Genomic DNA, 72,089 nt, shown 5'->3' with positions numbered 1-72,089 from the left:
TTGCCCAAAGCAATGAAAGAAATAGCCTTGGGCCTGACCCAAACTTTTTAAACTCTCATATGAACGTCATGGCCTGAACCCCTCATTGCAGACATGCTTGGGTAGAACACCCTTTTTCCTCGCTGTCTGCGGGAAGGATTTTTGCAGCCTCTGTAAGTTCCCCTCGTCAATGCTCTGGGCTGATTACCCTGTGCTTAGTGCTCCTTTCTTTGGAATCCTAACCAGTCCCATCTAGGGATGGTTTGGGGGACTTTCTTGTGGGAACTCCCCCTGCTGCCACTTATGGGGTGATTCCAGTCTCTGGTTCTCCTGGATGGAACAGGCTGGGACCTGGTGGAGACATCCTGAGGCCATCGGAACCCAAGTGATGCTGTGGATGGCAGAGCTGAGAGGCAGGCAGGAAGGAGGCTCCTGCTGCCATTGTTGACTTCATGGAAGGGCTGGACCTATCCTCGCTGAGGCTCCAGGGCTTCTTTTGGATGCTTCATTACTTGAGTCAATGCAATTTTTCTATTGTGCAATCCAATTTGTGTAGGGTTTCCTGTTATTCACAGTGGAAAAATTCCTTACTGTTAACAGGATTTCTACTCTAGTGCCTCTGATTGCAGCTCTCGTGGGAGGACATTGCTCTTCCTGGGATGTTGTCACCAGAGCTCCCCAAAATTGCAAAATTTAGGTGCTACCTGGGTGCTCCATTCCCTCTAGCCTTGTCATTGGATGGCATCTTGCACTCCCCCTGCTGTCTTCTCCACCTTCTGAGAATCCATGCACTAAGGGGTTTTCTCCTTGAAGATTCTCTTGGCCATATGCAAAATGACCTTGAGAATTGACGTTGGGCAGGGCAAGGCAGTGGATTTGGATTGTGGCTGATTTGAAAGCAACACAAGGGAAGTTAGACTTGGGCCATGTGTGGTTGAGAGGACAATTTCTGGGCGATGCCTGGGCCAGTCCCTGGTTCACCTCTTCGAGTGTAAGTTATTCAGTTCCTCCAAGCCTCTTTTACTGACTTGTAAAGAGGAGATGATCAATATTCTTTCCTCAGAGGATTGTTGAGAAAGCAATAAGATGCTGTGTGTGATGGGTCTGGTATATAATGAGGTTCTCTGAAAATAGAACTCTTAATTGATCAAGGGTTGCAACTCGGATTCTGTAGTTGGTAGAGTAGTATTCTTTCTACTATACCTTGTTTGAAAGCCTAAGGTGCTCTAATGATGCAGAAAAATATGCGATAAGACAGAAAGCCAACGTACAGAAAGAGCCACACTGCCGGTGAACCATCACCTGTCATCAGTGGTTACTGCTCTGTAAACTGACAGTACAAGACCTGTCTTCTCCATTGCGCTCCACCTGATTTTTCTGCAGCAATTGCAGACCAAGCCCCAAGCAAGAATGCGGAGGCCTCAGAAGGCAGCTTGCTCAGAAGCAGATCCTTGAGGGTTCACCATGAGCTGGAGACCCCAGAGCAGTGTCTCCCATCGTACTGCACAAAGAGAGGAAGAATTGTCCATTGCTTATTCTTGCTCACAGATCCATGGGATCCTAAGACTCAGAAATGCCTGGGGCTGGGGAAACAGCCTAGTGCCAATCAAGGCGTGATGCTCCTTTCTGTGTCTCTGAGGTCACCAGTACCCTAACCTATTCCTCAGATATTCTGGAGGGTGAATGCACCCAATCTTACCTGTGCATCAGCAGTTTTCTTAAGAAAACAAAACTCTTGGCTGGGCGCGGTGGCTCATGCCTGTAATCCCAGCACTTTGGGAGGTCAAGACGGGCAGATAACGAGGTCAGGAGATCGAGACCATCCTGGGTAACGCCGTGAAACCCCGTCTCTAGTAAAAATACAAAAAAAAATAGCCGGGTGTGGTGGCAGGCGCCTATAGTCCCAGCTACTCGGGAGGCTGCGGCAGGAGAATGGCGTCAACTCGGGAGGCGGAGCTTGCAGTGAGCTGAGATTGCACCACTGCACTCCAGCCTGGGCAACAGAGCGAGACTCTGTCTCAAAAAAAGAAAAACAACAACAAAAAAAGAGAAAACTCTTGAATGTGCCGCTCAGAGCTGCTTCTCTAGTTACCTGGTGGGATCTTGGAAAGAGATGCTCAGAGTCATGAGTCAGAATGAATTTCAACCACTTCAGCAAACAGGAGGGGTTGAAGGAAACCACAGCAACCTTCATAAATGACACCATTTCTAACTTCCAAACTGAGGTAGAGGTTGCCTTTTATTTATTTTTTTCATCACAGTCTAAAGTATCAATAACTGCCTTTGCATTCGTTTCATTTACCAATAATAATTTATTTTTTTATTTTTATTGATTTTTTTTGGTTTTTTTGAGATGGAGTCTTTCTCTGTCACTCAGGCTGGAGTGCAGTGGCATGATCTAGGCACACTGCAGCCTCTGCCTCCTGGGTTCAAGCAATTCTCGTGCCTCAGCTTCCCGAGTAGCTGCGACTACAGGCATGCACCACCATGCCCAACTAATTTTTGTATTTTTAGTAGAGTTGGGGTTTCACCATGTTGGCCAGGCTGGTCTCAAACTCCTGACCTCAAGTGATTCACGCATCTCGGCCTCCCAAAGTGCTGGGATTACAGGCGTGAGCCACCACATCCAGCCCCAAGAATAATTTTATTGTTCAGTTGAGAAATTATCCCTCATCTTTCCATGAGCTTTGTAATTCAGGATTTGAAAAGCCTCTGTTGAATTCATCCCGTGGAGTCCAGCCTGTGCTGTGATGCAGGTAGCGCTTGTCTGATGAGGAAAAAGAGAGAAACTCAGGTATTAGGCATCTTAGATTTGCAAAATGTTATGGCTCCTTGTCCTGGCTACTGAGCAGTGGAAACCAGTATTTTCTATTTTCTGTTGTTATCAAGCAAATAAGCGGAAAGAGGGCTCTCATCAAAAGCAACACTCACATGTGTGGCTATTCAGATTTGTTGTGGTGATAAATCAGAGGCCGCAAGAAACTTGTGTGTTCTCTGAGGTTGGAACTGGAGTGCGGGCGGTGCTAAGACCAGCACGACGTCAGGTAGTTGGCATCTGTGGAAACAGCAGGTAAGTCCGAGTAGCCCCAGTGTGGCCACTTCATGACAGCTAGAACATTCGGTAAAGAGTGTTTTTTGAAAGAGTACGTTAACCCTTGGGCAGCACATCTGAAATATCTGCATGCATTTCAGTACAAGAGACTTGCAGGAATTCCAGGCAGCCTGTGTTCAGTCCTTGAGGGTGGGTTCTGCGTCTTACCCCTCTCTCATTCCTCCACCCCTAACATACTCAGAACATGTGGTAGAAAGTCATGTGTTCTGAGTATGTTAAAATATCTATTTTACATATCTATTTTACATATCTATTTTACATATCTATTTTACATATCTATTTTACATATCTATTTCACATATCTATTTTACATATAAATTTTATATATTTTAAAAATATATTTTGTATATTTTTAAAATATATATATTTTTGTAATATATATTTTATTTAAAAAACATATTTTAAATATATTTTATATATTTTAAAAATATATATTTTAAATACACACTTTATATATTTTAAAAATCTATATTTTAAATATACACTTTATGTATTTTAAAAATCTATATTTTAAATATACACTTTAGGTATTTTAAAAATCTATATTTTAAATATACACTTTATGTAGTTTAAAAATATATATTTTAAATGTACACTTTATGTAGTTTAAAAATCTGTATTTTAAATATACACTTTATGTATTTTTAAAATCTATATTTTAAATATATACTTTATGTATTTTTAAAATCTATATTTTAAATATACACTTTATGTATTTTAAAAATATATATTTTAAATATATATTTTATGTATTTTAAATATATATATTTTAAATATATATTTATGTATTTTAAAAATCTATATTTTAAAAATAAAATACATATTATAAAAATTGTGATGAAATATATGTGACATACAATTTACAATGTTAACCTTTTTTTTTTTTTTTTTTTTGAGATGGAGTCTAACTCTGTTGCCAGGCTGGAGTGCAGTGGTGCGATGTTGACTAACTGCAACCTCTGCCTCCCAGGTTCAAGCGATTCTCCTGCCTCGGCCTCCTGAGTAGCTGGGACTACAGGTGCATACCACCATGCCGAGCTAATTTTTGTATTTTTAGTAGAGACGGGGTTTCACCACGTCGGCCAGGATGGTCTCAATCTCTTGACCTGGTGATCTGCTTGCCTCGGCCTCTCAAAGTGTTGGGATCACAGGCGTGAGCCACCACGCCCAGCCGATGTTAACCATTTTTAAGTGCACAGTTGTCTGGCATTAAGCCCATTCACATTGGTGTGCAAGCATCACCACCATCCGTTCCCAGAGCTCTCTCATCTTCCCCAGCTGAAACTCTGTACCCATTAAACACCAACTCCTCATTTCCCTCCCCCCAGCCCCTGGCAGCCCCTATTCTACTTCCTGTCTCTGTGGATTTGACTGCTTCAGATACTGCATATAAGTGTAATGATTTGATATTTGTTTTTTTGTAACTGGCTTTCTGATTCGGTGTAATGTCCTTGAGGTTCATCTGTGCTGCAGACTGGGTCAGCATTTCCTTCCTCTTCATGGCTGCATGATATTCCATTGTGTATCCAGTTCACATTCTGTTCATCTGTCCATTTGTTGCTGGGTACTTGGGTTGCTTCTCCCTTTTGGCCATTGTGAGTTCTGTGGCAAGGAACGTGGGTGTACAGAGATACCTGCTAGACTCCCTGCTTCCCATTCTTGTGGGTATGTACAGCAAATGTTTACTGAACTGACATTTGAAGTGGGAAAAGGCGCCAAGTCTGCAGGGCTTACGCTGGTGTTCCAGGCTGTTTCTGATCTGAGCTACATCACCTGCAGGGGTTTACCTGCCTGAGCTCCGTGCTTCCCCCAACACCTGTGCCCCGAGTCTCCCACCTTCCACTCTCGTGCCTGTTCTCGCCCTGCCCAGAGTCCACCTCTCCTGTAGGTCTGTTGTCATTCTGAGATCCTGCAAGGACCCCTTCAGGCCATGTCTCCACAGGCCTTGGCGGTCGTTAATTCAGCAAGATTGCAGCCTCAGCTAGAGCCGGGGCCATGTCTGCTGTTGTTCCCTCTGTCCTAGCCTAAGGCAGACCTCAGGCTCTCCTCCAACCCCCCCATGGCTTGTTCAGGGGTGAGAGAACAGTCTCGGGAATGCGCCTATGGTGGCTGTCCAGTAGGTAGCTGATGGGAGGTGGAGCCAGGCTGTTAACTGGAGCTAAAAAGAAGAGGTTCAGCAACCAGAGGTAAGAGCTTTAGTAGAAAGGAAATGAGTTCGGACACTGGAAAGGCTAGTACAGCTAATGATCTTAGAGAGGGCAGGGCAGGAAGAGGGCCAGCCAGCACTCCCTGTATGCTCCCTGCACATCAGTGAACGCCGATGTTCACATGTGAGAGGCAATTTGAAAATGAAAAACACCTGCAGTCAGAGATGGCTGTCAATATGAATACAGTGCTCTTTACAAGGGGGACAGAATTCAAAGGCAAGTTTCCGTGACCCCAAGACTATTGTCTTCTTTCTGTAACCTATTGCTTTTCTGTCTCTTCCAAGAAAAGTTATTTCCCACCCTAAATTATTCCCGTGTTCCTCTCCTTTTCCTGGTACTCTTCGTTTCCTGCCAGCCTAGCTAGACTCACCTTGTTCTACCGAGAAATCAGAGAAGGCTAGATTCTAATTCTGGCATTAGTGGGTGACAGGATCCCAGCAGTCTAAGCTCAGTCTTCATCTATCACATCCTAGGACCAGGTGGAGTCATGGTAGCGTATGTGTCCCAAGAATATGTGAACTTCTGTGTCTCTTTCACTCTGTGTTCCTAGCACCCAGGATGCTGCCTGCCATATTGCAGGGGAGATATAGGTATATATTTTTATATATATTTGGTGAATTGAATGATTGAAAAAAAGTCTATGGGATCCTTTGTATAAGTAAGGATCTTGAGTGGAACCCTAATATAAAAGGTAGACAAACCCTGGGTACTCCGGGTAGCAGTCAGGGAATCCCATCAACCCAGCTTCCTCCTGTCCTCTGAGACTCTTCCTGGAGTCTCCAGAGCTTCAAGGATAACTTCAGGATTGTTTCTGAGCCTCCCCTAAGCCCTGACATTTGATTATGTTGTTAAGCCAAGGCCAGGGTCCCCACGTGTGGGAGTCCTATAAGCAACCAAAATGCTCCCGTAGGACACAGCCACAGTGCAGCATCTAGAAGAGTTTTGGAGAAGCTGGACCTTGAACTGGGCTTCCAAAACAGAAGAACACGGATGGGCAGGATGGGGAAGGGCAGGCTTTCCAGGCTGAGTGCCACACAATATTTACTCACTCAAGGATCGGATTTATGCTCAGGAGGGACCTCCTGAGAGGTGCCTTGAGAAAGAGAGACAATGGAGCTTCTCTGTTCCATTAGCTCCAAGTTAGGGCCAGCTCTCTTCCCTGGGGCAGAGCCCTCTCCTCCCTCCCCCTCTCCTAGCTGGGTACGGTGGTACATGTCTGTGGTCCCAGCTGCTCAGGAGGCTGAGATGGGAGGATTGCTTGAGCCCAGGAGTTTCAGACTGCGGTGAGCTATGATTGCACCACTGTACTCCAGCCTGGGTGACAGAGTGAGACACTGTCTCTAAAACAAACAAACAAAGAAACAAAACCCAAAAAACAAAAAGGAGAAGAAGTTGAAAGAGTTGTTGATAGCAATCCTGTCTCATCAGGAAAGTGAAAACAAAACAAAACAAAAAGTGTTTTGACTGCGTGGGAGAAAGGATATATCCTCCTATGTGGAAGCGAAAGACAGCCCCATGCTGCCTGTTGGATCCAGAGGACAGGGGCAGATTGCTACAAGGTGGAGCTGTGTCATTTGGGTGTGTGACAGGAGCAACTGACTTTTTTTGTCACAGATTTCAGATCAAGAAGAGTTGTCCCTGATGCAGATGATGAGATCATGGAGTTCAAGCCTGACGCCTTGTTTAGATGGGAACTGGGAGTCCTAGATGCTGGAGGGATTGTTTTACATGTGGGGGAGACATTCCACGGGGGCCTGAAGATGGACTGTGGGAGATTGTCATAGTCCTACTTCTAGGGGCCACACTCTTGGGAGTGCCCACCAACATTGAGTTTGAATTGGGCCATGTCATTGACCTTGTTCACTGAGACATCAGTAAATGTGCCACAAACAGGATTGATGAATATTTGCAAAGTGAGACTTGCCCTCTTGAAATCCAATGACCACATAAAGAAGTCTGGACTGTCTTGCTGGAAAGGAGGAGAGTTGAGGTGATGCATGTCAGGTGAGCCCCAAAGTGGGGCTTAGCTCATGAGGGTTCTTGTCTTTGCCCAGAAAAGAATTCAAGGGCAAACTGGAGGTAGAAGGAAACAACTTTACTGAAGCAGCATTGTTACAGCTCCTGCAGAGCAGGACCACCCCATAGGTGGAGAGCAGCAGCTCAGGGCAGTTCTGCAGTCATATTTATACCCACTTTTAATAGCATGCAGATTAAGGGGCAGTTAATGCAATTTCTAGGGAAGGAGTAGTAACTTTTGGGTGGTTGGGTCATTGCCATAGAAAAGGGCGGTAACACCTGGGTGTTGCCATGGCAATGGTAAACTGACATGGCACACTGGTGGGTGTGCCTTACAGAAAGTTTCTTCTGTCCTGTCCTTGTTTTACCTAGTCCTCAATTTGGCTTGGTGTCTGAGCCCTGCCTCTGGAGTTGAGTCCCACCTCCTACCTCAGAGGTGCCTCGTCTGACATTCCACTAACTCCAGGCATCCCAATGAGGCCGTTGAGAGTCCCCCAGTCTCAGCTGAGCCATAGCTGACTGCTTGGAGGGAATGACCACAGATAAGACCAACAGGAACTGCCCTGCTAAGCGGAGTCCCCATGCAAAGCCAGGAGCACACGCATTTGTTGAGTTTGTTGTGCAGCAGTAGTTAACAGGGACAGAGACTTTTCACATCTTCCGTGTTAATATGCTCGCTTTCCTGTGAAGCCGCCTGCGGAGGAGCTGGCTTACTGCTTCTGCTTCATAGCTCCCAATTTCATCTTATAACAGGAAGATGTGCCTCGGAGTCTCTCTGGATCTTACCCCATTCCCAGAACTTACACAAAGCAAGGAAAAATAGGTCCACACAAAAATAGGAATAGAATTGGTGCTGATCCCTGGTTTGTTCTAGTGATAAGTTATATTCATTCTTGGATACATGAGCTAATTGAAACAAAAAATCTTATCAGTTGTAATTGGATTTTGCTTTTTTTGCTTCATAATTTTTAGATGTATGTCACTTTTTTGCTTCTTATGTAAGTAATTGTAAATGATTAAAATAATCTGGCCAGGCGTGGTGGCTCATATCTGTAATCCCAACACTTTGGGAGGCTGAGGCAGACGGATTACCTGATGTCAGGAGTTTGAGACCAGCCTGGCCAACATGGTGAAACCCCATCTCTACTAAAAATACAAAAATTAGCCATGGTGGCACACGCCTATACTCCCATCTACTCAGGAGGCTGAGGCAGGAGAATTGCTTGAGCCCGGGAGGTGGAGGTGCAGTGAGCTGAGATCACGCCACTGCAGTCCAGCCTGGCCGAGAGAGCGAGACTCTGTCTCAACAACAACAACAAAACTGTAATAATTATTATAAATAATTGGAATAGTCACTAAATCCAGAAGAAATAGCTAATGTATAGGATCTTATGGTATAGAAAGTTTAAAAAGTTAATATTCCTCTCTGTCTTTTCCCACTCTCTCTTTTTGACACACACACACACACACACACACACACACACACACACCCCGCACCCCCAGTACATGAAGCATAAAAGGGTGAGTAACAAGTACTTTGAAGCATAAAAATGTACTGAAGTACTAAAAAAAATTCTACTGTAGTTGTACTGGGAAATATTAAAATATAAGCTCGAAGTGGGAACAAATAATGTAAAATTTCCAGTCATTAAATAATAAGTTATATTTCAAATTGATTTTTTTTACTTAAGTTACATTGGAAACTTACAAAAGAGAGATGAAACGCCTTATTTATTATTTTATTTATTTATTTTTTTGAGACAGAGTCTCACTCTGTCACCCAGGCTGGAGTGCAGTAGTATGATCTCGGCTCACTGCTACCTCTGCCTCCTGGGTTCAAGTGATTCTCCTGCCTCAGCCTCCCGAGTAGCTGGGAGTACAGGAAAGTGCCACTAGGCCTGGCTAATTTTTGTACTTTTAGTCGAGACGCGGTTTTTCACCATGTTGTCCAGGCTGGTCTTGAACTCCTGACCTCGAATGATCCATCTGCCTCGGCCTCCCAAAGCACTGGAATTACAGGTGTGAGGCACCATGCCTGGCCTGCTTTTTAATGTTAGTATTTATAATACAACAGAATTTGTAGTAATATATATGTTTTCTGAGACAAGGTCTCACTCTGTCCCCCAGGCTGGAGTGCAGTGGTGCAATCACAACTCACTGCAACCTCTGCCCCACCAGGTTCAGATGATCCTCCCACCTCAGCCTCCCGAGTAGCTGGGATTACAGGTGCATGCCATTGCGCACAGCCAATTTTGTATTTTTTGTAGACACAGGGTGTCGCTATGGTGCCCAGGCTGGTCTCCAACTCCTGGGCTGAAGCAATCCACCCACCTCGATCTCTCAAAGTGTTGGGATTGATTACAGGCATGAACCACTATGCCTGGCTTATTGTTCTTCTGCAACTCTTTAAACTTAGGTCAACACATTTTACACATCCATTAGAAAATGTATGGGGGCAGATACTGAGTTTTCCACAATTATTTTGGAAAGCAAATAAGCAAGACTTTATATTTTATTCCAGGTTAATTTTCTGTGAGTCACAGTTACTGAAAATTCCTATTATAATGTAAAATATAATACAATAGTGAACTCTCAAAATAAGTAAAAATGGAAGGATAATATTAATTAATATAATTGGATTCTTTTATACATTAGAAAAGGCCCCAAATTATTTATTGGGTTGTGTATTGGCTGTGCCTGAATTTCTCCCTTGGTCTTTGATGCAGGTACTTAACCTTCTTGGGTTACTTATTAATAATTTTAAGAAGTAGGTGTGAGTTCTTTCTCTGGTGACACATAGTCATTAAACAGGCATATATTGGAGCAGCATTCAGCTAGCTGTGTTGGAGCACAGCCTCAAACTCACAGCATTCCTCTGCTTTATAAATAAGACCATTTGCGGGAAGTGATATTTGTAGGGGATTTTGCAGAGTACACGTGGTTCACACATAGCACTAAGGTCTGACTTTGAATTAAGTGAGACCCTATAGAACAGGGTACCTGAACCACAGCAACTGGCCTTTCAGTACCTTTAGTGACTGGCACCTGCCGTGATGCCGGGGCCTTCACAGAGGCATGCCACAGTAGACAGTGCAAGGATACTGCTGAGATTGTGGCTCATTTCTTTATAGAATTCCCAGAGGAGACATATCTCACTAGCTGTGCTTGTATTTATTAAACTATTAGCCTAACTCATATAATTAACCATGTTTCTCACTTTATATCGATTACTAGAAAATTTGTCGCTAAACTTTTCCATATCTCCAGCAAATACAAAGCATTCTGAATGTTAATTCTATTCCTGGCTTCATACTTTGTTTTTCTCAGTCCAGACTTTCTTCCTTATTCTCTTTGAGCTTAAGTTTATCTTGTTTTATTGTATGTAGCTCAGAAAGTCACCTTAAATTATACTTAGAACAAGGAGCAATATAAATAAATAAAGTAGTTACGGGGAGGCAGCAAATGAGCTCATGATTATAATGTGTGCTGAGTAGATGAAGAAGCTCATGAGGCTTAAGCTCCAAGGTTCCTCACTTGCATAGGCACTTTCAGAGGCCCTGTACTTAATTTTGTATTAGTGATTTCCTAAACCTCTTTGCTTAAAGGTGAGCCACCCTCCCAAATGCATAAGCTCCAGGCTCCACAAAATAAGGAACTTCCCATGATCTAGTGGCATAATGACTTTTTTTTTTTTGAAACGGAGTCTCACTCTGTCACCAGGCTGGAATGCAGTGGCGTGATCTTGGCTCACTGCAACCTCTGACTCCTAACTTTAAACGATTCTCCTGCCTCAGCCTCCTGAGTAGCTGGAAGTACAGGCACGCACCACCACACCCAGCTAATTTTTTGTATTTTTAGAAGAGATGGGGTTTCACCATATTGGCTAAGATGGTCTTGATTTCTTGACCTCATGGTCCACCCACTTCGGCCTCTCAAAGTGCTGGGATTACAGGCATGCGCCATCGTGCCTGGCCCTGCATAATGACTTTTGATAAGAGCAGAAGTCATAGCACAGGTAGAAACAGAGGAGCAGTATTTAGTGCCTGGCTGGGCAACTCAGTTATATATTTTATAGGCAGCTACTGAGGTCTGCTCAGCCACCTAGCTTGGTGGTCGGCCTGCAGTCTCCAAATGTTGGAGCCAGGCCATGTGTGTGCTGTGACTACACAGCCTTGCATCCTTTACTCAACAGGGAAAGGGACTCCACTGGGCACTGGGTAAATGTCAATTATCTGAATGATTATCTCGAAGATGTATCATATGTATATCCAACTCATATAAAAATGAGTTTTTGAGAAGAATAGAGAATATTAAGGAATTAGTTGAGTGTTGACTCATTCTGAGATTCGATGGGTCTAAGTGGCAGACTACAGAGACAGACCCGAAATAACTTGTGTCAAATAAGCCTTGTGGTCCTCTCCAGGTGGTAACTGATCTTGCAGGGAAAGGGGAGCCAGGGCTGTGTTCTTAAGAGCATCTTTGGATTCTGGCTCATCTGAGTTCATTTGAGGGATGTGGCCCAAAAGGGGAAACCTGTAATGGTTTTAATTGTTCACCACTAAATGGAAAGTAGGTATGAAATGGTTGTTATCCATAAATTCCTCTTTTTAAAGTGATTTGTGACTTTAATAGCTTCTTTTTTTTTGGATTTTATTCAAATCAAAATTCTGAGCCCAGTGTAGGGGCAGGATCTTATCTTTTTCCCTATGTTTTCAGAGTGATGTGGGAAATACACTGTTAAGTTGCTTGTTTTTGACTGTTTTCTTCCCCTAAGAAATAGTAATGATACAGAGAAAGGCTGTTTCATAACCCAGCCTAAGTGTCACTAGAATGGGATACATGTTAGTAATCAGATGAGGACGCTTCATCCCATGTTCGCATCATCAAATGCTGTGGTAGAGCCAGATCTTTTACTGTAATCAGAGTCGATTCAGATACGATGGCCATTTTCTCCTATTGCGACATTACGGAGGAGGATAAGACACAACATAATGGGACCTTTGGCATTCTTTAAAGTGCAAGACACACAGTATATTATGCTGATGCTGAAAACGACATGTCTACCTGCTGACTTGTCGCTTGTCTACTTGTGGTAACTCCAGATTTGCTGATCTCTGTTCTTTGGAAAAGGATGACTTACTGCCCTTTTTATGGAAGCTGTATTTCCTAATTATCATGATCTATGCTTTTCTGTTTCTGGATTCCATTTCATCGTAGAATTGTTTTATTCTCTTTTTGGCTATTATTTTCTCCTCTTCTCTGTGCTTCTTCAATTTTGCCATTATTTTAGAGCTTCCTAACTGTTCTCCTTGCCTCCAGTCACATTCTGTCCAGATTTATCTTCCACATAGCTACTTGAGTGATTTACCTCCAGCGGCTCTCGTTGCTCCCTTCCCTTACCACTTTTTGCAGCAATGTGTTCCTCTAGCAATACTCAAATCAACATTGCTCTCGGGAAGCAGCATGAAGTCCTGTGTCTCTGATGTTAGTGTTGAATATTCTCTCCTAGCCGGTGCTTCCTCTACCTTGCTATCTTCTGCTTACTTTAAATACATAGTTTGAGGTTACCTCTTTTTTTTTTGAGACACAGTCTCACTCTGTCTCCCAGGCTGGAGTGCAGTGGTTAGACCTCGACTGACTGCAATCACCACCTCCCAGGTTCAAGCGATTGTCTTGCCTTATCTCCTGAGTAGCTGGGATTACAGGTGTGTGCCACCAAGCCTGGCTAATTTTTGTATTTTTAGTAGAGAGGAGGTTTTACCATGTTGGCCAGGCTGGCCTTGAACTCCTGACCTCAAGTGATCTGCCCACCTTGGCCTCCCAAAGTGCTGGGGTTACAGGTGCGAGCCACCATGCCCAGCAGAGGTTACCTCTTCTAAGAAGCCTTCACTTAACCCATTTATGCCAGAGGTTGCAAATTTTCAATTGCAGACATGTGAAAGATCAGACCTTGGCGATGACCTTGTGCAGTAAGATATAAATAACTCCCACATGCTTGGTGTTCCAGTTATGGAGGGCTAGGCATAAATGGGTTCACCCCTTCACACCACCTGCTCCTAGCAGGCACCTCTTTGTGTGTGCTCTATGGACATCTTGTGCGTAACTCTATTACTGTCTATTTTTGGAAACAGTTTTATTCAGATATAATTCACGTACCATACAATTTTCTCATTTAAAGTTTGCAAAGCAGTGGCTTTTAGCGTCTTCACAGAGTTAGGTACCATCACCACATCCAACTGTAGAACAATTTTATCACCCAAAGCCCCAAACTGGAAATAACCCACTGTTCATCAACTGATGTATGGATATATAAAAGGCAATACATCTGTACAATGGAATATTATTTAGCCACAAAAAGGAAAGGAGTATTGCTGCGTGCAACATGGTTGAGCCTTGAAAATACTAAGCTGCTTGAAAGAATCCAATCTTTTCTACATTGATTTCTAATTACTGATTGCTATTCCTATCTCCTTCTTTAGAGTATGGATACCCCAATGCCAGGACATAGCTAATGCATCTCGTATCCCCAGCATAGTATTTGGTACACAGCAGGCACTCAGTAAATATTGGTTGGTTAAAAAGACAAATGCTAAATACTTGAGGCTGGGAGTAGTGGTTCACATCCGCAATCCTAGTGCCTTTGAAGACTGAGGTGGAAGGATTGCTTGAGGCCAGGAATCTGAAGCTGCAGTGAGCTTGATTGTGCCACTGCACTCCAGCCTGAGTGACAGAGCAAGACCCTGTCCCAATCAATCCATCAATCCTCAAGACTCAGCCATATAGAGTAGAGAAGTAAGAAATAAATGACCTTAAATCACATAAAATGGTACCATATGCTGCTTGGCTCTGGGAATTCTTTAAATAAGATAACAGAAAGAAGAAATCGAGGGAGACATTTTCTTATTGGAGGCACATTCATTCTTTACACTCATCCCTACCTTTTCAGCTCTCACTCTGTGAAGAATTGAGGCAGCTTCTTTTTCCCTTTGATAACTCTGCATCTGTAAAGAGAACCACAGCTTGAACTGTTGGCCCATTTTTCTCTAAGAGACTCCGGGGTTAATCCCCTCATTCTACTCAGCCCAGCTGACCTCATTCACCCCTGGAAAGTCACACCCCATTTACCTACATCAGGCAACATCCTGAATCTGTTTCAATCGCATTCGGCATTTCCCACTTCCCTGACAAACCCCTGCCTTAATTTGCTAACTCCCCTATATCTTCAACCTAGTTCTGAGATCCTAGCCCACCTTTTCCTGACCCTTTCCTGTGTCTCAAGGACCCTCCCTTTCCTAGACCCTGGGCAACTGGAGACTTGATTCCCATACCCAGTCACTGCAGGTCCTGTGTCTGCCTTCACCCATTGCAACTTGGAAGCCACTTTACCTCCTCCCTCTTTTGAACCATCTAGATCCTCTGAAGTTCATGATATCTGGCCGTCAGTGTTTTCTTCTCTCCTTTCTAGTCATTTTCCTTCATTTTTGAGAGACTCTGGCTCGTGGTTTAGGGTTTTTTCCTCCATCCCCGTGGATGTCGCCCTGCAGAGACTTTCACACCTGCATGCTTCGCCTCTCCCTTGTGCTGGCCTTTCTGGGTCTTGGCCTCCTTAGCTCAAGTCATCTTTCCCCCACTCCAAGTCAACCCTCTACTCTGATAGTCATGTCCTAACTGCAGTCGTCACCAGTAACTGTGCTAACTCCTGACTCTTGCTGATAGAATAGTTAACACATCAGATGGGTTACTCTGTGCCAGATGCTATCCTAAGAACTTTCATATTTTAAATTATTTAATAATGATGCCAGTACTGCAAGGTATTATTATCTGTATCTTGTAGGTGGAGACATTGTTTAGAGCACTGTCTGACCCTGTAGTATCCTTCTAGATCATACTGTCTTTACAATAGCTCCTTAGTCTACTAGACACCTCTGTTTATCCTGCCATGTCGCTTTCCATAGAATAATTTACCATGTTATAAATAAAAATAGTCATAGTCATAGTGGAAGAGTTCAGTTTTATTTGGCATTGGAAGTAAAGTTTTATAAGAAATAAATGTTAGACGATATCCCTTATTTCCGGGTCTAACCCAGACAAGCTTCTCCCTGGACCAAGCACTTTTCCCTGTATCTTAAGAAGTTATTCTTCTCTTCCAAGCTCTTTTTGTTTTTTATGCTTGCTCTAATCTGGCTCTTCCCACCAGTTTTCCTGATTATCTAATAAGTCTATGCAAATATGTAGCATATGCTTCTCTCTCAGGCTGGAGCACACTTAGGGCGGAAGTCTAACACCTTTCTGATGGGCAAGTCTCTTTTTGGGCTCAACTGGCTCAACTTCCATGGATCCGTTGGCCTTATATTCCCCAAATCTTTTTTTTTTTTTTTTCTTTTCTTACTTTGCTCTTCTCTGCCACTTCTCTGGCCATCTGCTTTGATGCTTTGATGATTGTTACTATTTCTAGAATTTTATCCCATTCTCTTCATAAATTCTAGCTTACCCATCCATGTATTAACTGAACTGCCTAATAGGGCTTGGGTATTACATTGTATGTTGGGAAAAGAGGAGAATTTTTTTTTTTTTTTTTGAGACGGAGTCTCACTCTGTCGCCCAGGTTGGAGTGCAGTGGTGTGATCTCCGCTCACTGCAAGCTCCGCCTCCCAGGTTCACACCATTCTCCTGCCTCAGCCTCCTGAGCAGCTGGGACTGCAGGCGCCCGCCCGGCTAATTTTTCATATTTTTACTGGAGACGGGGTCCACCGTGTTAGCCAGGATGGTCTCGATCTCCTGACCTTGTGATCTGCTCGCCTCAGCCTCCCAAAGTGCTGGGATTACAGGCGTGAGCCACCGTGCCCGGCCAAAAATTTTTAACATTAAGGTGCTTACCAGGGAATTAATGTAAAGCATTCCAGTAGCAGCAAAAGTAGAAGTGGTGGTGAACATTTATTGAGCATTTACTAGGTGCCAAAATGATGGTAGATGCCTACCAAGCATTAATTCACTGATCTGTATTTTACAGATGAGAAAATTGTAGCACAGAGGGATTAGAGGGCTTGCCAAAGATCCCAAAGCTAGTCAGTGGCAAGTCAGCATCTGAATTCAATAGTCTGGCCTCTGATACCAAGCTGGCAATTGCCACTGGAAAGGATCTTTTGGTGGAGTGAACTTCCCCAGGTCCTCAGCAAGCAATGTAAAGTTGTCTGTGTGTCAGCCCAAGGCCTTATCAACAGCTTGTGGCGCTGTGGTTGTGATCAGGCATTTTTATTTCCACCAACCTGGCGCTGGAGTCTAGGGTTTTATTTTCTGTGTTTGTACTTAGTTTTGGAGTTACTGTTCTTAATCCCATGATGACTTACATGTTAAAAATGAGAGGCTGGGCGTGGTGGCTCATGCCTGTAATCTCAGCACTTTGGGAGGCCGAGGCAGGCAGATTACAAGGTCAAGAGATTGAGACCATCCTGGCCAACATGGTGAAACCCCATCTCTACTAAAAATACAAAAATTAGCCAGGCATGGTGGCATGCCTCTGTAGTCCCAGCTACTCAGGAGACTGAGGCAGGAGAATTGCTTGAACCTGGGAGACAGAGGTTGCAGTGGGCTGAGACTGCGCCACTGCACTCCAGCCTGGTGACAGAGCGAGACTCTGTCAAAAAAAAAAAAAAAATCAGATGTTAGAATTTTTGGTAATAGGGAGCATGTAGTTATGCAAGTGAGGGATATAGAGAGGAACTGTTTGAAAGTTTTGAGACTAAGGTCAGTGCTGCAGTTTGAGTGCTACAAATGGTTGAGTAGTTGCAATAACACTGAAGGAGAAAGAACAAACCAGGCAAACTGTGAAGTGTGTTTTGTTCTAGAGTGGAGTTAGTATCACTGACAAAATGAAAACAAAATGAAGCAATACAAATAAATAACCCCAATCCATCTTTTGAGGGTGTGTGGCTGGAGAGTGGGCGTCAACCCCATTGTATTGGAGCCTAATGGTGATTCAGGAGAGGCAGGGAGTTTGAGAATTGAAAAGCTAAGTGCAGATGAGCTGCAGCTAAAACTTCTGTTGCACCTTTGGCTTCCAGTCCTGTCTCAGGATGGCCAAAAGTGAAAAGTGTCCCTTTTTACTCTAGTAATGTCATTAGAGCTGTCATTTTTGGAGATGGTGAGGTGGGAGCAAACTGCCTAAACTGCTTTCCAGTGTAGCCAAAATTGGTTTCATTTATTAAAGAAAAAAAAAGGTTTCTGTTAGGTGGGTAGGATGTATTAGAATGCAAGAATGAATGCTTTGTGAAATTTCTCCTGGTCTCTCCAATCAAAAGCAACCACCTTTTCATTTGTGCAAGGCACAAAGGAAAAGGTATTTTATTCAATACGTGTTTCTTGACCCCATACCACATACACAGGGAGCACAGCCCTGCACGGACCATCTTGCAGGCAAGAGAGGCACACAGACGAGGAACCCCAACAGGAAGACCACTGTGCTAGACAGATGCATGGGAGATTAGCAGAGCACAAGGTCTTCAGGATGCAAATCAGACCGAGGTATCAGGAAAGGATCTTGGAATGAATAGATGAGGAGTTACCCACACGAAATGGCAACGGGGGTGAGAAAAGAGATTCCATGTGGCAAATGGGACTTGTACAGGATTCATAGGATACTGTCTTTAAGGAGATAGTTCTGTAAGTGAATGTCCCTAGGCACGCCCTCCCACTGTAATGTTGATGTTTGTGTAATTAATCGATCCTCCTGAACTGGGATCGAGAACACTCTCCTTCTTACTGGCCCAGAGACACTTCATGCCTGCTCACTGTCATTGTTGCTGGAGCCGAAATCCATAGCTGAAGTTATCAGATGCTACTGATGTAAGAAGTTTGCTTGTTTAATTACTTTTTTTTAATTGGGCAAAGTTTTTACTCACTCTTGAGATGGAGGAGGGACCTGTTTTAGGGGCCTATGGACCACCCACCCTTAGCACAGACATAAAGGAAAATTTTGAGTTCCTTCAAGGGAAATTCCAGGCAGCTAGCTACTCCTGAGAGGTAAATGAGCTACTTGATAATCAAGAAGGTAATAGTAGCCCAAAACAAATAGCCAGGGAAGCTAGAATCATGGGATGTTTGGTTCTCTGTAGAAACTAAAGATAACATCTTTTTTTAGGGGGGGACAGAGTCTCGCTTTGTTGCCCAGGCTGGAGTGCAATGGCAACCTCTGCCTCCGGGGTTCAAGTGATTCTCCTGCCTCAGCCTCCTGAGTAGCTGGGACTACAGGCACACACCACCATGTCCAGCTAATTTTTGTATTTTTAGTAGAGACGTGGTTTAACCGTGTTGGCCAGGCTGGTCTTGAACTCATGGCCTCGTAATCCGCCCGCCTCGGACTCCCAAAGTGCTGGGATTACAGGCATGAGCCACCAAGTCTGGCTGGGATAACATCTCAACATATGTTCCTGAGTGGTTTTTCAGAAACCTGGAACGCCATAAAACAGATCTGTGGGGACATAGACCTTAGATGATGGGGAGCTGAGGACTGAACTCTGAACTGTTGCTCTTTGTTCTAAATTTTTTCCCAAGGGCCTGGAGAAAGTCATACTCAGGAGCTGGGGCTAATGTTCTTTTCTGCTGACCCCAAATCTTTACAGAAAGCCTTCTTTTCCTTAACCAATTGCAAATGAGAAAAATGTTTGAATCCACCTATGACCTGTAAGCCCCACTTCAAAATATTCTGTCCTTTAAGGCCAAAACCAATGTGTAACCTTCATATATTAATTTACTAATTTGCCTGTAACTTCTGCTTTCCTGAAATGTATCCCTCCCTTTAAAAACCCTTACCTGTGATTCATCTGGGAATTCTGGACTGAAGCTTTAGCTGCTAGATTCTCCTTGCTTGGCACCCTGCAGATAAACTCCTTCCTTTCTCCCACTGCAAACCTTGGTGTGGATGTCCGGTCTTACTGCGCCAGGCAAGTGGATCCTGATTTCATGTGGTAACACGCTCATGCTCTGTCCATACCAAGTAACTTATCTGCTCAAATTCTGGTCCCTAAGATGGATAAAAAGTCACCACCAAATAAGCACCATCTGCTAATGCCACCTTCATCTTGGAGCATCCTAGGAGACATAAATAAATGCACCCATGTGTTGTTGGGGTTGCATTTTCATTTGAAGCTTTCTAGGCATAAGACTGTTGTGACCACATTTAGGTAACATTTAGTGTTATTACCACACTGTGCCAGTAACTGTGTTTACATAGCCAAATACTTTCCATAAGAGGAAAGACATCTTTTTTTTTTTTTGCCAAAATACAGCGAAGCATTCATGAGATCATTTATACATCACTTACTAAGTATAATAAAAGCAAAGCAGGTTGTAATGGCGGTGATTCCTGTTTGCATAAGGAGTGACGATGTTCCTCCTGGAGAAGAGTAGGTGCAATGAAAGCTGCTGTTCCATGGGATGAAGGATTTAATCACTCTCTTCCTGCTGCTTTGCATCCATTTCCTACCCAGGAATGTCCCCTGTGCTCTCCGTGGTGTTCCGTGGCATTGTTCTTAGGCCGCTGGTGTTTGAGCTCCATCATGTTTGAACAACAGCTTTGCGGATCAAATAATTGTTTGAAGTAGGAAGGAGACTAACAAATAGGAACTGAACCTAGGCCCACAATGGTTTGTGCACAAGTTATGCTTATTTTTCACAAAAACCTAGAAGGCTGGATTTCGTTTGGTGCATAGGTGAGGTGAGAGAATCTCATATAATTTACATAACTTACGAAGAATTTGAAATTTCTTTCCTCTGGTGCCAAAGTCACCAATTCGTGGATTGATTTATTTTTGTCATTGGATAAATATTTATCGAGGTTGCAGTAGGTGGACTCTCACTCCATGGGAGAAATGGGAAGAATAATTGCTGTCAATTATAGGGAGTTACAGGGAGGGGGCCTCTGATGGACAGAACTTAAATCAGGCTTGGGAGAGGGGAGCAGGAGGTGGGAGGGAAAGAATTCAGGAGGAAAGAACACTTTATCTCAGGTGTGAAGAGCAAGCAGTGTTTTTTTTCAGATGGAGAAGTCAAAGGCTGGTGTTTGAAGTGGTGGGTGTCTCATGCATGGATGCATTCAGAGTATCAAGACGCAAGCCCAGGAGTGAGGAGGTGCCCAAGATTGGAACCTTCAGGAAACCACTAGGGAGTATGGATGTCATACCTAGATCCTGTTATCTTATCCTGTCCTGTCATACATAATCTAGTGTGATATTGTCATGGGCGTAATAGCCCTAAGTGTTTGGGTGAAAAAATTAGTGATTGGTTCTAGGGCAAGTTGGAAGAATCTTTGCAGAGGAGGTTCCCTTTGAGGTAGCTCTGGACAGGTGCAAGGGGTTTTTCTGTCCCAGCATAGAGCAGGGCAGTCTAGGAAAGCAGACAGAATGAGCAAGAACATGCATGAGATGGCGGGCGGGGCGAAATGCAGAGTACTCCGGTGTGACCTGATAATGCAATACTTCTTGAGGTTATGGGTAGTTTTAAAAGCAGAGTCTGGAGTTCAAAGCAATCCCCAAATGCCAAAAGAATCCTACTGCAATGATAGCAATGTCTGAGCTCCAGAGAGGCAAGACAGTGTGGATGAGGGCTTTTGTTAAAGTGTCTTCAATTATACCACCTGATCTACTATGCCCTCCACCACAGTGGAGAACGGGCCCACCTGTTCTGAAATAACGCTGCAGACGTGCATTCCTATTTATGTTAGCGTCATGCGGTGCAATGTGTCAGGGAAGATACGGGTAAGCGAAATGGAAGAAAACCCAAGAAGGAATACTACTAAATTTCAACAGAGCAGCTCTTCTGTGAGTAGGCAGCGTTTTAAAAATAAATTTGAAGCCATTATTTTAAATGTGGCCACTTAATCTACTTCAGACGGCTTCAAATGTGAGGATGACAGCTACCATTAGAGCTAGGAATTTGCATTCTCTGGTGAAGAGTAACTGCAGTTTTGCTTCCCCATCCACAGTTCTGTAGTAATGTGTGTGCACAACAGACCTCAGTCTTGTTGGAGTCAGGCTTTCTCACTGAGAATGAAACGGTCTTGCTCCAGAAACTAGTTCTTTTTTTGGTAAAGTAGTGACTGTTCAAACCATTTACCATATCATGAAATATGAGGGCACTCATAGCAATCCTTAGGGGAATTCGTTATTACCATATTTATAGATGGTCCTTGTGACTGGGAGGAGAGCCGTGTATGTATCCTGGCTTAGGGCAGATGATTTCACAGAGGCATCCCTTGAAATTTCAGAGGAATAAAGTGCATGATTAAGGTGTCCTTTACCGGAGATTGTAGAAACATAAACAATAATAATTCAAAGAGCTTGAACCAAGCCAACTGAAAGAACTGAAATGCTTTGGAGCCACCTGAAAATTAGTGCTTTTCAGCACAATCAATCAATCAAGCTCTAAATCTTCATTCAGGGCCTGCCAAGTATAAGGTGCAGAGAACACCTAAAGGCATAAGCAGTATGAAAGTAGTCTGTGAACCACAGAATAAAGAACCATTGAATAAAGAACACTTTTTTTCTGATTTATAACATTTTATTTAGTATGACCAATCACAAAGACATAATAAACCATATCTAGTTGCAAGCTTAATCTTTATCAAAACTACTAAAATTATACAAATATACTTACCTTGAAAAATTCAAGATCTAGGGCCTTTATCAATGAATGGCATCTTTTAAATATTTGCATATTAATGGTCAGATATTAAGAATTTACTGGATTACAGGAGAAAAAGATACTTGCATATTCTTACATGCTTATATGACACTGGAGTTGAATTCAAAGATAGTTGGAGCCTCTCAGCTGGGGGAACTGTGTAAAATTTCTCCATAATTTCTACGATTCACCATTTCTGATGTGCTCAGTAGTGAATCTGGTATAGGCGTGTCTGTGCCTGTGGACCTTGTCTGAGTTGAAGGTAATTCCAAATAAGCTCAATAACTAAAATGTAATTATCCTGCCTTTCTCAATGAGCGCTATTAGAGATGTCTGTGTTTTATGGCACTTTAGAATCAGAGCCTGTCCACATCTGTTGCCTTTCTTACTTGAAGATGAAAATATAGGGTGAAAAACTCCAAAATTCAACCACAAAGTACATCTACATGCAATGAAGATGAATACAAGGGAAAGATGAAAATAATAGGAATGGGTTCAGGTTGATGGCGGCTTTGGCTGGGAGGAGGCACAGGGATGGGAAGGTGGTGTGAAGCAACTGGCAGGCGGATGGTTTACCAATGACTTAGCTTTTATTTTGAGTGGTGGGTTTATAAATGATTGGTATATTATTTAAAATGTGAGTGAACTACATACATACAGGAGAGTTATTTTTGATACTTATGTGTGCATGCTTTTATGCATGCACGTGTACCTAAAAGTGTGCCATCTGTGGACTAATGAGAGTGTGATCAGCTAAGGATTTTGAGTAATGAACTTCTGGACACCAAAGTCCAAAGAAAAAATAGCTCAGGAAACGAAGATCATCCCAAAGTCTTGGAAGCTTTGAGCTCCTCTTTCCCCTTAATAAAGCACATTAACAAAACTGGGACTAAAACAACAGCAAAAAAAAAAAAAAAAAAATGATACGGACAACCAGGAAGGTGATTCAATGTATACATTACTGGTGTCCATGAAAAGGGAGCCACAGCAGATAGAACATAAGTAATGAACACGTAATTGGCAATAGCGCCCCTGTGTTGAAGAGAACTAGTATTTTTGCCCCTCTTCACCAAAAGAGGCTAGGTTGCACTGGAAGAATGGAAAACATACATTTATCTGCAAAAGTAAAAGGTAGTAATTCAGAACTATAGAAAGCAATGAAGCATCTGTTTGCATGATCTCTTCAATAGTTTTAAGAATAGTTTATATAAGGGCTGCAGGACAGGGACCCCATTTCTTTCTGTGCCACAGGCTTCCTGGGCAGCCCTGGGCAGGCTGGCACATATGGGTGTCAGGAATTACACTAGATGCTCTCTTGTCACTCTTCCCATTTTAATATTTCTATTGAAGGCTTTTTCCTTTAGAGAGGGCATTGCTGAACAGGTAAATACAGTCCACAGATGAAGCAGTACTGTATTTGAGGCAGCCAAAGAAAGGCTGCTGTAAAATATGGACTAAATAAAATGTTTTAAAAATCACAACCTCATTATAGATAATGAAACTCAATATTAAAATTATGCCCTTTTCCTAATATATTAACTCGTGCACTTAGACTTTCTTTTGGGAAGAAGGGAAAAAAAGATAGCAATGACATTTTAATTGTTTCAACCCATTATTCCCCACACTTAAAAGCTATCAAAAATAACTCTCAACAGATATTTTATTTCCTGCTAAAAAAGGAGAAACGTTAAGAAATGTTCATAAATATCACTGCATGTATTTTCAAGTGGGTTACAAGAAATTCAAATTTAAGTCAAAAGCATAGTAAGGCTGACATTCATGATGAAATCTCAGCCTCGTGAGGGAGGGAGACAGCTAGCTAGCATTCAACATGGTTCTGTTTCTTACTACATTTTTTTTTTTTGATAAAGCAATAAAAAATGCTTCTTTGGGTCAGGCGTGGTGGCTCACGCCTGTAATCCCAGCACTTTGGGAGGCCAAGGTGGATGGATCACAAGGTCAGGGGTTCAAGACCAGCCTGGCTGAGATGGTGAAACCCCATCTCTACTAAAAATACAAAAAGTATCCAGGCGTGGTGGCACACAACTGTAATCCCAGCTACTTGGGAGACTGAGGCAGGAGAAACGCTTGAACCCGGGAGGTGGAGGTTGCAGTGAGCCGAGATCGCACCACTGCACTCTAGCCTGGGTGACAGAGCAAGACTCCATCTCAAAAAAAAAAAAAAAAAAAAAAGAAATGCTTCTTTGTGGAAAACAGCACTGAAAATAAACTATTCAGAAAGAGGAAAAAAAAACACCTAGAATGTAATATAACATCTGTAGTTGAGTTTATGTCTCATTTGGATGTCAAAGGTCTATCGTACCTAGAATGTAATATAACATCTGTAGTTGAGTTTATGTCTCATTTGGATGTCAAAGGTCTATCGTGTGAGGCTGGCTGATGATGTTTTGCCTCTTGGCTTCAACTCAGCCATGTACCTATAATAAACTAGGCAACATATTCAGATAACTGATATCCTTTGTTTCCAGTAATCATCCTTTATCTGGACACTTAAAAGTTGCTAAGGTCTCTGAGGAGCTTTTCTTTTTCATTTTATTTTTGTCACTCTTGTGTGCGTAGTGAAGAGTTTCTCAGACTTTTTAATCTCAGGGCCCCTCTCTTAGGTATAATATTTTCTGCATTCAAATTGAAAACTGAGAAATTTTAAAAATATTTTGAATTTGTTTTAAACATAACAAATGATAGACCTATTACTTGTTAACATAAATAACACATTCTTAGGCAAGAGAAGTCTATTTTCCAAAGGAAAAACTTTAATGAAGAGAGTGGCATCGTTTTACATTTTGCAAATCTCTTCAAGGTTTGACATCATAGAAGACAGCTAGACTTGCATATGCCCCCTGAATTCAATCTCTTAAAATATGTTTTAGTTGAAGAAAATGAAGAAAATTGAACCTCATACATGTATTTGGAAAAGGAAGTGTTATTTTAATGGCCTTCTCGAATAACTGTGGATAACCAAAACATAGCAAGTATAGTTGCTTAAAGATTAGTTGCAGTGTGCAATCTAAAACTACATTAATTTTTCTTCCTTTTTTTTTTTTTGAGACGGAGTCTCAAAACACTGGAGTGCAGCCGTGCAATCTTGGGTCACCGCAACCTCTGCCTCTCAGGTTCAAGTGACTCTCCTGCGTCAGCCTCACGAGTAGCTGGGATTACAGGTGCACCACCATGCCCTGCTAATTTTTGTATTTTTAGTAGAGATGGGGTTTCGCTATGTTGGCCAGGCTGGTCTCGAACTCCTGACCTCAGGTGATCGCCCGCCTCGGTCTCCCAAAGTGCTGGGATTACAGGCGTGAGCCACCGCGCTCAGATAAATATACTTTTCATACTCTCATTACTTTAAAACCCATTGATTTATATTGTACTTGGAGTAGATATTTTACCCAGTCATGATTTTATAACTTCATGCATTCCCACTTTGAAAATATTGCTTTGCTGAATTATGCAGGTCTTACAAACATTGACACATTTCATAAGACAGTTTCGAAAAGTACATTAGTTAATGTCACCACCTACCTTATCAATAAATTTTTAAATATTGTAAAGCTGTCAAGTTCATGGCAATGTATATAAGTTTTTCAACATCCTAAGATTCACTTAAAAATAAAATCTTATTGTATTCCTCATTTTTGAGAAAATGTTTTCTAAAGACGCAATTCTGAATTACCACAGTTTGTCTGTTATTCTTTCAAGTGAAAGTGATGTTCCATGAAATAGCAGCTAGTTGAGCTGAAACCATCACACAAGGAAAACAAATATTTCTTCAAAACCATCACTAGGCCTCCACACGCAATACAGTGCTTAACACGTGCGTCCCATGTTGTCACACTGAATGCTTAAAAGATGTGTGCTTGAGAATTTAGTTCATCAAAATTAAAATAAATCCATCTATCTGTCTGTCTATGTATGTATGTATGTATGTATGTATCTATCTATCTATCTATCTATCTATCTATCTATCTATCTATCTATCTATATTTTTTGAGATGGAGTCTCGCTCTTTTACCAGGCTGGAGTGCAGTGGCGCAATCTGGGCTCATTGCAACCTCTGCCTCCCGGGTTCAAGTGATTTTCCTGCCTCAGCATCCTGAGTAACTGGGATTACAGGCACGCGCCACCACGCCCAGCTAATTTTTGTATTTTTAGTAGAGACAGGGTTTCACCATGTTGGTCAGGATGGTCTCGATTTCTTGAACTCATGATCCGCCCGCCTCAGCCTCCCAAAATGCTGGGATTACAGGCGTAAGCCACGGCACCCAGCCTAAAATCTATGTTTACCTATATCTGCATCTTACAGTTTCATCAGGGATCTTCTTAAATGAAACTGACTTTTTTTCCTACAAGTGTATAAAGAATGATGATTTTCCTGACCATGCCACTCCGTGTCCCCAAGTCTAGGTTAGGAGCCCCTCGGAATACCTGCCCATGACTGTAGACTTTCTCTATCAGATTCTCTACCAGAGCAGGAATCACACTCCATCAGCACCGTGTTTATTGGTTTGTCTTCTCCACTAGGCTGTAAGTTCATTGAGTGCCTGCACTCTCCCTTATTGGTCTCCATAATACAATACCAGGTATATAGTTGACATGGGATAAAATGCATATGGAATAAAAATGTGTACAAAATGAAAGAAGCAAGATCTGAAGCTGTGTGAGGTTTTATGACAGCATTTAAAATGAGCTAATCACAAAAATATCTCCCTAGAGAAGACAGGGTCCTCTGTTGTGTCTGGAACTTGGTGATTCTGGTGGTGTGGAATGCTTCTTCCTCAATGCTGTAGGGCTCCAATAAAGAAAAGATGGACAAATATGTATCAGGGAACTAAAAAAAAAAAAAGAAAACCTGGAAATCGGATGGGCAAGAGTAGGGTGGGGTGGAGTGAGAAGGGATTGGAGAAGAAATGTGAATTTCAGACCAGACTGTATCAAGTAAAACTCAGTTAATAATGGAAAGTCTCCAACATTTTATCATTTCATATCGATAAAAGATACTATCACCAATAAAGTTATATTATGCCCTTTTATGCACCAAATAGTGCCCACATTTACAAAGCAAAAACCATTAGAAGTAAGAAGTTGCTAGAAGCACAATTGTTGCAGCACTTGAAAATTAAGTGATTTGTTAAACAGGTAAATAGAAACATAAAATTGAATACTGTCCAAGGTTTTAATTCTATATCTATACCTCTCTATATTAAACCTTATATGTAAATTTGAAAAACATTAAAATATGGAGGCACAGCTTACATAAAGAAAACTACACCCATGTAAAACTCAATGCTTTTTCATGGACTGAAAAGACTTGTACAGCCAGCACCCTCATCAAAAAAATACTGTGTCCGGAATTGGTGGGTCCTTGGTCTCACTGACTTCAAGAATGAAGCCGCAGACCCTTATGGTGAGTGTTACAGTTCTTAAAGATGGTGTGTCTGAAGTTTGTTCCTTCTGATATTCGGACATGTTCGGAATTTCTTCTTTCTGGTGGGTTCGTGGTCTCACTGGCTTCAGGAGTGAAGCTGCAGACCTTTGCGGAGAGTGTTACAGCTCTTAAGGCAGTGCGTCTGGAGTTGTTCCTTCCTCCAGTCCGGAGTTGTTCATTCCTCCCAGTGGGTTCGTGGTCTCGCTGGCCTCAGGAGTGAAGCTGCAGACCTTCGCGGTGAGTGTTACAGCTCATAAAGGCAGTGCAGACCCAAAGAGTGAATAGCAGCAAGATTTATTGCAAAGAGGGAAAGAACAAAGCTTCCACAGTGTGGAAGGGGACCCTAGCGGGTTGCCACTGCTGGCTCGGGCAGCCTGCTTTTATTCCCTTATCTGGCCCCACCCACATCCTGCTGATTGGTCCATTTTACAGAGAGCTGATTGGTCTGTTTTACAGAGAGCTGGCTGATTGTTCCGTTTTGACAGCGTGCTGACTGGTGCGTTTACAATCCTTGAGCCAGACACAAAAGTTCTCCAAGTACCCACAGAGCACTGATTGGTGCATTTACAAACCTTGAGCTAGACACAGGGTGCTGGTGGTGTGTTCACAAACCCTGAGGTAGACACAGAGTGCTGATTGGTGTATATACAATCCCTTAGCTAGACATAAAGAGTCTCCAAGTCCCCACCAGATTAGCTAGACACAGAGTGCTGATTGGTGCATTTACAATCCCTTAGCTAGACATAAAGTTTATCCAAGTCCCCACTAGACTCAGGAGCCCAGCTGGCTTCACCTAGTGGATCCTGCACGGGGCCACAGGCGGAGCTGACTGCCAGTCCCGATCCGTGCACCTACACTCCTCAGCCCTTGGGTAGTCGATAGGACGAGGCACCGTGGAGCAGGGGGCAGCCCTCCCTGGGGAGGCTCGGGCCACGCAGGAGCCCAGGGCAGCTGGGGGAGGCTCGGGCATGGCAGGCTGCTGGTCCCCAGCCCTGCCCTGCGGGGAGGCAGCTGAGGCCTGGTGAGAATTTGAGCACAGCGCCGGTGGGCCGGCACTGCTGAGGGACCTGGTGCACTCTCTGCAGCTGCTGGCCCAGGTGCTAAGCCCCTCACTGCCCAGGGCCGGTGCTGCCGGCCTGCTGCTCCGAGTGCGGCGCCCGCCAAGCCCACGCCCACCCGGAACTTGTGCTGGCCTGCAAGCACCGTGTGCAGCCCCAGTTCCCGCCCGCGCCTCTCCCTCCACACCTCCCTGCAAGCTGAGGGAGCCGGCTCCAGCCTCGGCCAACCCAGAGAGGGGCTCCCACAGTGCAGCGGCAGGCTGAAGGGCTCCTCAAGCACGGCCAGGGTGGGCGCCGAGGCCGAGGAGGCGCCCAGAGCAAGCGAGGGCTGCGAGGGCTGCCAGCATGCTGTCACCTCTCAATACCAGCACCCCAGAAACCCCCATTGTGCTACCACCCAGGCAGTATTGTTCTCTCTCCAGGGTGATCCCCATGCTAACTTTTTCTATGGCTTAGTGAGTTATTAGAAGTCAGACTCTTTTTGTAACCTCCCATTAGGGCAGGAAATAGAAGCCTGTGCATATGCCCTAAGCCATCTGGGTCCCCTCCCTCCCCAGATACTAACTACTCTCCTCATTTTACTGTATTCCTTCCTTGCATTTCTTTATTTGTACGTTATACATCTACTCAAATCTTGCTCATTAAAAAAAAAAGACTGCTATGTGTTTCAGGTACCTTGTGATCAATCGCTTCCCTTCCACATCTTACAATTGATTTGCTGAGGAATCTGAGTCCTTACGTGAGCAGATTTTCCCATGGTTTGGATTATGCGGATTTCAGACTCATGGCACAATTAAACTGTATTAGTGTGTTTTTACACTGCTGAAAAAGATTCCCTGAGACTGGGCAATTTACAAAAGAAAGAGGTTTATTGGACTTACAGTTCTATGTGGTGGGGGAGGCCTGACGATCATGGTGCTAGGTGAAAGGCACGTCTCACATTGGGGCAGACAAAAGAAGAGAGCTTGTGCAGGGCAACTTTTTCTTTTAAAACCATCAGATCTCATGAGACATACTCACTATCATGAGAACAGCATGGGAAAGACCCGCCCCCATGATTCAATTACCTCCCACCAGGTTCCTCCCACAACACGTGGGAATTGTTACAATTCAAGATAAGATTTGGGTGCAGACACAGCCAAACCATATCATCAACATGTACCTTTTTTCTTTATTTGCTGCAAATTGGCAGCAGGATCTTGAAGTGTGATCCAGCCCAAGTACCACCCCTTGGTTAGACTCTAAGTGGTGACACGCCGTGCTTGCCCCAGGGGCACAGAGCACTCATTTCACACTCTTTTATTGATGTCAGTTCAAGCTTGCTTTGCAAATTTCCTGAAGGTTCCTAGTGGTGGTATCCTCATCCTGTCATTCAGTTGTTATTTATTCTCTAAAATGTCTGTGTAAGGAAAAGCGTTCCTTCATCTCTTTGGGTATCCCAGGGTACCTTTTTATGAATTATAATTGAATGTAGAAAAGGCAGGAAAAATGTTTGATTCTTTCCTTTTGACTAGTTTTCATGATAATGACTCCTTGTCATCCTCAGAAGGTGATCGTTTTTAAAAATATTGCCATAAACTCATGCTTTAAAATATATTTGAAGGGTTTCAATTTGTGGACATTTTTTTGGGTAGTAAAACAAATAATTCCTTCTGTGGCCAGTGGGAGCCCTTCCTGGTGGCTCCTGAATCCTTTGCACCTGGTGGCTTCTGGCAGCTGCCTTGCCATCTGATATTTCCAGGTAAACCTGGCTTGTCTTGTACATTTCCTGCTTCAGACCTGGAATCAGCCATTTTTATAAGAAGCCTATGTTTTGTTTCATTTTTTTTTCTTTTTTTTAAACGAGAAATCATATTTTAGGGCCATGATCTGGGTGTTAGATATACCTTACTAGTTTTATGATCATTGATTTTAGGCCTTTTCAGGGGACAGAACTAGATTTAAAGTAGAAGACAGAGCACCTCAGTCGTTCATGCTGATATTTCCATTTCAAATTTGGGACCACACTGTTTTTCTTTTTTCTTTTCTTTTCTTTTCTTTTTCCCTTCCCTTCCCTTTCTCCCTTTCTCTCTGTCCCTTTCTCTCTCTCTCCCTTTCTCTTTCTTTCTTTCTTTCTTTTTCTTTCTTTCTTTCTCTTTCTCTTTCCTTTCCTTTCCCTTTCCCTTTCTTTCCTTTCCCTTTCTTTCCTTTCCCTTTCTTTCTCTCTCTCTCCCTTTCTTTCTTTCTTTCTTTCTTTCTTTCTTTCTTTCTTTCTTTCTTTCTTTCTTTGTTTCTCTCTTTCTTTCTTTCTTTCTTTCTTCTCCTTCCCTCTCTCCCTCTCTCTTTCTTTCTCTCTTTCTTTCCTTGACAGGGTCTCGCTCTGTCACCAGGCTGAAGTTCAGTGGGATAATCTCAACTCATTGCAGCCACAACCTCCTGGGTTCAAGCAATCCTCTCACTTCAGCCTCCTGAGTAGCTGGGAGCACAGGTGCATGCCACCACCCCCAGCTAATTTTTGTATTTTTTGTAGAGACAGGATTTCGCCAAGTTGGTCAGGCTGGTCTCGAACTCCTGACCTCAAGTGATCCTCCCTCCTTGGCCTCCCAAAGTGCTGGGATTACAGGTGTGAGCCACTGTGCAAGCCAAGGGACCACACTGTTTCTATGTGACCACTTACTTATATTACATCTATATCTCATTTCTTCTCACTGACAATCCTGGTTTTCAAGGATATAGCATAAATATCAGAAAACTTTTCTTTAAAGGACAAGATAGCATGTGTTTCAGGCTTGCAGGGCACATGGTCTCTGTTGTAACCACTCAACTCTGTCAGTGCACTGTGAAAGCAGCCACTGACCCTATGTAAATAATGGGCATGGCTGTGTTCCAATAAAACTTTATTTACAAAACAGGCATAATTTGAAGACTCCTGATACAGGAGAAAAAATAATTAGAATATTCCATAATTATTTGCTTTATCCCACTTTGCAGATCTCAGAATAGCAATACTAATACACTTACTATTGATCTCTCAGGTTGAAGTGTAATCCCCAGTGTTAGAGGTGTGGCCTGGAGGGAGGTGATTGGATTATGGGGGTGAGTTTCTCATGAATGGTTTAGCAGCATCCCCTTGGTGCTGTCCTGCAATAGTGAGTGAGTTGTCACGACATCTGGCTCTTTAAAAGTGTGTGGCATCCCCCTCCCCTCTCTTGCTCCTGCTCTGGCCATGTCATGTACCTGCTCCCTCTCTGCCTTCTACCATGATTTTGAGTTTCCTGAGGCCTCCACAGTCATGCTTCCTGTACAGGCTGCCGAACAGTGACCCAGTTAAACCTCTTTGCTTTATAAATTACCCGGTTTCAGGTATTTCTTTATAGCAATGTGAGAATGGACTAATACAACTATAAATTTTGATTTCCTGAACATACAAATATTTATATTTGCTATGCCCATTTTCCCCATCTTGTACATGCTTTTCGTATATCTGTGCTGTAGATCATATGGCCATTACAGACTATGATCTCTCCCTTTTTAGCCTCATTTAACCTTGTTCCACCAAGTAAGTACATATTTAACTACTAGTTAAGTCAATATATCTCTAGTTATTTTATTTGCCCTAAGCTTGTTTTCTGGTAGATTCCTTAGGAAGTTTTCGTGGAAGCAATAGTCTCAGAATTACTCAAGTGTACATTATACTGGAAGATCAGATTTGCTGAGTACAAAATTCTAGGCTCATTTTTTTTTTTTTTCTTGACAACCTTAAGTATGTTATTCTGCTCTTCAGGGATAAAGCATTAGTGTAGAAAATCTGATAATAAGCTAGTTTTGTTTTCTTAATATGTTAAGTGACCCTTTCACGTACATGTCCAACGGATTTTTAAAAAACAAGTTAAGTAATTTTAATAGTAAATGTCTTGGTGCTGGTTATTCTCGGGTGGTATTTGTAGGACTCAGTGTATTTAGTATGTGAGTTCAAATATTTTTTATTTCAGGAAAGTTTCTTTGAACTATAGTTTTTACTATTTGTTGTATGGCTTTTCTTTAGTTTTCTTCCTCAGGGACTCCTTTTAAACATATGTTGAATTTTTATTGCCTATCTTCAAGATTTTTCACTTTTTTCTGTAACTTTTTTTTATCATTTTGGATTATGATTTTTTTTCACTTTTCTACTCTTAAGGTGTTGTGTGTTGTGTTATTTTTTCTTGTGTTCCTTCTAGTTTAGTCTTTATTTCTAAAATGCTTTTCTTTTATTCTAATTGTTTTTGAGTTCCGCCGTCTCATTATTGAATGTTTCTATCTATTATTCATGGGTTTAAAAAATGCCTTTTACTGTTTTCCTAAATGTTTAAATGGTTTAGAAATAGTAAGTTACAGTTTTGATATTTTTGGTGTCTTTTTATAGTAGGGTTGTTATTCTGCTCCATATTTGTAGTTTTCTTAAAGTAATTTTGTTACTTGAGATACTTTTCTACCCAGTTTGTTTTGTGTGAAATACGTTTCCTTAATGTTCAGAACTTTGTTCAGACATCCTTTGCAACGTCAAAGAGCTTCCTCTTCAGTTTCCCCCAGTGTGAGAAGGAGTGGTGGTCTGGGCTCTGCACTCTCCTGTTCCTCTTCCCCTCCATTCTTTTATTGAGATCTTCTCCTTCCTTCATGTGTGGTTTCTTTGCCCTTCTCCATTCTGATTGCATTTCTAGCATTTTCTTCCGGGTTGGGGGGAAGGGGGAGCAGGTCAGTTTTAGGAGTTCCCAGGTCACCCTGGTGCAGCCTGCGACCCCTGGGGTCTTGCACTCACTGTCATTGAGCAGGGAAGCCCTCCTGGATTCATTCACTGGTCTCAGCTCCAACCCCTCTCCTTTCCCAAGGACACCTATGGACTACTGTTGGATTTTCTGTTCTTAGATCTTCCTTTTTGCCTTTCTTTCCCATGCAAATACTTATGATAGGCCCGTCTTGTGCTGGAGGTAATTTGTCCCCATCTACTTTTATTTTAGAGTCTGTGGAGATACCTTAGCATCTAGTTTTATTGTAAAAATTGACCATAGATTTTTTTTTCTTTTGGTTTGGATAACTAAGTGCTCTGTCTGTTTTTATGTGTAGATTTGGGAAAATAAAACAACCAGGCTGACATCACTACGACCACCTTTTAATTCTAAGCAGATGCTTTTCTAGGGAGGATCATAATTTCTAAAAATTAAAAACAAGAATTGACCTTGACTCCTAGGTCTAGGTCAAACCTAGAAAAGGTGCCAACAAAAACGTCCTCTCTAAAGGACATGTTTCGTGTCCAGATAGCTTCACTGTTAAATTTGGTCAAAATTTTTAGGCCAATGATTCCTATGAAATGTAAACTTATAGAATTAAACAAATATTAAAAATTACCAAACTCATCCTATTTAGAAAACATCTTTATTTTTATTCTGTTTGTAAAAGATATGAATATATAAAATAAACTTTATACATTTATAAAAATAAAAAGTTATAAAGTCAAACCTGCAGAAATATGTAACAAGAAAAGCAATGATCCCCAGTATATTTGTTGGGGCTGTCATAACACGGTACCATAGGATGGGTGGCTTAAACAGCAGAAATTCATTTTCTCACAGTACTGGAGACTAGAAGTTCAATATCCAGGTGTTGGCAGGGTTGGTTCCTCTGAGGGCTATGAGGACGATACATCTCATGCCTCTTCCCCAGCTTTTGGTGGCTTTCTGGCAATCTTTGGCAACTCTTGGCTTGCAGAAGCATCACTTGATCCCTGCCTTCATCTTCACATGGTGTTCTTTTTTGTGTGTTTGTGTGTATGTTTTTGTCCACATTTTCCTTTTTGATAAGACACTAGTTATGTTAGATTAGGAACTCATCTTCCTTGGTGAGTCCTATAAAAAAGGAAATGTGTCTTATCAAAAAGGAAACCTTAACTAATTACATCTTGAGTAACTACATCTTCAATGACCTTATTTCCAAATCATGTTCTGAAGCACTAGGGTTAGGACTTCAGTGTATGAATTTCTGTGGGACACAATTCAACCCATAGCATTCAGCAGTCCATTTTTTGTCTTAACATTGTGGAACAACTAGAAATAAGGTATATTTGCAGTTTGCTAAACCGTCTTCTGAGTTTTGTTTTCTTCTCTCTTGTTAGTTTGGTGACTATGCAGCCACCGTATAGGTCTTCACACTTCTCAATATTCATGCTCATCTTCCTCCCTAACAGAACCCCATTCTTATTGAGGAATATAAATATGCTTGGCTTAAAGACTATTTTTTTCACCTTCCCTTGCATTTATGTGTAAACAATGGGATGTAAGACAACTTAGCTGAACATTTCTCCCTTTTCCTTCTCTTTTCTGTGCTTGGAAGCAGATGTGATGGCTGAAGCTGCAATGCCTATCTTATGAACATGGGATGATTTTGAGATAAATACCACAGGCTGAAAGGAAAAACAGGAAGAATAAGCCTGTATTTCTATACCAATTTGAACTGTACTAGCCTTGGACTCCCTATCTCTAGCTTCAGTTTATTTGAAAAAAAAAAAAAAAAGTAAATCTCTTAATGTGTTAAACCATTACAATTTTGGTTTTCTTTTAGTATCAGCTAAACCTAATCCTAGCTGACACAGACGTATCAAGTAATATTCTTAAACCCATATTCCTTCATTCATCAATTTTAAAAATGAAACCGAATCTATTGATTTCTCCCATGAAAGATTAACAAATCAGCACATTTTCCTTATATCTCCACTTTCTAACCTGTATTCATCAATTGGCTGCATCCGCCTGCTGACACAGTCTGGATTTTATTGCAATCCACAATCATCAAATTATTTATACATTACTGATCTTTTATTTCAATAATGTTATAATAGCATGTCATGGCATTTTAACTCTATTTACCCCAACTATTTTAACTTATCCTATGTTTTTAAAAAATTTTTAAATCTTATTTATTTATTTGTTTATTTTTTGAGACAGAGTTTAGGTCTTGTCACCCAGGCTGGAGTGCAATGGCATGATCTTGGCTCACTGCAACCTCCCTTTCCTGAGTTCAAGCGATTCTCCTGCCTCAGCTTCCCAAGTAGCTGGGATTACAGGCACCTGCCCCCATGCCCCACTAATTTTTTGTGTTTTTAGTAGACACGGGGTTTCACCATGTTGGTCAGGCTGGGCTCGAACTCCTGATCTCAGGTGATCTGCCCAGCTCGGCCTCCCAAAATGCTGGGATTACAGGCACGAGCCACTGTGCCCAGCCAAGTTATCTTATGTTTAATTGAGTTTAACATTCACTATGATTTCTTTCATACACATGATTTCTGCATTTGTGATTTAATATTTTATTTGGCATCATTTCAGTGTCAATTTATTACAGGTGTTTGAAATCAGAAAATAAGTGAGGCTTACTCAAGATAGGAGTTTATTTCTCTCTCGCAAAAGAAGTCTGGAAGCAGGGTGGCCTGGGCTGTGACTGGGTCTTCATGAAGTAAATCCTAAAGATCTAGACTGCTGGCACTCTGGCCTCCTCGGAAGAAGGAGAGAGACAGAGGACAGGCGCCTCCCTATAAGACACTCCCTGTAAGCCCCTCACAGCACTTCTTGGATTCCTTTCGACAGAACTTGATCAACATGGCAACAGCTGAATGGAAGGGAATTTGGAAAGTGTCATTTTAAGTCTGGATGGCTGTGTGCCTTCTTCATTTCAGAGTTCCATCCCTGACGGAAGCAGGAGACAAAAACAGCAGACTCTGCCATAGTCTTCGCATATATATCCCATGTGACGCCTCTATCCTCAGTCCTTGGAAAGGTAGGAATGTTTTCTTTTTCCTTGCCAATAAATGATGACTCATAAAATTGACATGGAATACTTGTAAACCATTTTTTTTCGTTACTACTGTGCAAGCATATCTTCATTCTTTTGTGGCATCTAGTCCTGCTGAGATACCTGAGGCTGAAATTTTCTCTGAACTGCTGGTGATTTGTTATTATGTCAAGATGCTGAAGGAGTCTTCTTTTATATTGAATTAAGCAATGAATTCTCTATTAATTTTACTGGAAGGATGCGGTATTTTCTTTTTTCTTTTTTTCCAAATCTACAGATTCATGTTTTTTGTTTTGTTTTGTTTGTTTGTTTTTTCCTGGAAAGTTTTCTCACAGTAAAACTGGATATTTTTTGTTACCTCTGTTTTATTTTCTTCTTCAGGAACAATTTTTAACATTTTGCTTTTCTTTTATTTGTCCTTCTCGTAATCGTTTTTCACATTTATTTTATCTGTTTGGTTTTTCACTGCTTTATCCAGAGATAAATGGTCAATGTTATGTCTCTTATCCACAGATAAATGGTGGATGTTACGTCTCAACATCGTTGAGTTAATTTTAAACAGCATCAGTGATACATTCTGTGTCAAATATGGCTTCCAAATTTGTCACAAATTTTGTCTTTTTTTATTTCCCTTATCACCTCTGACAGTTTATTTTTTATGTTGTTCGGAGTCCTATCATCTGGTTTTTTGTTTTTGTTTTGAAATAATCTCCTGCTTGCTAAAATGTTGCAGGACTAGTTGAAAGAGCTTTATTTTTGAACAATTTGTAAGTTGCAACACAATGTCCATGAGCCCAAATACTTTAGCAAATATTTTCTACAACCTGGGACACTCCTCTACATAATCCCAATGCAACCATCAAAATCAGAAAATCAACATTAATATAGTATTACAATCTAACCTACAGACTCCATCCAAGGTTCCCATCATTGCAATCATGTCCTTTCTAGTAGGAGGATTCAATCCGGTCCACACGTTGAATTTAGCTGTCCTACATTTTTAGTTTCTTTCTGGCTGGACGTCTTCTGTGTCTTTTCTTGTCTTTCAAGACCTTGACATTTTTGTATGTTAGAGGCCTGTTGTCTTAAAGAATGCTCCTCGATTTGGTTTTGTCTGATGATTAGACTCAGATTATGCAATTTTGGTGGCAATCTCATGAAGTGACAATGTGTTCCTTTCATGAATCCTACCACAAAATAGGTGGTTGCAGTTTGTCGAGTTACTGGCAAAGTTAACCTTGATCACTTGGTTAAAGAGGTGCCTGCCAGATTTCCTCTACAGCATGGAGGCGTACTGAGAGTATGGACTGTCGCATTTCTCTTGAACTTTCACCCACCAATTCAGCATCATTGGCTGAATTCTTACAGTGATTCACCAATTGTATTCCACTGACGGAGGAAAAAAAGCATTCTCCACTTTGCATTTATTTACTCATTTACTTACCTCAGCGTAGACTCATGGATTCCTATTTCATGCGATAGTGTCATTATTTCCTTGCTCAAATTGTCTGATGTGGCCCCTGGGATCCCCTTCATGACATGGCCAGTGGGAGCCCTTTGTGCTGGTTCTGTATGGTCTTCTCACCCTTGTGCTGAACACTTGCTCACATCTGGAATGACAATGAGTCCCAGGCTCATCTTGAAGGTTCCCTGCCCTAGTCCCAAATCCACCATTTCCCTATCGAGTCTTTTTTGTTTGTTTTGTGTTTAGTTTTTGAATGTAGGGAATAATATTTGACAGTAAACATGTAACGCTTTTGTCATTAAAATATGCATATTACCTAAAAAGTAAAAAGGATTGGTATTCAAACTGGGCAGATAACAATAAAGTGAAATATTCAGCAGGTTGAAAGCAAAATTACAACAGACTCTAGCTCAAAGCAAAATGAATCAATTCTGCTAATATTTGCATGCTGGTGTTGAACATTTCCTTACTTTCTATGTCAAATAAAATTAATATCCATATGGGCTTTTTAAAGTAAAGTGTTTTGCATGGATATTGATCAACAATAAAAGGCATTTGTTGAAGCTAAAGAAAAAATCATTAAGATAACGAAGGACTAGAACTTCATATTGTACACTGGGACAGCACTTGGTAACTGCAATACTGGATGATGCCTTCCACTCGTGTGTGTGTGTGTGTGTGTGTGTGTGTGTGTGTGAGAGAGAGAGAGAGAGAGAGAGAGAGAGAGACAGGGTCTCACTCTGTTGCCCAGGCTGGAGCCCAGTGGTGCAATCTCAGCTCACTGCAGCCTTGACCTCCTGGCTCAAGTGATCCTCCCTCCTCAGCCTCCCAAGTAGCTGGGACTACAGGCACACAACCACACCTAGCTAATTTTTGTATTTTTTGTAGAGATGGATTTTTGCCATGTTGTCCAGCCTGGTCTTGAACTCCTGAGCCACTTTTAAACAAACTTTTAAAGAACTACCTCCAGATTCAGTATCAACGTCCATAAAGAAAGCTCCAGCAACAGGAACAGCTTCTACCTCTCCCGACCTGCTGATTGGGAGACCTCCTCGTGACAACTGTCATGCCCTGGGAGCCTCTACCAGTCACCCATGTGACAAGTGATATTTAAGTCCAATTTATGCAACACCATTTGACTAGTTTTGGCAAGACCAGAATAGAAGTGGTTAGTTTTGTCCGTTTATGCTTTCCATCTTCATTAAGAGAATGTGGTCAAAAGATGGTGGTCTTGCAACACTCCATTAAAGTAATGATTTGTAGAAAGTAGATATCATCCATTTCTTCTACAAACAGAGTGAGCGTAAGAGGAAATTCTTTTAGCTTTGGCAACTGTTGGCCAGCCGAAGATAAAACCATTTCAGAGAACCAAAGCTTAATATCAGGGATACTGAATAAATAATTTAATAGAGTTAAACCTGAAGTGGTGGAACACTTTCTGGACTCCATTGCCAATATCATGAGGTTAAACATCACCATTTGGGTTTAAGATGGTGCCCAAAGTTAGGAGCTGGTCAGTCAATTTCCCTACCCCCCCCCCCCGAGGCCATTTCCTCCATGATGCCCTCCCTGATATGCATGGATACATGCCTCTTCCTTCCTCTGCTTCTTGTAGCCTCTGAACACTGCTTTACCATCATCACATCGGATTATAACTTGTTTCCTAAACATCTGTCTTCCCAGAGAGATACAAAATTCCTCATAGCTGAGGACGAAATCTGATTGATTTTTCTTTTCCTTTGTGGAGCACAAAACTTGGCATATAGCAGCTTCACCAAAATGCAATTTGAAGGAGCTTTTCCTTTCTTAATGTTTCCTTAGTACTCTTTTGTCCCTCTAAGTGTGCATTTATTTTATACTATTGATTTAGGGAGTAAGTATGTTTCTCTCCTCCAATGAGTTGTGATCTTCTCGAGGTCTGGATTTTATCCACATCTTCCTACTCTAGTACATGCTCAATAGTCTTTTCACTGGATTACATTAATAGCTTTATTTTTCTAAAGATTGCAGAGATAGCATTCATTTAGCTTGTGTTCTTTCATCTAGTGATTCCTTCAGATAAAAGGGGTTGTTGATTCTTGTTGGATGGGTTAGAAGAATAGATTATTGATCATGTATTTCTCTAGCAAAACCAGAGGGCAGACTTTAGGATGATTGTATCAACACCTGCATCTTATCTACATTTTAGGTTTTCTACTGACTGGCAAAGAGACACCCTTACTATGTGTTGTTGACTCACGGACTTTAGATTGAGCCCTGTTTGGGCAATGGCCCAGGGAGCTGGGAAGGATCAAGAAGGAGAGAGTCTAGCTTCTAATTAAAATTCTCCAGTTCTGTGCACCTGCAAAGCCTCAAACCCGATATCCCTTTTCCTAAGAGAAATTGGGTCACACACTCCCCTCTTAGCATCCAAATACTCACAGCTATTCTTTTGTGATTTCCTTTCCTTTCAGGGCTGCTTTAAATTTTTTTAAAAATTTATTATTATTTTATTTCCATAGGTTTTTTGGGAACAGGTGGTGTTTGGTTACATGAGTAAGTTCTTTAGTGGTGATTTCTGAGGTTTTGGTGCACCCATCACCCAAGCAGTGTACACTGTACCCAATTTGTAGTCCTTTATCCCTCACCCCCCCTCCTACCCTTTTCCCATGTCCCCGAAGTCCATTGTATCTTTCTTATGCCTTTGCATCTTCAGGGCTGCTTTTAAAGTTCCCTTGAGGAGATGGCACATGTAGAGTCAGAGAACTAGAAAACTTGTTTGCCCCAGGCCTCCTGTATCTGAGGCTTATCCCCACCAGTCAAGTCCTAGTGTAACTAATAGGTTGTTTCAGATCTTAACATGAAAACTGCAAAAACAATTTTTCAATTTTTTTAGGTGTGTTCACCTGGGTAGTTACGGTAATCAGTACCTGCAAGTGTGTGTTCCCCAAGGGCCAGGTGCCTTCGCTCTCTGGGTGTATATTCATTGATAGAGATACCTATATTTTAGTTTATAGCTGTATGAAATTTTATATACATACATATATATGCATGTTCTCATTTAATAATTGAAACGCCCCTGTGAGGTAAGCACTGTCACCCCTGTTTTATAGTGAGAAGATGGAGGCCTGGAGTGATTAAGTAACTAGCCTAAGAATATTCAACTAGTAAATGGGTTAGCCAGGACTGGAATGTAAGTATTTCTGATTCCAAAGCCGTTGCGTTTCCACGTTTCTATATTAGCATCTGGGGATACTGCTGACACTCAAAGCATAGAGAGTTTGGGTCTTTGGCTGTGTCTTCAGGATGGGGCAGACAGGGGCAGGAGGTTACAAGCTAAGAGCCACTGAACCTGTCCCGACTCAGGGAAAGCGCCCCTGCCTCGGGGGTCAACCTTTCCGAAGGCTGGAGGCACTGAGGGGTGCAAAACCGCCTGGCATTCCTGGGCTGCCTTTACCAGGGCCACTCCCGAGGGCTTTGCGGGATCTTTGAACGTTGTGCCCATCCCTGCTGCCGCTAGGGGGCCCAGGAGGGCCGCGATTTGGAGCTGCTCTGTTTACACAAAGGGAATAGGGTCCCAGTGGGTGTTGCCGTTCCTCCATGACAGCCCACTGGATCAGGTCCCACAGTGCAAGCAATAACGTTTTGGGGGAAAAGTGAAGCTGCTTGGCTTTCCTAAGTACAAATCTCTGAAAAAAGAAATACTTCCTTCTTTATATTTGAGTTTCTCAAAGCTGAGATGGAGTCTTACATCAGTTACAGTGATTTTCACTCTAACTGGCCTCTTGAAAGGAAGTACAACGTCCAGAGGAGAGAGTTGCAGACATTTGCAAGCCCACATACCATTGTAAATGCTGTAATCATTCCGTCAAACTCAAGTCAGAAGGAAGATTTTTAAAGATTAGCTCATTTGGTCCCATTTATTGAGCATTTACACTCACTGTACCGGGTACTTAATATATGTTATCTCATGTTATCTCACTCATTTGTCATCCCAAAGCTAAAAAGTGGTCTTAGCCCCACTTTACAGATGAGGAAACTGAGGCTCAGACAGGACAGTCATCCTGTCCCGGGGTGGGGCCGGATTTGCTTATGGTCTGTGAACAGTGATACTGCAGGTCTACAGATCACACTTTGAGTAGCAATCCTCTGACTTTACAGAAGGGGAAACTGAGACCAGAGAGGAAGTTCCCTGTTCTCCAGGTCATTCATGCTTGACTGCTGTGTCTAGACTGTGGAATGCATATGACCTTGGCCAGAGCAGGTCCAGGCTGTGGGCACAGGGCCTTGGGTTTTGCCTCAGACTCAGCCCCATTCTGCCCTCTTGGAAGACTAAATGATTGTCTCTGCAGTTGGACCAAGTGCCTGACCATCAGGCACCATCCTTTCCATTAGGCACACACGAGATTCACGTTCAGAATTATGTTGATGTAGTGTAGTGTATGTTGATGATGTGTAGTGAGAAATATATGGTGAACTAGAGCAAGGGCTGGGCTCAGGGCTCACTGTAGACCACTGCTGGAAGGCCAGGGCATGACCTCAGTTAAGAAAGAGTCTATCAAAATGTAGCTGATAATGACTTTATTACTTCCCTCTGCAAAGTAGACCATTGTGTTGGGGTAAGTGACAGTTGTGCCCTTGTCAATAAGATCATTGCAGAGGCCTGTCCCCATTACAGGGTGGTACGGAGCAGATGGTAATGCTGGCTGTGCGGTGGAAGCAGTCACTAAGGCTGCCCATTTGGCTGGAGTCACCTGGTCGGGATGGAATGCCCTCCACCCAGTTTTGTGACGCCTCCGCACAAACTAAAGAAACTCATCCAAAATGGTTAGGGTAGGCTGAGTGTGTCCCCACAATGGAAAGGAATTATAGAGACTTCACCCAGGGAGCAGGGCAATGCCAGAATGTCACCTGGTAGGGCACAAACCCAGGAGACCCCTTCTAACAAGAAGACACATCAGGATTCTGGGTGCTCATCAGACTGCAGTGCAGAGGTGGCCTCTCTTAAGTCCTCACCAGAGAGGACAGCTCCAAGCTCCCTCATTGACTTGTGTGAAGTCTGCAGCTTCCGGCAGCCATGAGCCTGCCATTCTCTATGGCTACCACTCCACTTGCAGTATGGCAATGAGAGAAAGATGACTTGTAGTCATTAAATGAAAGAAAATCTTTATTACCATTATTATTACTCTCCCCGAGAAAAATTAGATCAGCTCTCTGGTGAATTCTGATTGCCTGGGTGCACTGGCTGCCCGCTTTGCTTCTCTGTTTTCACGGATTCTCTGCAACTTGGCAGGTGATTCCCTATTACTTCTCTGAAATGCAGGTTGAAATGCACTGTAGGGTAAATTTGGTTCCCCTGTCAGCTAATTAACTCTTAAAATAGACCCACCAGCTTTCATTTTCAGGAAAATAATTACTTGTTGAAGTAACACACCTATTTCTAATCCAGTGGCTTATTATTTTAGCTAACTGGAAAAAAAAATACAAAAGAAAAGCAGAAAAGCCCATATCTAGAACAGGACAATAGCGGAAGTGCATGGGAGGCAGCAATGTGGGGCTCAAGAGGTGACAGGTGAGCAGGGGCACCTGGAAGAAAGTGTTTTGGGCGCAGAAAACAATGTGCTGACGACAATGGGCCAATGCAGCTTCGATTCCTTCCTTCAAGTTGGTTTTCAGAGGGCACCAAGGTCCACAGTGATCCGTTTCTCAGGGTGGTTTCCAGGAGTTTGTGTTTAAATAAACACCTTGCCTGACCTTTGCAAAGAAAGTTTGAGAACTGCTACCTACTACTTGCAATTAAAACCTGTCTTCTTGAAATGGTGGCATGTTAAGATGGGAGAGGCCACACAGATAATTTTATAGCCCAAGAACCCAAGGTCTGGGGAGGTTGAGTGATCAGAGCTCCAGGTTGCTCCTTCTTGTTTGTCAGGCCCATTGCACACATTCAGGTTTAAGTTCCTGTTCTGCGTAGTCTGTTCTGGTCTCAGAACCACAGAATCCAGAGAGGTAGAAGAGGCGGCATGAATGAACTGCAGACTTTCTGTTGATTCTGTGTGTGTGTGTGAGTGTGTACACACACATATATATATATCCACAGAACTGTTTTACCAGCTCTGAATATTCAACTGATTTAAGCCACTCCTCGCTAGTGTTCCAAACTCAGGTTCAAGTTTTTCCAATAGTATATGAATCAATCATTGAAAAGAAGTGAAATGTACATTTAACATTCTGGTGATCAATGGATGTATTTTTCTATGTAGAAATATATTTCCATTGTGACCCCCTCACTTATTATTTTTAATTGTTGCATAGTAGATAGCCATTCTTTCAGGGGTCCATGTGATAATATATTCATATAATTTGTAAGAATCAAATTGGTGTACTTGGGGTATCTATTGTTTTCAATATTTGTCCTTTTTTAATGCTAGAAGTACTTGAATTATTCTCTTCTAGCTATTTTGAAATGTACAATAGATTATTGAGAACTCTAATTACCCTACTGATCTATGGGACACTGGGTCTTACTTCTTCTATCAAACCATATATGTGAACCTATTAATCAACTTCTTAGAAGCTCATTTTGACATAGCTTGTGGGACATACATTTTGGTAACAACGATTGTTAACAGGGCACATGCTATGTGCTGGCCACCGCATAACCGCTTTACACTCATCATTTCTTTTAGTTCACAACAAAAATAAGGCTGAGGCTGGTAGTATTTTAATCTCCCTGTGCAGATGAGAAAATAAATGTTGAGACAATAAGTTTCCCGCCCAAGCTGACACACTGACAGGCAGAAGAGTTGGAGATTTAAGACCTGATGAGTCAGTCCTTACAGCTCGAGTTTTTAAGCCCACTCTGACAAAGCAAGCCCACCCATTGTTCCCTCCACATCTAATGACATCACAGAATACAGACTTCATGGCATCACGTTGTGAGTTCTGTGTGGAGCATTTTAAGAGGAATCTGTCTGCGTACCCTAAGTGATGGAAAAGCCGCTTGTAGATTCATGGGAGTCCTGACAGGTGACTGCACTTAGGTGAGAAATGAGTTAAATGCAATCACCCTACCAGTTGTGGGGGTGGGGGGAGGTGCGGGTGGTGGTGGGGGGGTGCGGGGGGAGGGCGGCAAGCTCCAGCCTGGCCATGACTCACCTACATAGAGAAAAGCACACACTTACAAGCCAAGAAGCGAGTTTGGCAAGTTTGGACGAGAGCAACAAAGGGATGGAATGCTTTCAGAAGGAGCTCTCTGAAGTGCCTGAAGGGCAAGACTGAGAGTGACTGAGGGACAGCTGCATTCAGAGCAGCTAGTGTTCACTCTTGGAAGATGCCACGGGGTCTTTTAAATCTCTGCAGTTTCAGAAAGCAGGCTACACCTGGCACTTGTGATAGCCAGAGCAAAGGAAGCTGGTGGAGAAGGAAATGTGTCTGTAACACAGAGTTCCAAAAACAGCATTCTGCCAGCTCTCAATCCTGCCCTTTCCTGATTCTGACTTGAGAGAGAATGAAGTTGCCCTGAAGTCAGAGAAGGCGCCTTCTCTGAAAGAATGTCTCCCCCAGCCTGGCAGAGACAACGGTTGCTTTCAAACACAATTGCGCCATCTCTATATTGTGATTTTTTAATTTTAGAAATGATTTACAGCCTTATTCTTCTGAGAATTTGAAAGTAGAATTCTATGAAAGCCAAAAAATTTGAATACAAGAAAACTCATTATTTCCCTCTACAAATCCACTCCACCTTGTTCCTTTTCTCAGAGAGTCACTGTGCTACCTACCCATTTGCCCAAGTCCGAGACCTGGGCCGTCCCCTCTCCCACGCTCAATGCACCACATCCACTCACTTCCCGTCTTGGTGGTTCTGCCCTCAGGAGTCTGAGGCCTGTTGCCTCTTCTGTCTTCCATCTGCCACCATCTGGTTTGTATCCTCCTTGTTTTCCACAACACTTTCTACTTAGACTACCTTCTTTGTCAGAGGAAAGGCCACTTGCATGAGACTTGTGAGACGTATTAATTCAAATTCAAATTTTAGACATTATACATATACAGCGGAACCTCCCCATGAACATGCCGATAACTAACACACATGTCTGACTTGCACTGTGGCTCCTGACTTCAATTCCTTGCTTTAGGGGCAGTCAACAGTGGAGGGGAAAACCGGGAAACGCTGCGTTTGGGCTGGATCCTGATGCCTGAGCAGGGGTTTCCTACAGGGAAGAAAGGCGTGGTGATCCAGTACCTCTTTCATAAACTTAGTGTTAAACAGTGGACAGACTTAACCAAAGGAGGGGGAGAGAAGAGAAGAAAGAAATGAAGATGACATGCCACTGAGGCGCATGCCATCAGACTGTGGAAGAGACTCTCGGTCCAAATGCATGTTTCCTGAACTTCAGCCTGCCTCCAGAGAAAACCCACAGGATTTTAAAAAGAGAGGGGCGAAACTGCCGGACAACTTTATGAGCTTTATGGGTATGCTAACAAAGAAATGCTTCTCCAAAACACCCAGCGCCTGGCTGGTAGGAGCACGGCTGGGATCAGTCATTCATGCCTTATTTATTACACACCTTGTTGTGTGAAGCAGCTCCATTTGGGGCCATCTAGTCCTGCTTTAAAGCCAAACAATTTCATTGAAAGAGCTTCTATTCTAACCAAGACATACTGGTTATGTGTGTCTTGCATCTTTCAAAGGAAGAGTGATGCAATACCGGGGCTCTGCTGACTGTTTTAGCAGAGGCAGTGTTTCTCGTGGAGATCTTCCTCGCAGCAGCCCCTTCTATCAGGCACTGCATTTGCATTTTAGAACAATTTTCCCCCTGATTACCAGCTTGAACTGAGTGAGGAAAAGGGAGGATGAAAGAATGCAACCAGATGCCCCTGCCAAACCCAGCCACCTGTTAATGAAGCTCAGCTCCTCCCCTCTTCCCTTCTCATTTCATGGAAATGGAGAGTGCAGGACTGAGATTTATGCATTGGGAATGAAGCAGGAGGGTTTTTCCAAGCGCTGGCCAGAACGCTGAAATCAAACCTGTTTCAGTGAAAAGTGCATTGTTGCTCTTGTTTAAGAGGCATTCATAGGCAATAAGCAAATCACCTCAGGATGAATACATTTGGTTCCTGATTCTGAATTTGTAGAAAGACTGTTAAAATATAAAGCAATATACAACAGTTACTGACCCACTGGGAAATTCTGTAGCTCCATAAAGCACGGTAAAACATTGTAGTTATTTCAGTAAGTCTGTGTTTGCAGGCTGAGATACTACCGAACGGGGCAGGGAAGGAGAATGCCTTGCAATTAGATGAATTCGCCAAGAGATTTTAATTGGCGTGAAATGCCTGGTATCAGCCTCTGGGAATCACCGTAACATTCTTCCCTGTTGGAGTTTGTTCCACTAGGATGTTATCATCAGGTGCCCTAGCAGGACTCCCAGAACCCTTGGGAAGTATTTTTGGATGCAACATCACTGGAGGTTATTTTAACAGAAAAGTGAAAGCTTTTCTTTGCTGGGGCCAATCAAAACATAAACAGTTCAGGCAATTTTGGTTTTCTTTAGAACTTCAAAGGCCTTTGCTACTCTTGGGACAGTTCCCCTGGGCATGGAAATATATGAGTGACATAGTCGTGATGCAAGAGGCAGCGTGTGACTGCGTTGCATTACATGGGTAGCTTTCAAAATAGGCTTATGCAGGTTAACATGTGAGCTTATTTAGATGGCTTTTCCAAAGTGATCACTTAAGGCCCTTAAAAAACTCAGACAGTAGCATGCTGTTGGGTGTCTGATTTATATCTGGTGGTGGACTTCTGGATTGGAACCAGAAATCATTCTAAGTGCTTTTTGTTAGTGTTCTGTTTATTCATTTATTTATTTTCTCTCTCTTTTTCTTTGTGGCCTGGACTCTTCTGGGCCCACGAATGCTGAGAATTCTAGGATCTTACATCATGGTCTTAAAAGTGAAGCCCCTCAAGGGGCTTGCAGAATTTTAAAGTTGGGACACAAGGGTGGGAAGGTCTGGGTAAGAAGGAGGCAGGTGTGGGCAACAGTAGCAGAGGTCTCAGTGTTCGTCCGATGCCCACTTTCTGGGACGTGGGACACACGGCTCTCCCTCCAGACCTCCTTCACCTCCCTTCAGTACCCCCTCCAAAGCATTTACTTTCTAAAATTTGTTTTTCATTTAGAGACTGGGTCTTACTTTGTTGCCCAGGCTGGAGTGCAGTGGTGCCATCACAGATCAGTGCTGCCTTGAATTCCTGGGCTCAAGCTATCCTCCCACCTCAGCCTCCTGAGTAGCTGGGACTAGGTGCATACCACCATGCCCAGCCTGAGAAACACTTCCTTTTTTTTTTTTTTTTTTTTTTTTTTTGTGATGGAGTCTGGCTCTGTTGTTAGAAGCACTTACTTTTATGTGGCCCCGTGATTGGCCATGTAATAAAGAGACTGACAACAATGCCTGTGCCTGGACTATGCATGACGAGTTCACAATTTAGGACACACACACGGGATATAAACACGTGACTTCCCACCTGGAGAAAAGCGCAGCGTGAGCCCTGCACTGACTGTCAAGCGAGTCTTGAAGTACCATGTGCCTGCCTGCCATGGGTTGTCGAGTGGGAATATTTGGGATTAATATTTCTTTTGTCTTTTGTTTTAAACACCCCTAATGAGCCCCAAAGTTCCACTTATTCACTCAGATAGGAACACTGCAGCCTGTCTGGGGAAGGATGTTGGACTAACAAAAATCCCCAAATAAGGTGAAGTATAAATCTAAATACCAGCAGACCCTTTCAAAGCAGGAAGAGAATCCTAGGAAGTCACCCTCTTATGTTCTCATGAGATACTGTAAAGCAGTCCTATCGCTCTCCCTTGACTGAGACTGAGGTCACACAGCCACATTAGTCAAAAATCCATGTATCTGGAAAGTCTTTACCAATCCTGGTAGACCACAGGACAGCTATGCTGAACATGTGTGAGATTAGCTCAACTCGACAGAAAACAAAACCTGCTGTGGAAGAGTATTGGGAAAGAAACCGATCTGCTCTTTTGTTGCTTTGTTCGTTTTGAGGTGAATTAGGTTTGAAATGATTTGTGGGTAGGATTCTGCAGAGAAGTAAACTTGAGCTCAACACACAGAGCTGCTTGTTTTCCACTTAAAGGAGAGAGCTGAGATTCCTTGGTCATAGCTAGATGAGTGAGAATGAAAGTCATATATGAAGAGAAAATTCACAGGGTCTGTGTTGCTTGAGCAAAATGACTGGACCATGAGAAGGCAATCAGAGAATGATGAGGCAGTCTACATATTCTGAAGAGCTGGCCGAGTCCAAGGAAATAAAAGTGGCTCCCATGTCAAAGTCATTGTGCCAGAGAGAAGTGTTCCTGGGATTTCATAGAGCAAGAGTCTTTGTGGGATCTTATTAAATGTGTTCCCAAAAGAGCATGAGGAATTGAAGGAAAGGGGAATCTACAGTTTTTCAGGGCATTATCAGAGGTCTGTGATGTGAAGGGAAAGAGGCTGGGCTAGGGCTAACGACAGTGAGTGAGTCCATGCTGGGCAGGATCGTTATCTGGGCATAAAGACTTTTGGTGAAAGCATCAGACCAGGGGAAGTGAACGGTTAAAGACACACTGATACAATATGAGAGATAGGAGCTTTTCATGCTCAACTTTCTCCATTTATTCTTTAAATAATGGAGTTTCCCCAAATTCATTTGGTGCCATTTCAGGGGCTCATTTTATATATTCTTCCTAGTTATCCTTGTTCCCTCTTGTTTAGTTGTGCTCCATGACTGCAAAATCCTGCTTGCAAGATGCACTGCCCCTCTCAGGAGGTATGGAGGTTCTCAGAATTCTCACTGCATTGATGGGGGGATATGAAATATTTTTCTGCTTCTCTGAGCCTGCGGTTAAAGCAGGGGTTCCCAGTGCCTGAGCCATGGACCAGTACCTGTTTGTGGCCTGTTAGGAACTGGGCTGCACAGGAGGAGATGAGTGGCAGGGGAGCCAGCGAAGCTTCATGTGTATTTACAGCCACTCCCCATCATTTGCATTACCACCTGAGCTCCGCCTCCTGTCAGATCACTGTTGGCACTAGATTCTCATGGGAGTGCAAACCCTATTGTGAACTGTGCATGTGAGGGATCTAGGTTGCGTGCTCCTTATGACAATCTAATGCCTGATGATCTGTCACTGTCTCCCATCACCCCCAGAGAGGACCATCTAGCTGCAGGAAAACAAGCTCAAGTCTCCTATTGATTCTACATTATGGTGAGTTGTTTATTTCATTATGTATTATCACGTAATAATAATAGAAATAAAATGCACAGTAAATGTAATGCACTTGAATCATCCATAAAACATACCTCCGTCCTCATCCGTGGAAAAATTGTCTTCCGTGAAACTGGTCCATGGTGCCGAGAAGGTTGGGGACTGTCGGGCTAGAGAACAAATGACCTCAGTTACATGTTAGTGTCATGATTGATGTCTTCCTCAACTCTTTCTTCTCAAAGTGCCTGTGGCATCTGAGTTTTCTCCTTTTCCTTGAATACCTTCCATCTCTGTTTTCCAGAGGAAACTCTGCTTCCCTTCCTGCTGGCTGCCTGACATCTACTTCCATGCTTTCAGTTATTCACTCAAAAAACATTCATTGAGTGCCTACTGTGTGTCAAAGAGGCTCCTAGGCACTAGGGCACAGCATGAATAAAAGATACACATCTCTCAAATATAACTCGGTTTAGTGCATTTTTAAATTCTATTTCCCAGGGCTGTGGTCCATTCCAGATTATCTCTTTTCAGACAAATTTTACTGGATTTGACTCTACTTGTTACAAATATTCCTATTTGCTTTTTTCTATTTAAATATAATGTATCATATAAGTTATATATTATGCAATATGTTGTGTATATAATATATAGTGAAACATCATACATGTACAAAGAAGTGTATAGAAAATATGTTGTTTATAAATTATAAAGTAAAAAGGTATGTAATTGTTTAGGTCAAGAAATAGAACATTTTCAACAACCAGAGGGCTCCTAAATGTTTTTTCCTAATAATAACACCTTATTCCTTCCCCTAGAGATAATCACCAATTATTACTGAGATTATCAGAGACAGTGTTAAACACTTCCTTTCATGCTTAATAGTTTTCCTCTCAATTCTGTATCCCTAAACAATTTAGTTGTATCTTTTTTTAAAGCAATCTTTGTATAGGTAGAATATACAGTTTGAATTATTGTGACTTTGGCTTCTTTCTTGCAATATTGTGCTTTGAGTATTTAGCTATTTTGTTGCATGAACTTGTAGTTTGTCCATGTTCATTACTGTGGAGCAGGTGTCTTCTAACTTCAAGGTGTGTCAGAGTCCACTGGAGGACTTGTTAAATCACAGGAGCAGGTGTCTTCAAACTTCAAGGTGTGTCAGAGTCCCCTGGAGGACTTGTTAAATCACAGATTGCTGGCCCCCAGCCAGACATTATGAATTAGTAGGTTTGGGACAGGGCCCAAGAGTTTGTATTTCTAACAAGTTTTCAGATGCTATTGATACTGTTGTTAGGGGCACCCCATTTTAAGAACCACAGCTGTATATTGCTCTATTATATGCATATACCACAATTTAATGATTCATTCCTTTGGTTTGGGGCTGTTGTATAAAATGCAGGTATGAACATAATTGGATCTGTCTCTTGCTTCTTATTTCACCTGCATTCTTGTGTTATAACTTTGCTGGGTATAGAATTCTAGAGTGACAGGTATTGAGATTCCTTAGCAGCTTGAAGGTAGCATTACATTGTCTTTCTCTGACTTCCATTTCTTTCGTTGAAAAGTCAGCTGTCAGATTCTTGCTCCTCTAAAATTTCTCTAGTCACTTTTGAAGTTTTTCTTTAGTGTTGCTAACATGTCTACCACTGAATTTGTCATTTTTCTATTTATAAGCTTATTCTTCCTCCTCTGAAAAAACATATTTCATCGGGTTATTTAAATTAGACACTTGAAAGACATTTTATATTTCTACCTTATTCTTATCTCCCCACTCCCACCCATCACAAAATTAACAGGTTCTATTGTTACTATTAATAGTAGCTTCTAATATTTAGTGAGGACTTATATTGCATCAGACACTGCTAAGCACTTTACTTTTATTAGCTTATTAATCTATCCCTAAATAGCTCCCGAATCCAGCATTAGTTTATTAATTTTACTGCCATAACCCATTCAACCTCTTGTCATTATTTTTTCTGGGTCATTTCATCATACAACTAACCGGTTCCCCTCTCTTATCTAATGAGATGTCAGCATGAGCTCAATAAAATGCAGACTGATTATATTGTTCTGGCTTAACACCTTTTAAAAAAATTTGAATTTAATTTTTTTATATATTCTTTGAATTGATTTTTTCTTCACAAATAAAAATTGTACATATTTATTGTGTACAACATGATGTTTTGAAATATTCATATATTGTGGAATGGCTAAACTGAGCTAATTAATACATGCCTTATCTCACATACTTATTTTTTGTGGTGAAAAGACCCAGAACCTTTTGGTGGCTCCTTACTGTATGCAGAGTAAGGCTTATGAAGACACAGGCTGTTCTTCCCTGGGCCCTGTCTACTCCAGTGCCATCTCCTGCCCACGTCCTCTGCATGCCATGAGGGCCTGGTTCCGTTACCATGGCCTTGTAAACCCTGCTCAGGACTGTTTTACATGTGCTCCTTCTTAATTCCCAGAATGATCCATTTATTAGTCCATTTTCACACAGCTATAAAGAACTATGCGAGACTGGGTAATTTATAAAGAGGTTTAATTGGCTTACAATTCTGCATGGCTGGGGAGGCCTGGGGAAAGGTGAAGGAGAAGCAAGCATGTTTTTTACAAGGTGGCGGGAGAGAGCGAGTGAGTGGGAGAAAACGGTTGCATAATTTTAAAACATCAGATCTCATGAGAACTCACTATCATGAGAACAGCATGGGGGAAACTGCCCCCACGGTCCAATCCCCTCCCACCAGATCCCTCCCTCAACACATGGGGATTACAATTCAAGATGAGAGTTGGGTGGGAACACAGAGCTAAACCATATCAACCAATCTTCTGAATTCCTATCGCCCTTTAAAATGGAATCTAAATATAAATTCTTGAACTCTTCTGTGTTAGATTAGACTATTCCTTGACAAATATTCACACCTTCCCTCTACCTTCCCCTCTGCCCTCACATCCCTGCCAGGGGTGCACTTCCTACCCGGTAAATGTTGAGTGTGGCCACGTGACTTGCTGTGGCCAATTGAATGTGGGAAAAAGTGACTGTGGATTTGGAGCCTCGGAATAAGGGATGTGGTGTGTTTCCACTCATTCCTTCGAGAGATTTGTGCTGGCATGAAAACATGCAGCTGCTGGTCCCAGAAGAATGAGAGACATCTCAGGCAAGCCCAAGCAAAACTTGTAGTTTAGAACAAAGCTTGGTGAAACTCAGCCCAGTTGAGCTGATACCAGCCTACCCATAGTTGGATGAGTGAGAAGTAAAGGCTCGTGTTATTATGTCTTGGTGATAATTGGCATCTGGGGACTGCTGCGACTTTCGTGTGCTTTTCTCCCAAGCAAATGGGTGAGGTTCCCTCTCCTTTGTACTTCCTTAGCCTCGCATGCTTAGGTCTCTCTCTGAGTGCTGATTATATGATATTGTATTTTCATCATTGCATTATTGATCTATGTTTTATGCCTCTCACTCTTCTCTAAATTCCTTGGGGGTACATAATATATCATGTTTATGTTTCTATGTCAGTGCTTAAAATTGCATTGCATATAATGGAGGTTTAAAACTGTTTAATAAAATAAAGTGAGTGGAAACTTACATTTCTAGCAGTACTGCTAATTAGATAACCTGACTGATCCTCCCACTCAAAACAACTAAAATTGATGGCTAAAATATAGGAGAAAATGTGTGTTCTAGCAGGGAAAAGAGCCCCAGAAGTCAAAAACAAGGAGAAAATTGAGAACCCAGAGAGATCATAAGAGCAATGAAGTCAACTTTTGCAATTGCTAAACCCAGATGACTAAGTTTTTCCTTTCATAGATGGGAGTAAACTATGACATGGGGCCTGGGACAAGAACCAAAGCCTTGGGTCCACTCAAGGGAGAGTCTAAAAAGGGGCCACTGATCAGCTCTAACATCACACGGCCCTCCACCTCAATGTAACTGTGAGCAGGAACTTTATGTCTCAAATCTTGATATTCAGTAGAAATGAAGAATTCTGCCTTGATGAACTCATAACTATAAACTAGCTGTTAAATGTTTAGACAGCTCCAAGTCATGCCACATCACTAGACCTCAATTTGCTCTTGGTTTACTTTTAGGTTGATATGCCTCCTGGTGTATGGCAAAAATAAATTCAGAAATCTCTGTAGAAGAGCCTATTTCCAACTCTGGCCTCAATGAATTCCCAAAGATAAATTTGCAAGACACATGAGGTCACGGTAACATTTTTTTTTTTTTTTAAAAAGCAGGCTACTGGTTGGGCATTGTGGCTCATACCTGTAATCTCAGCACTTTGGGAGGGCAAGGCAGGCAGATCACGAGGTCAAGAAATCGAGACCATCCTGGCCAACATGGTGAAACCCTGTTGTAAAATTTTTGTATTTGTAAAAATACAAAAATTAGCTGGGTGTGGTAGTGCGCACCTATAGTCTCAGCTACTCACGAGGCTGAGGCAGGAGAATCACTTGAATCTGGGAGGCAGAGGTTGCAGCGAGCCGAGATCATGCCATTGGACTCCAGCTTGGCGACAGAGTGAGACTCTGTCTCACAAAAAAAAAAAAAAAAAAAAAAAGTCCACTGTAAGTGACAGCAGAAAAAACAGACAGCAGAATCAGACCCATTGGACTTCAGATAATGCACTTATTGAAGATAATATAAATGATTATGTTTAATATTTTTAAAGAAATAAAAGAGGGGTTGAAAGATTTAATGAAGGTGAGAAGAAGAACTGACTTGGGTTGAGGGATTGGTGCCACTGAGAATCCGGGTAATCACTCTGTCATTGATTGGTTATTTGACTAAATCAATACATTTATTTATTTATTTAGAGATGGGGTCTTGCTTTGCTCCTCAGGCTGGAGTGCAGTGGCTCTTCACAGGTGCCTTCATAGTGCACTGTGGCCTCCAACTCCTGAGATTTGGAGGTAAAAGTGTTCAATTGATTCTCCTGCCTCAGCCTCCTGAGTAGGTGGGACTACAGGTGCCTGCCACCATGGCTAATAATATTTACTACGATTCTAAAATATGCCAGACAGGAAGGTAAGGAGGTTGGATAAATGGTGGAACTAGGAGATAACATAGGCGATATTGCGGTGCTCACATTGGATAGCTTTTTAAAAAGAAATGCATTAGATTGACTATGGTGAGAAATGCTGGAAGAGGAGGTATTAGATGCTTTAAAAAGAACAGAAAATGATGAAGAGTCCAAGATGAATTTCACTTGATTGTTGAACGCTGAGCACTCCTGAGGCCTTGCACATCTGGACGCTGAGTTGAAGGACTCCCATGTCAATCAGCAGTAGTGAGTGAATCTGTCAATACATTCCACAGTTTTCTTCTCTGCACTATTACAAGTTAGTATGGGTCACAAGAAAGGTTTCTCATGAGATTTGGAGGTAAAAGTGAAGTCTGGTTCTTATGCTTTTACATGGAAGGATCTGTGAAGGGCATGAAGCTCTGTTGCAGCCCAAGCCCATGGTGCTCAGCTCCTGGCTCACCTTGGGATGGGACAGCAGCCACTGTGGTCCTGAGCATCTCCTCCTCCAGGGCCTTTGCCTCCTGTACCAGGTGCTTTTTTAGTTCCACGAGGAAGGAGCAGCTTCTGCGGCAGGCCACGGGCCTCCTCTGTTGAAGGCTCAAGCAGGTTCCCGTCATTCTCCGGCGCTCCAGCTTGTCCTGAATTTCTCAGTGTGTCCTTGCTCCTCAACTTTATGTCCACTTCTCCTTTCTGCCAGCCTGTCCTGATGACTTTAGGCTTCTGCCCCAGACAGAAAAAGGTAGCCTCCTCACATAGGCTGTTTAATGAGCTCCTATGGTTGCTTGAGCTCCAATCTCTACGACAAATCCTCAGTCACAATCCCCCCGTAGTGGTTCTGTTTCTTCCATCAAACCCCGAATGATAGAAGGAGCATGAGTCAGCCTAGCCTCTGACCTCTCCCAACCATTCAGTGGTTTAGACACAGACAACATTGGATTTCCTGTGGCCACATCATGAGCTCAGGCCCTTTTTATTTGTTGGCAGAGCAAAGGAAGTAGCAGAGTGAGGCTGTGATATATTCTAGTCCAGCACTTCTTAAATGTTTTGGTCTCAGAACACCTTTACACTCTTAAAATGTATTCAGGATCTCAACGAGATTTTGTTTAAGTGGGTCGTATCTGTTGGAATTTATTGCAAAAATTAAGACTTATTTAATTAAAAAATTATAAAACAGATTATTCATTTAAAAATAATAAGCCCATTACATGTTAATATAAAAGTACATTTTTACGGAAATAACTGTTTTCCAAAACAAAAACAAATGCAGTAAGAACAGTAGCTTGTTTTAAATTTTTTGCAACTCTGTTTAACATCTGGTTTCATGGAAACCAGCTGGATTTTTATATCCACTTCTGCATTCAAACTTTTGTTAACATTCTGTGTCCTGTAGGCTCTGGAAGACTCCATTGCATATTTGTGAGAGATTAACAGTGAAAAGGAAAATGGCATCTTAGTAATATTGTGAAAATACGTTTGTCTTTGCAGACTGCTTGAAATTTTGGGATTCCCCATGGGTTCCCAAACCACACTGGGGGACTGTTGGGTTAGTCTGAGGGCTGAGTTTAAGGGTGAATTGTCGGGGGGTTATGAGTACTGGTTAGGGTTTCAGGAGAAAAGTGAAGATGCCTCAATGGCTGGCTGGCCATTTCAGGGCCTTGGGGTAGAGAAGAGGAAGGTGAGCACAAAGAAAGGCTTTTCATGCTCTCACTGTTGTAGTTGGGGATGTCATGAGTCGCCCTTTGTACCTGTCAGTTAGTTGTGGAGTAGACTGTTTTGCTCTTTCTAAGACTTAGTCTTGAGCAATGAAAAGCCAAGAAAATTTTAAGAGATGACAAAGACCTTTTGTAGAAGATTCAGTAGTTCTATGGTTCTGTAGAAAATAGTGGGTATGAATCGGGGTGATGTGGGTGATGGCTTCAACATCGATTACCACAGTTACAGCCAGAGTTACAATGCCCTGAAGACCATTTTGTTAGCCATAAAGAAGTTCCTGTCTTTGTGGGTCATGAGATACTGATGTAGACTGGAGTAATCGCCTTCCCTTTTATCCACTCACAGAGGCACTGTATAGCCTCATTCCCTCCCACTTGTTGGCAGAGAAAATCTGGAAACGCATTTGGCCTTTCTCTCAAATGCCTGTGAGTGTGCACCCATGAGTACTGCACGCACAGAGCAATTTTCCTGCTGTGAATCCTCCTCTTTGCTTCCTAAGAACACAGCCTTCAGCTCCACAGCAGGAGGTGCCTTCTTTAGGCAACATTTTTACGATGAAGCATTGTACCCTGTCCAGGGCCTGATAGACAAAAACTTGAATGCAGTCAGGGCTGAGCTGCTTTCTCCTGTCTGAGTGGAGAGTGGAAGAAAGATTCAGCACTTGTTCATCCACTCCAACCAGGTACGTTCTGTTTCCTAGTTCTTTCTAATCAGATGATGAGTGGGACTGGACTGTTTCCCAGAAAAAAAGCTGAGATCTGAGCTCTAGCAGCTCCCGGCCTGCCTTTGCTGACACGTTGAAATCTAACAGTGGCAAGGAAAGCAGACCTGAAACACCATCATCCCATTGTTTCTGCAGCTGCATTTTCTTTCACTCCATCATATCCACATTGAAACCAAAGAACCTAACATTTTCATTTTAAGAAAGGCATTATATCATGTATCGAAAGCTTCCATGATCCCTGGCTTTTCTTCTAGTGAAAATACAAAGGTGAAGGCGTACAATGAAAAGGAATCTATACATTTTTTTCGGGTGCAAGCGTTCATATTTTCCATGTGGAAGTGAGCCAATGGACTAGATCACCTGTAGAAGATTCTTTTATAGTTTATTAATGCACATACCTTTAATGTTTGTTATATTGGGCACTGTCATGGTTAATATTAAGTGTCAACTTGATTGGATTGAAGGATGCAAAGTATTTGTTTCTGGGTGTGTCTGTGAGGGTGTTGCTGGAGGAGAATAACATTTGAGTCAGTGGACTGGGAGAGGCAAACCCACCCTTAATCGGTATGGGCACCATCCCCGTGCTGCCAGCGTGGCTAGAAAAAGCAGGCAGAAGAAGGTGGAAGAAGCAGGCTTGCTGAGTCTTCCAGTCTTCATCTGTCTCCCACGCTGGATGCTTCTGCCCTCGGACATCAGACTCCAAGTTCTTCAGCTTTTTGACTCTTGGACTCACACCAGTGGTTTGCCAAGGTCTCTCAGGGCCCTCGGGCCTTCAGCCACAGACTGAAGGCTGCCCTGTTGGCTTCCCTACTTTTGAGGTTTTGAAACTCAAACTGATCCACTACTGAATTCCTTGCTCCTCAACTTGCAGACAGCCTATCGTGAGACTTTACCTTGTAATTGTGTTGAGTCAATTCTCCATAATCAACTCCCTTTCATATATACATATATCCTGTTAGTTCTGTCCCTGTAGAGAACCCTGACTCATACAGGCACTCAGTGTGAATGACAGTGCTGTCTGATTCTTTTTGATTTATTTATAAGCCTTCCATATCCAGGAAAGCTTGCAAATCCCATCATATATTTGTCTATATGTATGTGGGGTGTACTGTGTGTGTGAGCATGTTTGTGTATTTGTGTATATTTACATGTTCTGGTTGTATGAATTTTATTTTCATGAGTTGATCAACATTGGAAGGGAAAAAACGACTTTTACCAGACTCTGAAATTGCATCATGAATAAAGTTCTATTTGTTCTGCCTCAACCTACATTGTTTTGTATCTTTCTCTGCTTACTGTGTGTTGCCTTGTTTTTTTAGCAAATGCATTTTTTTCATATTTTGGTCTCTACCTGCAAGGGTAATAATGTGTCTTTTACATCCTTACCAAAATTCTTTATTTTTTCAGTGGTATCCTCTGACTCACTATTAACAACCTAAAAGTATGAGTCTAGAAGACATACTTGAGCAGAAAATTTAACATTATTTAATTTACATGATTTAGGCAATTTACTGACTCAGGCAATGACAGAGATGATATGAACAGTCTTTTGCTCTTCAGAGACTGAAAAACCTTTCTTTTCTGCCAAAACATTGCTATTAGAACTTTGTTGAATGTCAGAGATAATTTGGACATTAGCTCATGAACTTTTCTTAACTATGTATATTAATATTCTAGGCTTTTAGTATGTAGTCTCCAAAATTGTCTTTTACGGTTTAACAAGTTAATGTTGTTGAAAGTTTTATGGCATTCTAAATTTTCTGAATTGATATGAAAATAAAATTCACATTAACTACTAATTTTAGTTGTATTTATCATTGATTACAAATTCTTTAATATTAGCACAATATTTTTGAAAGTTTAATAAAGAAATTTAGAATATAAATTTAGATTGAAACAAGGGAGGCAATACCTCTTGAATTTATATTTGAGAGCTCATCTCTAAGTATGCACTTAATAGTTACAGATGTTGAAAGCCAGAGATTTTAAAAAAGGTTAGCATGTTAATACCATATTTTATTTGGGAAAAATACTACTCCTTATTATTTCCATCAGTCATCATTTTTTTGTTACAAGCAACCCAATCAACTCTGGCAGGTTTAAGAACTATAAAATGATGGTATTTTAAAAAAGAATGTTGGATAGGTTACATGATTGCCAGGAAGGTTAAAGAACCAGGCACATACCCCAAACCTTGTCATAAAATTGCTCTGAAGAATACATCACTGTTCACCCCGCTTAGTGTCAAGCTCTAGTCCTGATATTGGAGTCATCCACAGTGCTGCTGGGGTTCCCACTGGCTCAGGAGCTGGACCTTGCTGCAGCCACACTGTGGCCAGAGCATGTCTTGGTCTAGTTCAGGTGGACCAGGTGCATCTGGGAGGCAGCCTCGCTGTGCAAGGGCATGCATGCTAGCTTCCAGGGACAGAGTGAGGCTGGCATAGCCTGTGCCCTTTTCTGTCTAGGGAGGAGGGAGTTTTCTACCTCCCACCAATATTTCTTAGGCAGGGAATTCCCCAAACCCAGGAGTAGGGCTCACACATTCTGGGTGGCCAAAAAAGAGTGCACAACATGACTTTCCAAGGTGTTTTCACAATTATGGCTAAGTAAAATCTCAAAGTGACTTGTTAAGGCAGGGAGTTCCCCCTTAAAGGGAATTCACCTGAAAAATGAGGAAACGGAGTCACTGAAAGAGCCAGTTCCACATCTTGCTTGTCAGTGACAAATTTAGGAAAAGCAAGTCTTCAAACTGGGGTAGATGACTGTTCCACAGAGGCAGCAGATTTTCTACACTGACCTTAAATGGTGGAGTGTAACTCATGACACCCTCCTGCACTCCTGAAGTCCAATGGACTCTGATGCAGTCCCATTACTGGACTCACACTGACTTGTTTCAGGGCTCAGGGATCCTAGACAGTCATCTCGGACCATTCTCAGTGATCTCATCTTAAAAACAAATCCTGCATTTCCTTTTTGGAAAGGGCTATGGATGTACTGTTTAAATTTTACGTGTATTCTTTAGGCAGTGTCTATTTTATAAGTGTGATGTTTTCTTTGGCCATTTTGTGGTGAAGGATAATCATGGAAAAGAGGAGATGTATTGGCAGAAACTCCCCAGTCTTGTTTGGTGACGCAATTAAAAGTGACAATACGGCCCCCGTATCCTTGAAGGATTCGTTCCGAGACCCCCAGTCTGAAACGTCAGACAGTACTGAACCCTATATATACTGTTCTTTCCTATATATACACACCTATCACAAAGTTTAATTTATAAATTAGGCACAATAAGAGATTAACAACAATAATAAAATGGAACAGTTATGAAAATATGTTGCAAAAACGTATGTAAATGTTTACTTCTGGAATTTCCCATTTAATATTTTTGAACCATGCTTGACGATGTTTAACTAACATTTTGGAAAGCAAAACCATGGACAAGGGGGACTACTGTATACACCTGGGCCTCCGTATCTGCAGGTGTTTGTTCCAGGACCCTCAATGATACCAAAATCTGTGGATGCTCAAGCCCCATATGTAAAATGGCACAATATTTGCATATACCCTACCCACATCTTCCCATATATAGCCATGTGCTACATAATCACATTTTGGTCAACGACAGACTGCATATACAATGGTGTTTCCATAAGATTATAATGGAGCTGAAAAATTCCTACTACCTACGGATGTTGTGGTCATCTTAATGTCATAGCGCGATGCATTACTTGCTGTTTGTGAGGACACCAATGTAAACAAACCTACTGCACTGCACTGCCACCTGTGTAAAAGTCTAGCACTTACAATGGTGTCCAGTACATAAGATGTGAGCAGGCTAATAAAGGACTATGTTACTGGTTTATGCATTTACTATACTATACTTTTTATTCTTATTACTTTAGAGTATTCTCCTTCTACTTATAAAAAATATTAACTGTGAAATAGCCTTGAGGAGGTCCTGCAGGAGGTGTCCAGAAGAAGGCATTGTTATCCTAGGGGGTGACAGCTCCGTGCATGTCACTGCCACTGAAAATCTTCTAGTGGGACAAGAGGTGGAAGTTAAGACACTGATGTTGATGATTCTGAGCCTGTACAGACCTGGGCAAATGTGTGTATGTCTTAGTTTTTAGCGAAAAACTTAAAAAAATTAAAAAATATTAGACATTTTAAAAATAGAAAAACACTTGTAGAATGATGACATAAAAAATATATCTTTTTTGGATGGCTGTAAACATGTTTGTATTTTAAGTTAAGTGTTATTAGAAAAGAGTCAAAAGTTAGAAAATTTAAAAGCCTATAAAGGAAAAACATTACAGTAAGCTAAGGTTAATTTATTATTGATAAAGAAAATGATTATATAAATTCAGTGTAGGCCAAATGCGCAGTTTCTATAAAGCCCACAGTAGCGTACAGTCATGTCCTTGGCCTTCATATTCACTCATCACTCACTCACTGACCACCTAGAGCAACTTACAGTTGTTCATGTTAAGTGCCCTATAAGGTTACCATTTTAATCTTTTATAATGTATTTTTACTGTACTTTTTCTATGTTTAGAGATGAGAGATGTTCAGATATATGAATACTTAACATCGTGTTACAGTAATATGCTATTCAAGTTTGTAGCCTAGGAGCCGTAGGCTATCTCATATAGCCTAGGTGTTAGTAGGCTACGCAATCTAGGTTTGTTTAAGTACACTCTGTGATGTTTTCACAATGACAAACTCACCTAGCAACAGATTTCTGAGAACGTATCCTGTCAGTAAGCAATGTATGACTATACTTTAAATCATCTTTAGATTACTTATGGTATCTAATACTATGTAAATGCTATGTAAATACTTATACTATATTTTTTGTTTGTATCATTTTTCAGTATTGTACTGTTTTTTTCCCCCTAATATTTTGATGCATGGTTGGATACAGAGGGCCGACTGTATTTGTTACAGAAATTTGAATATATAGATAATTAGAAAGAAGGAAAATTATGCCATAAAAAGGACTATTGTTAATAATTTGGGATATTAATGTTCAGTCTTTATTTGAATGCAAACTTTTTTTTTCAGCCATCAGTCAATAAATGAGAGGTATTTATTGGAACAATGGACCTACTCCAGAGCTGTGGAAATTATACCCATTTTTAATTCTTACTGAATTTTTATTTTTTTAATTTTTATTTTACTTTAAGTTCTGGGATACATGTTCAGAATGTGCAAATTTGTTACATAGGTATAAATGTGCCATGGTCGTTTCCTGCACCTATCAACCCATAATCTAGGTTTTAAGCCCCGCATAAATTAAGTATTTGTCCTAATGCTCTCCCTCCCCTTGCCCCCCACCCCCCAACAGGCCCTGGTGTGTGATGTTCCCCCTCCCTGTGTCCATGTGTTCTCATTGTTCAACTCCCATTTATGAGTGAGAACATGTGGTGTTTGGTTTTCTGTTCCTGTGTTAGTTTGGTGAGAATGATGGTTTCCAGCTTCATCCATGTCACTGCAAAGGACATGAACTCATTCTTTTTTTATGACTGCATAGTATTCCATGGTGTATATGTGCCATATTTTCTTTATCCAGTCTATCATTGATGGGCATTTGGGTTGGCTCCAAGTCTTTGCTATTGTGAACAGGGCTGCAATAAACATATGTGTGTATATGTCTTTATAGCAGAATGATTTATAATCCTTTGGGTATATACCCAGTAATGGGATGGCTGGGTCAAATGGTATTTCTGGTTCTAGATTCTTGAGGAATCGCCACACTGTCTTTCACAATGGTTGAACTAATTTACACTCCCACCAACAGTGTAAAAGCATTCCTATTTCTCCACATCGTCTCTAGTATCTGTTGTTTCCTGACTTTTTAATGATCGCCGTTCTAACTGGCATGAGATAGTATCTCATTGTGGTTTTTATTTGCATTTCTCTAATGACCAGTGATGATGAGCTTTTTTTCATATATTTGTTGGCTGCATATATACTGTCTTCTGAGAAGAGTCTGTTCATATCCTTCACCCACTTTTTGATGGGGTTTTTTTTTCTTGTAAATTTGTTTAAGTTCCTTGTAGATTCTGGATATTAGCCCTTTGTCAGATGTATAGATTTGCAAAAATTTTCTCCCATTCTGTAGGTTGCCTGTTTACTCTGATGATAGTTTCTTTTGCTGTGCTCTTTAGCTTAATGAGATCCCATTTGTCAATTTTGGCTTTCCTTGCAATTGCTTTTGGTGTGTTAGTCATGAAGTCTTTGCCCATGCCTATGTCCTGAATGGTATTGCTAGGTTTTCTTCTAGGTTTTTTATGGTTTTATGTTTTATGTTTAAGTCTTTAATCCACCTTGAGATTATTTTTGTATGAGGTGTAAGGGAAGGGTTCAATTTCCATTTTCTGCATGTAGCTAGCCAGTTTTCCCAGCACCATTTATTAAAAAGGGAATCCTTTCCCCATTGTTTGTTTTTTAACACAAACTTTTTAATGGTAACTGTCAAACTGTGCACACAAATCTCTCTTTAGAGTTGACATAAATAGGAATTTTCCATTTTTTTATAATCTTCATGGGTATTATTTTAATGCCTAAATGCAGTTCTGCCAATGGAATATAATGATTCCATTATTGTTGAATATCCATTTTTTCCAGTATTCCACAATTAAAAATAATGTTACTGTAAATATCTTTATGCATAACCTATTTTCCCATTAGAGTTATTTTTCAGAAGTAGAAGAACTGGATTTGATGTTTCAAAAAGCAACCAGCAGCACAGAGCTCCCGTTTCAGTGCCTTACAAACACTGGTTGCTATCACAGTTTCCCAAAGTTGGTAGCTTGAATGATGGGGCTCTTTAATTTTGTACATTTGCTGTTCTGTTATTACTAGTCAGGCTGGCATTTCTCAGTGTTTCTTAATCAGTTCCACAGTGTGTGAAGTGTACGTGTCTAGTGGTTAGAAGCTGGGTCTTCTCTCTCTTTTTTCCCTCGGAGCGGGGCTCGATGGGTGGCAGTTGTGGAACACTCAGTCATACTGCATGAATGAATGACAAGTGTTTATTGTCTCTTCATGCATGGTTTCTATTTATCTGTTGGGGGCTTAGTACTTTTAATACATGTAAATTTAATTATAAAGACTTAAGATTTTATATAGGTAGGCTGGTTGCAAGTACTTTTGAAAGACTGGGAGGTGTTAAAGGAAATGTTCCTGATAACCATACATTGCTCCACAGCCTGTTTCCATGGAAACTGAAGCCTTAAATGAGAGAACCATGCACCTAGATACAAAGTAGATAATAAACATAATTCTCCTCTCTTGCAAACCTATCATCTAAAACTTTAAAGTTTGAAAACACTGCTTTGATAGAAACTGTTTTATAATTGTAAGGGTCTTAAAATTTGAGATTGTTAATTATGGATGTAGAGAACCATGCAGTTAAAAGAGACCTTCAAGTGTGGGTGCACAGACTCCTTCAGAACTCACCAATGGCCCAGCTTTTAAAGAACTCAAGAGGGAACCTTGTCCTCCCCAGCCTTGGCAGCCTGCGTCGGAATGCTCTCCTTGGTAGCAATTAGTGGCACAATGAAAAGATTTACAACTCCTCCACAGTCACTTTTTTCCAGAAAGACTGGAATAATTTGAATGTCTCCTGAGGCAGTTGGTTTCTTTTCTTCCTTAACCCTTACACATTTAGAGACATTTATGCACTCAGATAGAAGTCTTGGGTTTTTTTACTGTACTAAACAACTTTTCATTAGTTTTGCAGATGTTTTATGAAGACCCTTAAGACTCCAGCAAAATCCATATTTACATAAATTACATTCACCTGTAAACAGCTCCATTATTGTAGGGGCCTGGATAGAAGTTTAGGTAGCAAAAGGTCAGGAGTCTGTGCCTGGAATTTGTTCAGCATCAGGAGAACCCAGGCAGCCATCCTTAACCGCCAGCCCTGGGCCCTGCAATCCATCTAATCCAGAAGCGACTGCAAATGATAGCATTCGGTTCCTTCCTCACTTTTCTGTCGGCTTCTGTGGTCATGTTTTTTTTTAGGATGCCCTAGGACATTACAAATGACTTTTTTTTTTTTTTTTTTTTTTTTTTTTTGAGACGGAGTCTCGCTCTGTCGCCCAGGCTGGAGTGCAGTGGCGCGATCTCGGCTCACTGCAAGCTCCGCCTCCCGGGTTCACGCCATTCTCCTGCCTCAGCCTCCCGAGTAGCTGGGACTACAGGCGCCCGCTACCACGCCCGGCTAATTTTTTGTATTTTTAGTAGAGACGGGGTTTCACTGTGTTAGCCGGGATGGTCTCGATCTCCTGACCTCGTGATCCGCCCGCCTCGGCCTCCCAAAGTGCTGGGATTACAGGCGTGAGCCACCGCGCCCGGCCTACAAATGACTTTTACCACAATAGGAGAAGTTATGGGTACAAACAGCACAGCCCTGGCTACTGTCTCTCTGATGCTTAAACCAGCCTGATAGAGATGAATGGGGCTGTTTCAACCCAGGTCCTATTATTTTCCAATGTTCTAGGGCTGATCCAAGAGGTTCAGGCTGATTCTCAGCCACGTGACAAGAGTGTAAACCAATCACTCCTGGGGTTTGGCCAAGGAATCCTAATGCCATATTCCTTCCGGGTTGTATAGGGTGGTAGACTGCAAAGGCAGGGATTGACTCTGGCAATAGTTGCACTGTTACCAACATTCACTCTTCCCTTCTGTGAGCATGGACTGTAGATGCTGTGTTTTACATTTCTGTGAGACCGGCTTGTCATTTGGAAATTAGGTGTATTTAACATTCCTTATTAGGCTGTTGGGAAGATCAAAGTACTTAATAAATTACCTTATATATATATAATATATAATCTATAAAATATACAATATATAATATATAAAAATATATTATACAGTGTATAATATATATTACATATATTATATATTAAACATATATATGTTTAATACATATATACATTATATATAATATATAGTATGTAATATATATTACATATATAATATGTAATATATATTACATATATAATATGTAATATAATATACAATATATAATATATAACATATAATATAATACATATTATATAATATACAAAAAATATGTATATTAGCTAAATTATTAAGTTATATGTAAAATTAAGTACCATATATTATATACTTAAGCTATCTAATATATATAAATATATGTTATATATAATGTATTTATACAAATATATATTTATATAATATATTTATATAAATATATACTTATATAACATATAAATATACAATAAATAAATAACTATATAAAATATACAATATATAAAATATATAATATATACACATATAAAAACTATATATACTATAAAAATATATATTATAATATAAATATATTTATATATATTTATATATTAGATATCTTAAGTATATTATATGTGGTACTTAATTTTATATATAGTTTAAGATATATAAAATTATATAGAATATATTTATGTAATTATATAATATATAAATGTATACATAATATATTATATAATATATTATATAAATGTATCTATAATATATTATAGAATTATATAATATATTATATAATTCTATAATATATTATATAAATGTATCTATAATATATTATAGAATTATATGATATATAAATGTATCTATAACATATTATATAATTATATATTATATAAATGTATATATAATATATTATATAATTATATATTATATATTATATCATATATTATATCATATATTATTTATATAATATATGATATAATATATGATATAATATATTATTTACATAATATATAGTATATTATATATAATATATAAATATATTGTATATTTAGATAATATATAAATATATTATTTGTATATATCTAAATATATTATATATTTCTAAATACATAATATATTTAGAAATATATAAATATATAATATATTTATACATATTTAGATAATATAGAAATATATATTTAGATAATATATAAAAATATTATATATTATCTAAATATTTAGATAATATATAAAAATATTTACATCTTTATATATTATCTAAATATATTATATATTTATATATTATCTAACTATATAATATCTTTATATATTATCTAAACATATTATATATTTATATATTATCTAAATATATATATATTATCTAAATATATTATATATTTATATATCATCTAAATATATAATATATTTATATATCATCTAAATATATAATATATTTATATATCATCTAAATATATATTTATATATTATATTATATTATTTATATATTATCTAAATATATTATATATTTATATAGTATCTAAATATATTATATATTCATATATTATATAAATATATAGTATATATTATATAAATATATATTGTATAATATATGAATATATATTATATAATATATATTTATATAATATGTAAATATATTATATATTTATAGAAATGTATATATACTATATATTATATAAATATATAGTATCCATATTATATATAGTATATATATAAATTATATATAAAAATTTATAATTAATATATATAGGATATATATAGTCTATATCGTATGTATACTATATATAGTCTATATATAGACTATATATACCATATATAGACTATATATAGTATGTATATACTATATATAGTATATACATACTATATATAGTGTTCATATAGTATATATAGTATATAGTGTATATACTATATATACACTATATATGGGATATAGTGTATATACAGTATATATACTATATGTAGTGTATATACAGTATATATACTATATGTAGTGTATATACAGTATATATACTATATGTAGTGTATATACAGTATATATACTATATGTAGTGTATATACAGTATATATACTATATGTAGTGTATATACAGTATATATACTATATGTAGTGTATATACAGTATATATACTATATGTAGTGTGTATACAGTATATATAGTACATAGTGTATGTATAGTATATATACTATTTATAGTATATAGTATATATACACTATATATAGTGTAGGTATAGTATATATATACTATATATAGTGTAGGTATAGTATATATACACTATATATAGTGTAGGTATAGTATATATACACTATATATAGTATATATTATATAGTATATATTTATATATATAAATTATATTTATAAAAATATATAATTAGTATATATTATATATACACTATATATTATATATACTATATATGCTATACATAGTATATATAAATTATATGTAAAAATCTATAATTAGTATATGTAATAGTATATATAGTATACTATATGTATACTATATAGTATACTATACATATATAGTATACATAGTATACTGTATCTATACTATATATATACTATACATATATAGTATATATAGTAGTATATATACTATCATATATACTATGTAGTATATATACAACTATATATGCTATATATATTATTAGTATATATAATATATAATATATATACTGTATATAATTAGTATATAGAATATATATAATATATATACTATATATAATTAGTATATATAATATATAATATACATACTATATATAATTAGTACATATTATATATATACTCTATATATAATTAGTATATATAATGTATATACTATATATAAAGTATATATATACTATATATAATTGGTATATATATTATATATACTATACATACAATAAGTATATATAATATATACTGTATATACAATTAGTATATATATTATATATACTATATATAATTAGTATATATAATATATATACTATATATAATTAGTATATATAATATATATACTATATATAAAGTGTATATAATATATACTATATATAATGAGTATATATAATATATATTATATATAGTATATATAGTATATATATTATGTATTTAGTATATATACAATTAGTACATAAAAATATATCTGTAAAATTATATATTATATAAAATTGTATATATAAAAATATATATAGTATATATAATTGGCACATAAAAATTATATATATAAATTATATATAAATATATATATACTATATATGAAAATATGTAGTATATATATAAATTACATATATTAAGATAATATATACTATATACCATTATATATATTATATATTATGTATTTTATATAATATATAGTATATATAATGGTATATACTATATATTAAATATTTTGTATATAATATATATTATATATTAGGTAACTTGTTAAGTACCTAATATATGTTGTATATAATATATATATGTGTATATTTTTTTTTTGAGAAAGGGTCTGGCTCTGTCTCTCTGGCTCTGTCAGCCTCCTGAGTAGCTGGACAACAGGCATGTGCCACCATGCCTGGCTAATTTTTTAATTTTTTTGTAGAGACAAGGTCTTACTCTATTGCCCAGGCTGATCTTGAACTCCTGGGCTCAAATGATCCTCCTGCTTTGGACTGCCAAAGTGCTGGGATGACAGGCATGGGCCACTGCACCCAGCTGCCTAACAATTTCTTGGGACCAAGTAAGTGCTGAAAAAATAAAACTCCATCCCTTTCCCTATATGTAGCTCAGCAATATTTAGGCTACTTTTGTACCAGATCAAAAGTGCTTTCATGGTGAGATTTCAGCCAACCAGGTTGTAAGATTTGTTTTGGGAAACAAAATCTAGGCTCTTTGAATTGTGTATTGTAGATAGCTGCCCATTCACCTATTCAGAAAGCAGGCTTTAGTAATAAGTTGCCTGTGCAAATTTAAGGTCCAAATTGATCTTGTATTTCTGGACATAAAGAAGAATTGGCACCAACTTCATTGCAATAACCATTGAAATATTTTAAAAGTGTTAAGAAAATCATATTAAAAATCAGCTCAACATTTCTCATTGTATTAATATTATTTTTTCCCGATATTGCCTGCTAGGAACTGGATTATTGTTCTCTTTTTAACTTCTGCATGTAGAACGCCTGCTCTCACAATATAAATTCCTTTTGTGGCAGAGAAAATTAGTGTGTTAAAAAGAATTTGTATCTGGACTTGCTCATCAAAGCTTGTAAACACTTTTTGGTTGCACACACTCCTTTGTAAATCCCAGGTTTCCTGCGTGAGTTTGTGGTCTGTTTGAAGCCAAACATCTAAGATTCAGTGTTAGACTAGGTCTCAGGTTAAACCCAATGGGAGAATTTAATTCTCAAATAAAGCTAGAAGAAAATGCTAAAAAAACAATGAAAGTATTTTATTGTTTATTTTGCTTGGGAACAACTCTCTGGAGAGCAAGTAGTATTTTTGTACCTCATACCCTTTTTCTTTATCATTTGTCATCTTGATTGCTTTAACTTTATCGTGTTAAATATTTATTATTTAATACAAGAAAGTAATAATGGAAATGGTCTTATTTTTCCAAACCGCGTTCCCTCTCCAGGGTAATTACTTTTGATGAGTGCTGGAGGGTACGATCTTCCCAGGGACGGCTTTGCTGGCTGGAGAGGGAATTGTCAAGATGGTTCTTGCCTTTCCATTTTGTATTCCCAGAGCTCTTCTGGAAATAGTATATTGTAGGTGAAGGCAAAATGAAATTTTAAATCACAAATTCTTTCATGAGGAGATTAGCCTATACATAGACACAAGGAGGGGATGGGGAAGGTTTGTCACCTTCAGTGGCAGCATGATAAAATGCTTATTTATTTAGCCAGCTAAATTTAGCCACAAGCCATTACAACATTTCCAGTAAGGCAAAGTGTATGGTGTAGCTGGTGTACCATGCACTTAAACTTACCAGTTATAACGTACACTATACCTTATTGGCAATGCTTTATGGCTTGGTACACTTGGTAGTGTTGGTAAGTTGGTAGTATTGGAAGTGTACGGTAAAGCATGGTGTTACCCAGGCTGGAGTATGTAGGAGGATCAGCTTCCATGATAGACACTGGAGGGCATGGGTAATGCTGTTTAATACAATATGCAAAGCCACAGGGTGTGTGCCATCAACTGCAAACTTGATATGTTTGGGGTTAACCACTGGGGAGACTCAGGAATGGGAGGGGTATGTTTTCTAGAGGGAGTGTGGTATCAGGTAATAAGTGATGGGTCCAGCATTAGAATGCAGTTTCACTTAAATATGGTTGGATTCTCCAATTTGATTTCTTCTAGAAAATGTGACTGACAGCGGAAAATGCTTTGTAGGATTGGTGGGAAGATGAGCAAACACAATGCTTGTGCCCTGTGAGAAAGTCCCTCGTCCTGGGAGCTGCCCTGCAACCTCAAATATTGTTTCATTTTTAAGCATTTGTGGAGTACAATTTTAAAATACCATGACAGTTTTAAATTATTTTGATACTAAAAAAACAGCCTTCATCATGTATCCATCTGTTTTTACCTTTTGTGGATGATGCCAGGTTTTGAGGGATCCATTTTCATTTGCTGTCTCTTAACCCCCCAGATAGGTATAGTTGCTGCCTTACCCGGTAAGCTCAGCATCATCCTACTTTGCACCACCCCTGCCCCAGCTGAGGTGAACTTTCCCATGATTTTAAGGGAACCCAGGGTGTTAGGCAAGTGAGCAGTCTCTCCTCCTCCTCCAGGGTACTCAGAGGCTCTTGATTCAGGGCTTAGGGTTGGATATCTTCAGTGGTATTTACCATAAGCCCCATGAAAATGGTGACACCTATCGTTGGAGGCCGCCCGTTCAATTTCATGAACAGGATAAGGCTCCTGTTCCAAGCTTAGGGTTT

The sequence above is a fragment of the Pan paniscus genome, chromosome 7, assembly GCF_029289425.2.
Source record: "Pan paniscus chromosome 7, NHGRI_mPanPan1-v2.0_pri, whole genome shotgun sequence".
Classification (NCBI taxonomy): domain Eukaryota; kingdom Metazoa; phylum Chordata; class Mammalia; order Primates; family Hominidae; genus Pan; species Pan paniscus.
The sequence above is the reverse complement of the archived record's forward strand: the minus strand, read 5'-3'. Positions refer to the sequence as shown.